Here is a 72,089-nt window from a genome sequence, read left to right on the forward strand (position 1 = left end):
TACTCCACATAAAGCTGTGCCATATATACAATGCTCTGCACCATTGCCCCATAGCTGTGCCATATATACAATGCTCTGCACCGTTGCCCCATAGCTGTGCCATATATATAATGCTCTGCACCGTTGCCCCATAGCTGTGCCATATATATAATGCTCTGCACCGTTGCCCCATAGCTGTGCCATATAGTGCTCTGCACCGTTGCCCCATAGCTGTGCCATATAGTGCTCTGCACCGTTGCCCCATAGCTGTGCCATATAGTGCTCTGCACCGTTGCCCCATAGCTGTGCCATATAGTGCTCTGCACCGTCCATTATTGCCCCATAGCTGTGCCATATAGTGCTCTGCACCGTTGCCCCATAGATAGCTGTGCCATATAGTGCTCTGCACCGTTGCCCCATAGCTGTGCCATATAGTGCTCTGCACCGTTGCCCCATAGCTGTGCCATATAGTGCTCTGCACCATTGCCCCATAGCTGTGCCATATAGTGCTCTGCACCATCCATTATTGCCCCATAGCTGTTGCTGCTGCTGCAATAAAAAAAAAAAAACACATACTCACCTGTCTTGCTTGCAGCTCCTCGGCGCCATCTTCCCGGCGTCTCTCCGCACTGACTGATCAGGCAGAGGGCGGCGCGCACACTATATGCGTCATCGCGCCCTCTGACCTGAACAGTCAGAGCGGAGAGACGCCGGGAAGATGGAGACAGCGCCCGGCGTGTGGAACGAGGACAGGTGAATATGTCATACTTACCTGCTTCCGGCGTCCCGCTCCTTCCCCCGGACAGCTGGTCTTCGGTGCCGCAGCCTCTTCCTCTGTCAGCAGTCACCGGCACCGCTTCATTAGAGAAATGAATAGGCGGCTCCGCCCCTATGGGAGGTGGAGCCGCCTATTCATTTCTCTAATGAGCGGTCCCACGTGACCGCTCAGGGGAAGAGGCTGCGGCACCGAAGACAGTGTGACAGGCAGGGGGAGCGCCAGGATCGACGGGACTAGGTAAGTATATGACAGTGCTCACCCGCCGACCCCACCACCGATCATGACTCGAGTATAAGCCGAGAGGGGCACTTTCAGCCCAAAAATTTGGGCTGAAAATCTCGGCTTATACTCGAGTATATACGGTAATCACCTCTCCACAGGATAAGTGATAACATATTGATTGGTGGGGGTCTGACTGCTTGGACCCACTCAGCAAAATGTGGAACTTTTTATCCCCATTAGACTGGAGTGGCATGTCCGACTAGATCACTGATCCATTCATTCCCTCAGTGGCTGCACTTGTTTTTTTCTGGAAGCCCCAAAGAGAATGAATGGAGCTGCGGTCAGAAATCCCACCTGCCGCTGCATTTTAAAATAGTGATAAAAGTGTCCTGTCAGGGATAAAACTTCCCCAGTTTCTAATGGTCGGATCTAAGCAATCACCAATCCTGTGGAGCCCATGGATCAGTGATAACTTGTTTTACCAAGAACCACATTAATGTAAACTACCGTAATTATACATCCCAGTTATTGGGGCACACGGTAGATGTGCGGCAGCCGCCGGTGTTTTACAGCCGATGCTCCACTATAATGACAGATATTTGCATATAGCTGTAGGGTGGGCCCCTAGAGTCCATTCCTCTGGTGGGCCCCAGACACCCCAGTCCGACGATGACAGGGATTGTGCCTAGGCAAAGTGAAGGCAGTGCGAAAAGGAAGGGGGGTTGGAGCCCACAGCGTGTGTGCTAACAGGGGAACATGAAAAATCATATGCCATGTTATACATTAACGTGACACCTCCCCTTTTTGGTGTGCGCTACGGAGGCAGGACCTCTTGGTACTCCACCATGCGCACCACAGCAGGTTCACCCTGGCAGGACAACCCACCCGCATTGCCATGCTCCCTGCCCGTTTTGTGTTTGATGGTGAAGTCAAACTGCTGGAGGGCAACCTTCCGTCGGTTCCACACATGGGGTTTAGCCAGCGCAGAGGGTTGTGGTCATTCACCACAGTGAAGGTCCGACCGTACAAGTAGGGCTGCAAGCGCTGCAGGGCCCAGACTATGGCCAGGCACTCCTTCTCGATGGTTGAGTAGGCCACTTCCCTCAGCATGTTTCCGGCTCAGGTGCAACATGGGGTGCTCTTGGTCCTCCGAGTCAACCTGGCTGAGCACAGCACCTAGGCCAAGCTCGCTGGCGTCTGTCTGCACCAATACAGGAGCTTCTCACTAACTTAGATCAAAAAGTTAATTTCAGTTCTTCAGTACAGAAAGTGAACCTCTATATTCTATAGTCATTACACAGAGTGATCTATTTCACGCGTTTATTTCTGTTAATGTTGATGATTATGGCTTACAGCCAATGAAAACCCAAAAGTCACTATCTCAGTAAATTAGAATAATTAACAATAAACACCTGTAAAGGTTTCCTAAGTGTTTATAAAGGTCCTTAGTTTGTTTCAGTAGCTTCACAATCATGGGGAAGACTGCTGACCTGACAGATGTCCAGAAGGCATCATTGACACACTCCACAAGGAGGGGAAGCCACAAAAGGTCATTGCTAAAGAAGCTGGCTGTGCACACAGTGCTGTATCCAAGAATAGAAGAAGAATGGAAAGTGGAGTGGAAGGAAAGTGTGGTAGAAAAAGAAGCACAAGCAACCGGGATAACCGCAGCCTGGAAAGGATTGTTAAGAAAAGGCCATTCAAAAATGTGAGGGCGATTCACAAGGAGTGGACTGCTGCTGGAGTCATTGCTTCACCACACACAGTGGTATCCAGGACATGGGCGACAAGTGTCACATTCCTTGTGTCAGGCCACTCATGACCAATAGACAATGCCATAAGTGTCTTACCTGGGGCAAGGAGAAAAACAACTGGACAGGACATTTTGGAGGAAAAAAGGTGCATCTAATAGTACAAAAAATATGATATTATACACTGCAGATGCCCAGGTTATAGCGGCACAATCCACACACCTGCATTACTGCAGCAGTCACCCATGTTAGACCGTGCGCTGCATTCACCAGGACGATCGCTCTTGGGACGGCGTCTCATCTGTACACTCCGCTTCTTTCTTGTGATCCCAGATTTGGGGTCTTGTTCCACCAGCAGTGATTGCTGGACCCCTTTCCATGTGCAGCGGACACGGCCCAGCCCCAAGCATGAAGACGTCACTCTCTGGGACATTTCTCTGTGCCTCCTGCTCCTTCCCCTCGGTGACTTTCCTGCAGGGCAGCACTCCTGACATACTCTGTGCTGCTCCTCCCCCCTAGGTGACTTTCCTGCAGGGCAGCACTCCTCTCCTGACATACTCTGTGCTGCTCATTCCCCTCTGTGCTGCTCATTCCCCTCGGTGACTTTCCTGCAGGGCAGCACTCCTCTCCTGACCTACTCTGTGCTGCTCCTCCCCCTCGGTGACTTTCCTGCAGGGCAGCACTCCTCTCCTCACATACTCTGTGCCTCCTGCTCCTCCCCCTCGGTGACTTTCCTGCAGGGCAGCACTCCTCTCCTGACATACTCTGTGCTGCTCCTCCTTCCCTCGGTGACTTTCCTGCAGGGCAGCACTCCTCTCCTCACACTCTGTGCTGCTGTGGAGGCCGCTTCCCCATATCAGGACACGGAGGCTGTGGATTAGCAGATCAGTCGGCTTTTAATGTGAGACAAGCAGCCTTAGAGGAGACTCAGAGCCCGTCAGCATGGAGGCCCCAGTGTAAACAAGTCACATACTAGATACACAGCGCCATCTATGTACAAAGTAGAGTCCGTCCTGTGCCGGCGTCAGTGCAATCTGCAGAGTAAGGCAACGCTCGGAGGTGGAGGCACCGCAGCCCCTGGAAGACCCCATGACCGGAGCTAGTGTCCCAGCAGCCCCGTACCTGCAACAAGAGGGAGAGTCACTGACACTGTGCCGCTGCTGCAGCTCTACCACCTACAAGCTGACTACACAGGGCTGCCATGGACAACAGAAGCATGGAGAGGACAACCCCCAACATTGCAATCTCCGTGACACCAGATACCTCACCTTTAAATCCTTCTTCTGGTAAACAAACTGCAAGAGAGAAGATCAGAAATCAGGGAAAGTCGGACAAGGCAAATCAGGGACTACTACTCCCATTATAGGTGCATGCGCCCTCACCTTGCATCACATCGTCCATGGCTGCATACTCTGCGATGGGCTCATCCGCCTGTGGTGGGAAACAGAGCCGCGGTTACACCCCGCTCCGCACAAGCAGGTGGCGACCGATGCAGACAGGAAGGGGTTCATTTTACCTTTAGTAAAATGACGCTCTCCGGGACGATCCCCAGCGACCCCAGGGTGGCGGCGTCCTCACTCAGAATCTTCCCATCCAGCAACAGGTTCTGATCAAAGGGGGCCACGGAGAAAGCGTGCATGATCTGCAAGAAGAGGCAGGGTCAGTAGCCGCAGCGCACAGCGCCCGGCAGGAGGAGGCCGCAGCGCACAGCGCCCGGCAGGAGGAGGCCGCAGCGCACAGCGCCCGGCAGGAGGAGGCAGCAGCAGCCCCCGGCAGGAGGAGGCAGCAGCAGCCCCCGGCAGGAGGAGGCAGCAGCAGCCCCCGGCAGGAGGAGGCAGCAGCAGCCCCCGGCAGGAGGAGGCAGCAGCAGCCCCCGGCAGGAGGAGGCAGCAGCAGCCCCCGGCAGGAGGAGGCAGCAGCAGCCCCCGGCAGGAGGAGGCAGCAGCAGCCCCCGGCAGGAGGAGGCAGCAGCAGCCCCCGGCAGGAGGAGGCAGCAGCAGCCCCCGGCAGGAGGAGGCAGCAGCAGCCCCCGGCAGGAGGAGGCAGCAGCAGCCCCCGGCAGGAGGAGGCAGCAGCAGCCCCCGGCAGGAGGAGGCAGCAGCAGCCCCCGGCAGGAGGAGGCAGCAGCAGCCCCCGGCAGGAGGAGGCGGCAGCCGCCCCCAGCAGGAGGAGGCAGCAGCCCCCGGCAGGAGGAGGCAGCAGCCCCCGGCAGGAGGAGGCAGCAGCCCACGGCAGGAGGAGGCAGCAGCCCACGGCAGGAGGAGGCAGCGGACAGCATCCGGCAGAGGAGGCAGCAGACAGCATCCGGCAGAGGAGGCAGCAGACAGCATCCGGCAGAGGAGGCAGCAGACAGCATCCGGCAGAGGAGGCAGCAGCGCACCGTGGCCCCAGGCCCCTCACCTGGATCTTCAGGTCCTTCAGCGTCTGGTTGGCAGACACCAGCAGCGCCTTCTCGCCCCGCACCTTCCGGTGCCGCGTGCTCCTCCGGATCCCCGGCTGCTTCGGGTAGGCCGCCTGTCCTTGGATGGAAACCTTCTGCCTCTTGACTGCTCCATTGGCCTGAAGAGCGGGGGAAGGTTAAAGACCCTGCACACAACGGACCACCGGGGTCCAGAACTTCGGATCACATCAATCATTATGACGTGTGGAGACAGCAGAGAATCTGTCACATGATACAATGATGGCACAAACCCCCAACCACAGATCGGGGACCCCCCACTACCCTGCCGACAGCACTGAGGGCCACAAGGCAGGGCCCCCCAGCCTAGGCCAGCCCACCTGATTAAAGTCGGGGTCGTTCTCTCCTTCGGGTCGAGGTTCCTCTTTCTCCTCTTCTGGGTCTGAACTGCTAACGTTTAGCTCAGGGGCCGCTTCCTTCACTACCTGCAAATAGTGAGGGTACACATCACGGGGGCACATCGGCTGCAGCCCCCCACGTTATAGGCTGAGGTCACCCACTTACCTTCTTGCTATCCACCACTTTATGGACGTAGATGGTGGCCTGTGCGTATTCCCTCAGGTCCCGCTCCTGCTGACACAGAAGACCCTCCCGACACTCAGGACACAGCTCTGACGGGGATCAGAGGACATGGTGGTCAGGAACGGAGACCCCCACCACAGGAGACACCAGGGTCCCCCCATCACAGAACACCCCCCACCACCACAGGAGACACCAGGGACCCCCCCCCCCACAGGACACCCCCCCCCACCACAGGAGACACCAGGGTCCCCCCCACCACAGAACATCCCCCACCACCACAGGAGACACCAGGGTCCCCCCCACCACAGAACACCCCCCACCACCACAGGAGACACCAGGGTCCCCCCCACCACAGAACACCCCCCACCACCACAGGAGACACCAGGGACCCCCCACCACTGGACACCCCCACCACTGCAGGAGACCCCGCACAGCACACATTGCAGGAGACCCCCCTCACCATGTAACCCTGCAAATGTTAAAACAAACCGGGCTCAGACACGTAGAGCGCAGCCGCGTCCTCCACCGTTCGGGAGATCCTGATCGTGTGATCGACGATGAAGAGCTTCTGTATAACTTCCCATTCAGCCGGCCAGAGGAGAGCGAAGCTGGGAGCAGAAGTCACATGTGACCCCAGCATCACAGCAAGACCACCCCCGAGCATCTGCACACGTATACCACACCCTGCATTATACCCCAGAGCTGCACTCACTATTCTGCAGCTTGTCCCCCGCCTGTTACATGACAGCACAGAGTCCCCACATCATCACTACACCTGTCATGTGAAGTGGACACTCATTTCCCCTCTGCGTTACAGTAATGGAGGAATCCACAAGCTGCTGACGGTATCCAATACCAGCAGAATTATGCTTCCAGCTCCGGAGCAGAGTATGAGGTGTAACCTTGGGGGTCAGCAGCATCCCACCCTTCCCGGCACATGATGAATACTCACAGCTTGGAGTCTTCCTTGGTCATTGTGGAGAAGGAGAACATGAGACCCCCGTGTGGGCAGAGGAGGAGTTTATTGCCCAGGGACTGCACCGGGCCACACTTGGTCGGCCTCCTGAAGGAAACATACAGAGTTAGGAACCCCCGGAGGCCGGCACGCCCCGCTCAGCCCTTGGAGGCCGCCGCACCGCTCAGCCCTCGGAGGCCGCCGCACCGCTCAGCCCTCGGAGGCCGGCACGCCGCCACCGCCCCCGGAGGCAGCCCTCAGCGGCCACCACCCCGCCCAGCCCTCAGAGGCCGGCACGCCACCACCCCGCTCAGCCCTCGGAGGCAGTCACCCCGCTCAGCCCTCGGAGGCCTGGCACGCCGCCACCCCGCCCAGCCCTCGGAGGCCAGCACGCCGCCACCCCGCAGCGGCCACCACCCCGCCCAGCCCTCAGAGGCCGGCACGCCACCCAGCCCTCAGAGGCCGGCACGCCACCACCCCCGCTCAGCCCTCGGAGGCCGTCACCCCGCTCAGTCCTCGGAGGCCGGCACGCCGCCACCCCGCACAGCCCTCGGAGGCCGGCACGCCGCCACCCCGCACAGCCCTCGGAGGCCAGCACGCCGCCACCCCGCACAGCCCTCAGAGGCCAGCACGCCGCCACCCCGCACAGCCCTCAGAGGCCAGCACACCGCCACCCCGCACAGCCCTAAGAGGCTGGCACGCTGCCGGCACGCTGCCACCCCGCTCAGCCCTCGGAGGCCGGCATGCTACAGCCCCGCTCACCTTATAAACTTTCTCCACTCCTCCACGAAGAACTGGGAGACTATGTACAGCTCGGAAGTCTCCTGTGTACACAGAGAGCAGTCAGATGCCGGCGGCAGAGAGTGCCCCCGGTGCACACAACAGAGCAGTCAGGTGTCGGAGAGCGCCACCCCCGCTGCACACTATGGAGGACCTACCTGGGGCCAGCTGCCTCCGCATGGGCGGCTCTTGTCCTGGAAGAGGTTGGGCAGTGCCAGCTTTTGCTCATACGCCATCTTTTTATGCAGGGCGTCATTCCTTTCCCCTTCTTGTTCCAGAACCTACAAAAACCCATCAATATATTGGGGTCTCGGCAGAACCCCAGTAAAAACGCTGTGGTGGTCCTGCAGCCGGTACCTGGCACTGGAGGCACGGCTCCTGGTCGTGTCTGAACTCCGGGGCGGTGGGGAAGTACTCCTTCAGCTTCACCCAGGTGGCCTCCGACACCAGCCTCCTCTCACTCTCCGACATGCACAGACCACCTGAGGGGGAGAGCCATGACTGCACACAAGGCGCCATATGATCAGAAGCCCCCAGTGTGAAGGCTCTGGGACTTACCGTGTTGGCAGACTAGGTCTTCATTGAAGCCGGTGTCTGCATCCTCTTCCCTCTTGTCCTCCAGCAGCTCTTCTGTAGATAGAGACAGATTGGGTGGGCCGACCTCGCCTCGCCGGGGTGGGGTGTGTGAGGCTATAGTGTAGGGCCAACTGAGGGGAAGGGAAAGGGACAACCGCCACGCGCCGGGGGACTGGTATTTTACCTCTTTTGGGGGCGCTGCCGTTCATCTTCACATCCCCGTGTTCACATTCATCCTCTTGGTGATGGCCAAGCTGTTCGGTTGCCAGCTGCCGCCATCGTCGCAGTGACGCTTTCCCTATCCAGAAGCCCTCCTTGCTGGGAAACAGAGGGGGATTGGTAAGAAATGGCCCCCACCTGGCACCTGCGGGGGTGCTGCACTCACCTGTGGAGGGCGCTGCACTCACCTGCTCATGGTCACCTTCACCATGTTGGCGATGCTCTTGTGGTCTTCATTCAGTTGGTTTTTCAGTCGCAGGACTCGGCAGCGCTCCACCACACAGTCCTTACATAGGGAGTCAGCTGAGGAGAGAAGCCCCCGTAAATGAGGAGCCTTAGAATATTTCCTCTGGAGGGTCTGCTGGCCTCCAGCGAGTAAATGTTATCATAGGGACAGGAGGACGACTGCTGATAGAGGAGGCAGCCATCACACAGATTGGGTCGGATGTGTGAGCTCCACTCCACGTGGTGGCAGCACCGGCCCATGTGGACATATCCCCTGTAGCAGAAGCCCCCCAGGCCCACGGCGACAGGAGGGCAGAGGCGAGACCTGGCATCTCAGCTAACAACCAGACACACGCCACGTCAGCCATGGGGTCTACAGGAGGAGTGTCACGTATCCTCTCTCAGCACGTGACTTGGGGTTGCGCCTGCAAGGGTTAATCTATCTCCCCACTCTCAGTCCAGCATTCAACCTCTGTCCTATGCTGTAATGGGAGCATAAATCACACACAGACCCAGGCCACACACCCGCTCATACACGCTGCCACCACTCACCGAATACACGGGCGATGAGTCCCGGAAATATTAATACTACTACTGTCTGCCAATCATAAGGATCACACACCTTAGGCTATGGATTCTTTAGAGCATACAAGGTTCAGACTTATTAAAGTTTTAAGCTTTAATAGAAAAGGCACAGTGCTTACAATAAAAGGTATAAAAATATGGTAATTAAATAGTGACATACAAATATGCAAAACAGTTATAAAAACAAAGGGAGAAAACTTAGAAATATCTGAACTTTGCAGTCCGGCATTCTGCTCCCTGAGGGGGGGATGAATATGGAATGGATCACATCAGCTTGGCTGCTCCTCAGTCTGTGAACATGTTTCTATGTGTGTAGGACTAATTTATAAAGTCAACCCGGAGGCCAAAATTTCTAGACCAGCCTCTTGGGTTAATATTATAATTGCTGGTTTGTGATTGGATCCCGGCTATTTTACCAATGAATACATTATTTTCTTTGAACCTATTTGTGTGACCTTTCTCATAGTAAATAGTGTGGGGCTTCAATTGGTGTGTCTGCTCAAAGGAGTCAGAATGTGTGAAATGTTTCCACTTGTGTGTATTCAGAAGATCCCCCCTGGGGTGACTGGAGACCAGGAGACGGCCTGCTCAGGATAACATGGGTCATGACCTTTGTGAAAAGCTGCAGCCTAGGACAGATGCTAAGTTACTGCTGGTCATATATCCATACATATTCCACTACAGGATGTATAACCCTCGCGGGGGGCTCACCCTTAAGACGTGGCCCGCCATGGTATCTCTTATAGAAGACCTCCGCCGCGTACTCGGAGATCCTCTTCATGAGGGAGATCTTGTCGGGGTGCAGCCGGCCATGAGGACACAGGTACTTGGAGTTATCGATGGGTTTGGAAGGCGTAGATTCATCCAACCATTTCTGGAGCCATTCAAGAGGAATGAAATCGTAGGCTTTATCTGAGGAGAAGCAGAGGACAAGGGCGGAAAATGTAACCACGCCGCCGACCTCCGAAACCATCAGCAAGACAATGAAATGCATGAAAACTGTCACCAAGGATGAGACTGAGGCTGGGATCGGGCATGGGTGCGAGGGCGTCTGCAGAGAAGAGGCGGCCGAGGCGGTGCCATGGGTTTGTCTATTGTAAGTGGCTGCACGACCATCTGAAAAAGGAAACTGCAGAAAGCCACAGCTGTCACACTGAGAAAACCACATCTGAGTAGTCGCCTCCCTGCAGACGTCGACCCAAAGACGCTGCCCCGCAGACGCCCGAGCAGTCACCTCCTCGCAGACACTGACCAAAAGACACTGACCTGCAGACGCCCGAGCAGTCACCTCCTCGCAGACATCAACCAAAAGACGCTGCCCTGCAGACGCCCGAACAGTCGTCTCTCCGCAGTCGCCTCCCCGCAGACATCAACCAAAAGACGCTGCCCTGCAGAAGCCCGAGCAGTCACCTCCCCACAGACACCGACCAGAAGACACTGCCCTGCAGACGCCTGAGCAGTCGCCTCCCCGCAGACATCAACCAAAAGACGCTGCCCTGCAGAAGCCCGAGCAGTCACCTCCCCACAGACACCGACCAGAAGACACTGCCCTGCAGACGCCTGAGCAGTCACCTCCCCGCAGACACCAACCAAAAGACACTGCCCCTTAGACGCCCGAGCAGTCGCCTCCTCGCAGACATCAACCAAAAGACACTGCCCTGCAGACGCCCGAGCAGTCACCCCCCCTTAGACACCAACCAAAAGACACTGCCCTGCAGACACCCGAGCAGTCACCTCCCCGCAGACACCAACCAAGACACTGCCCCGCAGATGCCCGAGCAGTCACCTCCTCGCAGACATCTACCAAGACACTGCCCCGCAGACGCCCGAGCAGTCGCCTCCTCGCAGACATCAACCAAAAGACACTGCCCTGCAGACGCCCGAGCAGTCACCCCCCCTTAGACACCAACCAAAAGACACTGCCCTGCAGACACCCGAGCAGTCACCTCCCCGCAGACACCAACCAAGACACTGCCCCGCAGATGCCCGAGCAGTCACCTCCTCGCAGACATCTACCAAGACACTGCCCCGCAGACGCCCGAGCAGTCGCCTCCCCGACCCAAAGTCGCTGCCCCGCAGTCACCTCCCCACAGATGACAACCAAAAGACGCTGCACCGCAGTCACCTCCCCGCAGACGCTGCCCTGCAGTCGCCTCCTCGCAGACGTCGCCTAAGCAGTCACCTCCCCGCAGACACCGCCCTGCAGACGCTCCTTGGACAAGAGCAAAGTGTAGCATAAATGTTTGGAAACCATCAAGGAGGCGCAGAACAAAGATAACACAAGACTGTAAATATGACTACACCCCGAGGAGTGGAGAGATGAGGAGAAATTGATCACTGATCCTGAGCCCAATCACAGGGGTAAGGGCATTCCTGTCAGCTTTACACAACTGTGCACGTACAAAGCACGACCCCACCCATCGCCGGAGAGCCCCCTTACTGTCAGTCACACCGCTGACATCATATGGGAAGAACTCAGGAGTCAGTGAGATGCTTCACCTCATGTCTGGAGGATACATGAAATCCCAAGAGACTATAGAACAGCACCATCACTATCAGCTCAGAGGGGATCCAACACCAGGGACCCTTCAATCAGCCGATACCAGGCCCCTCAGGATGTATCAGGGCCTTCCACACACGGGGGGGTCCAGACACCATGTCCATCCATCCGGCCTTCCACACACACAGAGGGGGTCCGTAGAAGGTGTCCGTCCATCCACACAGAGGGGGTCCGGACACAGTGTCCGTCCATCCAGCCTTCCACACAGAGAGGTCCGGACACCATGTCCATCCAGCCTTCCACACACAGAGGGGGTCCGGACACTGTGTCCATCCAGCCTTCCACACACAGAGGGGGTCCGGACACAGTGTCCATCCATCCGGCCTTCCACACAGAGGGGGTCCGGACACTGTGTCCTTCCATCCAGCCTTCCACACAGAGAGGGGGGTCCAGACACCGTGTCCTTCCATCCGGCCTTCCACACAGAGGGGGTCCGGACACAGTAACCATCCATCAGGCCTTCAACACACAGAGGGGGTCCGGACACAGTGTCCATCCATCCAGCCTTCCACACACAGAGGGGTCCGGACAGTGTCCAATCATCAGGCCTTCTACACACAGAGGGGGTCCGGAGGCGGTGTCCGTCCATCCGGCCTTCCACGCATAGAGGGGGTCCGGAAACCATGTCCATCCATCCAGCCTTCCACACACAGAGGGGGTCCGGACACAGTGTCCATCCATCTGGCCTTCCACACAGAGAGGGGGTCCGGACACTGTGTCCTTCCATCCAGCCTTCCACAAAGAGAGGGGGTCCGGACACCGTGTCCTTCCATCCGGCCTTCCACACACAGAGGGGGTCCGGACACAGTAACCATCCATCAGGCCTTCAACACACAGAGGGGGTCCGGACACAGTGTCCATCCATCCAGCCTTCCACACACAGAGGGGTCCGGACAGTGTCCAGTCATCAGGCCTTCTACACACAGACGGGGACCGGAGGCAGTGTCCGTCCATCCGGCCTTCCACGCATAGAGGGGGTCCGGAAACCATGTCCATCCATCCAGCCTTCCACACACAGAGGGGGTCCGGACACAGTGTCCATCCATCTGGCCTTCTACACACAGAGGGGGTCCAGACACAGTGTCCGTCCATCTGGCCGCACACAGAGGGGTCCCCACCAATCTGATAATGAACTGGCAGCATATGAAGTCAGGAGAGCCCCGGACCCCTGGCATCAGTACAATCACACAGCTATGGAAGTAATAAAATGTCTTACAGACCAGCTCCTGCAGGTAACCTCTGGTACAGCTCCTTCACCTCTTCATGTTTGGCTTTTCCCTTGTCCACACTCTCTTTCCGCATTTCGGACATTTCTACGCACCACTCCTCAAACTTGCAGTTATCCAGCTCCACCAATTTTTGGAGGAAAACTACAAGACGAGACAGACGGGAACAACAGGCGTTAATCTGCGTCCTCTCCCTATGCATGAGTAGCACAGAAGTGGTAGGGGAAATGTCCGCCCCGCGTCCATCAGCAGTGGTGGAGGTGACGGATCAATGTAGTCAGGGTAAATGTCCGCCCCGCGTCCATCAGCAGTGGTGGAGGTAACGGATCAGTGTAGTCAGGGTAAATGTGCATCCCGCAGCCGAGAGCAGTGGTGGAGATGACAGGTCGGTGTAGTCAGGGAAAATGTGCGTCCCGCGGCCGTGAGCAGTGGTGGAGGTGACGGATCAGTGTAGTCAGGGTAAATGTACGTCCCGCGGCCGTGAGCAGTGGTGGAGGTGACGATCAGTGTAGCCAGGGTAAATGTGCGTCCCGCGGCCGTGAGCAGTGGTGGAGGTAATGGATCAGTGTAGCCAGGGTAAATGTGCCTCCCACGGCCGTGAGCAGTGGTGGAGGTGACGGATCAGTGTAGTCAAGGTAAATGTATGTCCCGCAGCCGTCAGCAGTGGTGGAGGTGACGGATCAGTGTAGCCAGGGTAAATGTGCGTCCCGCGGCCGTGAGCAGTAGTGGAGGTGACGAATCAGTGTAGCCAGGGTAAATGTGCGTCCCACAGCCGAGAGCAGTGGTGGAGGTGACGGATCAGTGTAGTCAGGGTAAATGTGCATCCCGCAGCCGAGAGCAGTGGTGGAGGTGACGGATCAGTGCAGTCAGGGTAAATGTACGTCCCGCGGCCGTGAGCAGTGGTGGAGGTGACGGATCAGTGTAGCCAGGGTAAATGTGCATCCCGCAGTCGAGGTGACGGATTAGTGTAGTATCCCACCACTGTACCGTAACATCAGGCCGCTGTGGTTGGGACGCTGCATAAATACACAATGTGAAAACTGCAGCAATTCCCGATTGTGGGAACGTACCCTGACTGTTTTGAGATGAGGGGTGTCAGGATTTTTTTGTCTAATGGGATTTAAAGGTAACAGAGGAAAGTGACAGTAAAGTAGTGAGAGCAGCAGCCGGACTCCAAAAGGTGGGTGTAGATATTAATTATAGTCAGAGATGTATGTATGTATGTATGCATGCTCATCCCATCACATATGTAGAGAAGCGGTGCCAAATATATTGCTTCAATGTATGTCCAGTAAAGACAGTGGCATGTGAAAGTCTGTGCACCCCTGGTCAAAATTCCTGTAATTGTGAACAGTGAAGCAAGTTGAAGATTACATGATCTAAAAAGGTCTAAAGTTACAGATGACTCATTTATTTTGTATTTTAGGACAAGATATAATATGTAATAAAGAGGAAGATGGATAGTCACAAGCCATCAAACAAAGAAGAACTGCTGACATTGTACCAGGAGTGGCATAAAGGTACCGTCACATTAAGCGACGCTGCAGCGATATCGACAACGATGCCGATCGCTGCAGCGTTGCTGTGTGGTCGCTGGAGAGCTGTCACACAGCTCTCCAGCGACCAACGATGCCGGTCCCCGGGTAACCAGGGTAAACATCGGGTCACTAAGCGCAGGGCCGCGCTTAGTAACCCGATGTTTACCCTGGTTACCATTGTAAATGTAAAAAAAACCAAACAGTACATACTCACCTTCTGATGTCCGTCAGGTCCCTGGCCGTCTGCTTCCCGCACTGACTGCGAGCGCCGGCCGGCCGTAAAGTAAAAGCAGAGCACAGCGGTGACGTCACCGCTGTGCTTTACGGCCGGCCGGCGCTCACAGTCAGTGCGGGAAGCAGATGGCCAGGGACCTGACAGACATCAGAGGGTGAGTATGTAGTTTTTTTTTTTACGTAAACATCGGGCTACTAAGCGCGGCCCTGCGCTTAGTAACCCGATATTTACCCTGGTTACCATTGTAAAACATTGCTGGCATCGTTGCTTTTGCTGTCAAACACGACGATACACGCCGATCTGACGACCAAATAAAGTTCTGGACTTTCAGCAACGACCAGCGATATCACAGCAGGATCCAGATCGCTGCTGCGTGTCAAACACAACGATATCGCTATCCAGGACGCTGCAACGTCACGGATCGCTATCGTTATCGTTGCAAAGTCGTTTAGTGTGAAGGTACCTTTAGGTCACCCAGGAGCAGTGTCAGAGACTGGTGGGAAGCTGCCAAGACGCAGGAAAGCTGGGATTAACAATCATGGTTATTCCACACAATATTGATTTCTGAACTCTTCCTGAGCTAAAATATTAGTATTGTTGTTTCTAAATGATTATGAACTTGTTTTCTTTGCATTATTTGAGGTCTACAAGCAATGCATTTTTTGTTATTTTGACCATCTCTCTTTTTCAGAAAAATACAAAATGTATTGCTTGGAACTTCAGAGACATGTTGTCAGTAGTTTATAGAATAAAAGAACAATTTACATTTTACTCAAAAATATAAAGAGGAAAATCAGACAAACTGAACATTCTGCAGTGGTCTCTTCATTTTTGCTAGAGCGCTATAGCTATATATAATCTTCATCTTGTTCATTGTAAAAGTTACAAAAAGGAAAAAGTGCTGATGCACAAGTCTGTGCACCCTGCATGGTTAGTACCTAGTTGTGCCCCCTTTTGTAAGTGTGGTGAAAGATCTATATGTGTAGTGACATGTCTAGGGAATTGTCACGTATCCCTACTCCGTGGTGTCACTTATTCGTCACGTGCCTGCTCTCACACGTGACTTGGGGTTGTGCCTGCAAGGGTCAATCTATCTGCCCACTCAGTCCAGCATTCAACCTCTGTCTTATGCTGTAATGGGAGCATAAATCACACACCGACCCAGGCCACACACCCGATCATACGGGCTGCCACCACTTACCGAATACATGGGCGATGAGTCCTGGACTAATAATAATACTAATAAAAATATGTCTATCACTCATAAGGCTCACACACCTTTAGGCTATGGATTCTTTAGAACATTCAAGGTTCAACTTGTTAAAGTTTTATACTTTAATAACAAAAGGGTCAGTGCTTACAATAAGAAAAGGTATAAAAATATGATAATAAGAGGACAAACAACTTATGCAAAACAGTATCAAAATAAACAGGAGAAACTTACAGAAGTTATCTAACTGGTAGTTGCTTCTGCTCCCTGAGGGAGGACGAATGTAGATTGTATCACAACAGCTTCTCAGGCTGCCCTCACATGTGAACACAATTCTCTGTCTGCAGCCTAAATTTATAACTTTGGTCTGAGGTCAGGTTTCTAGACCGGCCCCTCAGGCCAATATCATAACTGCTGCCTGTTTGATTGGGCCACGGCCGCGCCTCCAATGAATATATTATTCTCTCTTGCGGAGAGGTTCTCAGGGATAGATTACCTCAGGCCGCAATTTAGCATCTCCCCTCCAAGACCTCAGAGGTGTCAAGTGTTCCTTTGTTCTTGGCCTTAGCCAGACCTCCTGGTGAGATCTGGAGACAGCATTTCTACTAGTTCCAAGGAAGTACCTATTAACTCCTAGGTGCGACTTGCCTTCAGGACAGATGTTACACTATCACTAGTCACACATATAACCCTAGACATATAGATAGATAAAGATAGATATATATACACATATTTCATCACAAACAATCATGGTTATTCCACACAATATTGATTTCTGAACTCTTCCTGAGGTAAAACATTAGTATTGTTGTTTCTAAATGATTATGAACTTGTTTTCTTTGCATTATTTGAGGTCTACAAGCAATGCATTTTTTTGTTATTTTGACCAATTCTCATTTTCAGAAAAATACAAAATGTATTGCTTGGAACTTCAGAGACATGTCAGTAGTTTAAAGAATAAAAGAACAATTTACATTTTACTCAAAAATATAAAGAGGAAAATCAGACAAACTGAACATTCTGCAGTGGTCTCTTCATTTTTGCCAGAGCACTATAGCTATATATAATCTTCATCTTTTTCATTGTAAAAGTTACAAAAAGGAAAATGTGCTGATGCACAAGTCTGTGCACCCTGCATGGTTAGTACCTAGTTGTGCCCCCTTTTGTAAGTGTGGTGAAATATCTATATATCTATATGTGTAGAGACATGTCTAGTGTTATATGTGTAACTAGCAGTAGTTGAACATCTGTCCTGAAACTGCAGGCCTCACAAAGGTCACAGCATACATCTCTTGAGAAGGCAGACTACTGTCTCCACTCTCGCCAGGGGGTCACGCTGGGAACCAAGAAAAAGGGAAACATTTGACACCACCTAGCTCTTTGAAGGGAGATGTCAATTACAGCCTGACACTATTTGTGAGAACTTTTAAACAGGGAATCTCAGAGCAAATAATATACACATTAGGGGAGCGGCCGTGGTCCAATCAAAAACAAGCAATTATGATAACCTGAGGGGCTGGTCTTGAAATCTGACCTCCAGAGTAAAGCTATAAATTAGGCCTGTATACATAGAATCGTGTTCACATGTGAGGGCAGCCTGAGACGCTGATTGTGGTGAAATGTGTATATATATCTATATGTGTGTAGTGACCTATGTCTAGGGTTATATGTGTGTCTAGTGATAATGTAACAACTGCCCTGAAGGCAAGTCGCACCTAGGTGTTAACAGGTACTTCCTTGGGATTAGTAGACATTGTGTCTCCCTCTCTCACCAGGAGGTCTAGCTAGAGCCGAGAAGAAAAGTAACATTTGGCACCTTCTAGGTCTTGGAGGGGAGATGCTAAATGCGGCCTGAGGTGATCTATTCCTGAGAACCTTTTCACACGTGTCTCAAAAGAGAAAATAATATATTAATTAGTAGAGCGGCTGTGCCCAATCAAACAGGCAGCAGTTATGATATTGACCTGAGGGGCAGTCTAGAAACCTGACCTCAGACCAAAGTTATAAATTTAGGCTGCAGAGAATTGTGTTCACATGTTGGGGGCAGCCTGAGAAGCTGGTGTAATCCAATCTACATTCGTCCTACCCCAGGGAGCAGAAAGCAACTACCAGTTAGATAATTTCTGTAAGTTTTTCCTGTTTATTTTGATACGGTTTTGCATTGCGAATGGTATTTTATCCATCCATCCATTTGTGTGCTGACTGCAAGTGTGAACTGAATCATATTTAGCAAGACTTTGCGAATGGTATTTTATCCATCCATCCGTGTGCTGACTGCAAGTGTGAACTGAATCATATTTAGCAAGACTTTGCGAATGGTATTTTATCCATCCATCCATTTGTGTGCTGACTGCAAGTGTGAACTGAATCATATTTAGCAAGACTTTGCGAATGGTATTTTATCCATCCATCCATTTGTGTGCTGACTGCAAGTGTGAACTGAATCATATTTAGCAAGACTTTGCGAATGGTATTTTATCCATCCATCCATTTGTGTGCTGACTGCAAGTGTGAACTGAATCATATTTAGCAAGACTTTGCGAATGGTATTTTATCCATCCATCCATTTGTGTGCTGACTGCAAGTGTGAACTGAATCATATTTAGCAAGACTTTGCGAATGGTATTTTATCCATCCATCCATCCATTTGTGTGCTGACTGCAAGTGTGAACTGAATCATATTTAGCAAGACTTTGCGAATGGTATTTTATCCATCACTCCTGTGTTTTCTTTTTTCGGTTTTTTTTCTGATTTAAGTGTTCAAAGCTATTTTTTTTTTTTTTCTTCTTTTGTCCAACTGCTTTATGGCCTTCCTCAGCATTGGTTGTTTACCATGCATAGTAATGCCTGCTCTGGCCTTATGCTAATTGGTTGATTGCTGATTGTGGCCATTTGGTTCCTGATGCTAGCAGTCACTCCATTCATATATATTTAGTATGTCTGGGATAGGACGCGTGCGGGTTCGCGTGTGCAACAGTTTAAAGTGCTTCGCAGTTAGACAATGGCAGTTGGACAGGGCAGGAGACAGGTAAGGTGCATAAGTTCTATAAACAATCATGCTTTTTGGTCAGTCAGGGTACGTTCACACAGGACTTTTTTGCTGCTTTTTTTTGCTGCTTTTTTTATGCTAATTTTCAGCTGCTTTTTACAGTACCAGTAAAGCCTATGAGATTTCAGAAATCTCATGCACACACGTTGGTTTTTTGTTTGATCAGTTTTTTCTGCTTTGCTGCTTTTTTTGGACATAGGGCATGTCACTTCTTTCAGCGTTTTTGCAGCGTTTTTTCACCCATTGACTTGAATGGGTGATGAAAAAAACGCTGAAAAAACGCATGTAGCATTATTTGCTGCGTTTTTTGTGCAGAAAATCATGGCCAGCAGGAAGGGATCTCACAGCCAAGAGCTTAGGGGTGTGGTTATTGAGGTGTGAAGAGCCATTGTGAGGTGTGAAGAGCCATTGTGAGGTGTCCTGTTTGTGATCTATTGTGAGGGAGTTCCTGGTAGTGAGGTGTGAAGAGCCATTGTGAGGTGTGAAGAGCCATTGTGAGGTGTCCTGATTGTGATCTATTGTGAGGGAGTTCCTGGTAGTGAGGTGTGAAGCGCCATTGTGAGCCATTGTGAGGTGTGAAGAGCCATTGTGAGGTGTCCTAATTGTGATCTATTGTGAGGGAGTTCCTGGTAGTAAGGTGTGAAGAGCCATTGTGAGGTGTCCTAGCAGCTGAAAATTGGCATAAAAAAAAGCAGCAAAAATCTGCAGCAAAAAAGTCCTGTGTGAACGTACCCAAAAAACGCACCAAAAAACGCACCTAAATTAGCATAAAAAAAAGCAGCAAAAAAGTCCTGTGTGAACGTACCCTCATACTACATTTTGCATTAATCATATCTATCTGCTTCTTATTTGTTTTTACTTCTGCTTTCTCACAACTCGCCCACCCTTTAACACATTCTGGGCCATCTCTCTATATCCACCCCTCCCTCCTCCCCTCTCCCATGTATAACTCTGAGGCCCTACTGACATTTCTTACCCACTCCAAACCAGCCACTACCGCCATGCAGCACTCAAAACGCTCATACAAATCACCACACCACCTGCTCTTTCTGTTTTTTCTCCTTCTACTAGTTGCAGGTGACATCTCCCCGAACCCTGGCCCCCCCTCCACCAGCATACATTATTCCTCTCCAGCTGCATACAGAAACCCTGCTAATCTTATTCACATTCAGTGCATGCCTTTTCCTATCGCTTTCCACTGTGCTCTCTGGAATGCACGGTCTGTGTGCAACAAACTAACTTACATCCACGATCTTTTCCTCTCTAATTCCCTTAACCTTCTGGCTATTACAGAAACCTGGATCCAGGACTCAGACACCACCGCCGCTGCCGCTCTCTCGTTTGGTGGGCTGAAATTTTCACATACCACCAGACAGGGTGGAGGTGTTGGTTTGCTCCTCTCATCACAATGTGCTTTCTAGGTCATCCCCCCGGTTCCCTCACTCACATTTCCTTCCTTTGAAGTCCACGCCGTTAGACTCTTTAAGCCCTTCTCCTTGCGAGTGGCGGTTATTTATCGCCCTCCAGGCTCCTCTCGCCAGTTTCTAGACCACTTTGCCACCTGGCTTACTCACTTTCTATCCTGTGACATCCCCGCCCTCATCATGGGAGACTTTAACATCCCCATCAATGATCCCCCCTCCCAATCTGCCGCTCAACTTCTTTCTCTAACTTCTTCATTCGGCCTCTCACAGTTTACTAATTCTCCTACGCATGAGGATGGGAATACTCTGGACCTGGTCTTCTCCCGTCCCAGCTTGCTGCACGATTTTACGAACTCCCCTCTCCCGCTCTCAGACCACAACCTTCTTTCCTTCTCTGTCAAGAATTGTCTCCTCACCCGGGACACCCCCACTTACCACACTTATCGGAATACACGTACCATTAATACCCAGCCGCTTATGGACAATCTCCACACATCTCTAGCCCCCATCTCCTCCCTCTCCTGTCCAGACTTAGCATTGTCACACTTGAATAATACATTGAAGAATGCCCTAGATGAAGCAGCATCTTCTACACGCAGAAAGACACGACACAGACAACGGCAGCCCTGGCACACTATGCAAACACGCTTCCTGCAGCGTTGCTCAAGGTGTGCAGAGCGGCAGTGGAGAAAATCTCTCTTAGCAGAAGACTTCATCCACTATAAGTTTATGCTCAAAACCTACAACTCTGCCCTTTATCTGGCCAAACAATCCTACTTCACCACCCTCATCAACTCACTATTCAACAACCCAAAACGACTTTTTGAAACCTTAAACTCCCTCCTGAAACCTAAAGTGCAGGCCCCCATCACCAACCTCAGCGGTGAGGATCTGGCCACTTATTTCTTAGAAAAAAATCAACCTCATCCATCAGGATATCTCAGCGCAATCTCCTCAGTGCCTGGATCCCCTTCCCTGCCGCACCTCAAGCTCACTAGACATCTTCGAGCCTGTTTCAGAAGAAGAAGTCTCCAAGCTCCTCGCTTCTGCTCGGCCTACAACCTGCAACAGTGACCCCATTCCCTCACCTCTCCTGCAGTCTCTCTCACCAGTGGTCACCACTCACCTGACTAAAATATTTAACCTCTCTCTTTCTTCAGGTATCTTTCCCTCCCCTCATTTAAACATGCCATCATAACCCCTTTACTTAAAAAGCCATCCCTGGACCAGAACTGCACTGCTAACTACAGACCTGTCTCTAACCTTTCCTTCATCTCTAAACTCCTGGAACGCTTGGTTCACTCCCGTCTAATCCGCTATCTCTTGGATAACTCTCTTCTCGACCCCTTACAATCTGGTTTCCGCTCTTTACACTCCACTGAAACTGCCCTCACTAAAGTCTCTAATGATCTAATAACAGCTAAATCCAAAGGTCATTGCTCTCTGCTGATTCTCCTGGATCTATCTGCCGCATTCGACACTGTGGATCACCAGCTCCTTCTCACTATGCTCCGCTCCATAGGCCTCAAGGGCACAGCCCTCTCCTGGTTCTCCTCCTACCTATCTGGCCGCTCCTTCACTGTATCTTTTGCCGGCTCCTCTTCCTCTCCTCGTCCCCTTACTATCGGGGTTCCGCAAGGCTCAGTCCTAGGCCCCCTCCTCTTCTCTCTTTACACGGCCCCTATTGGACAAACAATCAGCAGATTTGGGTTCCAGTATCATATCTATGCTGATGACACCCAATTATACACTTCTTCCCCTGTCATCACCCCTACCCTAATTCAAAATACCAAGGATTGTCTGTCTGCTGTCTCTAACATCATGTCCTCCCTCTACCTGAAACTAAATCTCTCCAAAACAGAACTTCTTGTGTTTCTCCCTTCTACTAACCTCACTCTACCCAACATCGAAATTACCCTGGAGGGTTCAACCATAACTCCCAAGCAGCATTCCCGCTGTCTTGGGGTCATATTCGACTCCGAACTTTCCTTTACTCCCTACATCCGATCACTCACTCGCTCTTGTCATCTGCGTCTTTAAAACATCTCCAGAATCCGACCTTTTCTCACTGTTGAAACTGCTAAGACTCTTACTGTCGCTCTTACTCATTCTCGTCTGGACTACTGCAATTCTCTTCTAATCGGTCTCCCTCTTACCAAACTTTCTCCTCTCCAATCCATCTTGAATGCTGCAGCCAGAGTCATATTTCTGTCCAGCCGCTTTACCGATGCCTCCATCTTGTGCCAGTCATTACACTGGCTACCCATTCGCTACAGGGTCCAGTATAAACTCATCTCTCTCACCCACAAAGCTCTCCACAGTTCGGCACCGCCTTATATCTCCTCTCTCATCTCTGTCTATCGCCCTACACGTGCCCTCCGTTCTACAAACGACCTAAGACTAGCATCCCCATAATCCGAACCTCACACCTCCGTCTCCAAGACTTCTCTCGTGCTGCGCCAGCTCTCTGGAATGCACTTCCCCAGACGATCAGACTGATACCTAGCCCCGACCTATTCAAGCGAGCTTTAAAAACCCATCTATTCAAACAAGCCTACTACACCAACTACTCAGTAAACTAACTTTGCCGTTCCCTCCTTCCAAATATTACTCTGAATTTGCACCCTACTATTCATCTGTCTCCACACCCTCCATGCACACGATAACTGCACTTGATACTTGACTATTGCACTTAAACACACGGGCTGATGACCGGATCATGCAGCTTTGTATGAAAATCCCTATGTATTATAATTGCCAGACCTGACATAAGCACTTTTCACCTATTGTGTCCCCCCATTTCCTTGTAGATTGTAAGCTTGCGAGCAGGGACCTCACTCCTAATGTCACTGTTTAAATTGTCTTAACCTGTATTGAATTTATTGTTTGTACATGTCCCCGCTTAATTGTAAAGTGCTGCGGAATATGTTGGCGCTATATAAATAAAAATTATTATTATTATGATGTCTTTTTATTATCATATTTTTATACCTTATTCTTATTGTAAGCACTGACCCTTTTGTTATTAAAGTATAAAACTTTAACAAGTTGAACCTTGAATGTTCTAAAGAATCCATAGCCAAAAGGTGTGTGAGCCTTATAAGTGATAGACATATTTTTATTAGTATTAGTCCGGGAATCATAGCCCGTGTGTTCGATGAGTGGTGGCAGTGCGTATGAGCAGGTTTGTGGCCTGGGTCGGTGTGTGATTATGCTCCCATTACAGCATAGGACAGAGGTTGAATGCTGGACTGAGAGTGGGGAGATAGATTAACCCTTGCAGGCACAACCCCAAGTCACGTGTGAGAGCAGGCACGTGACGAATAAGTGACACCACGGAGTAGGGCTCCGTGACACTGATGTTTACCACCAACTCCATATTCACCCCCCCCCTCAGGGAGCAGAAAGCAGACTACATAGTTAGGCTAATTTCACACTAGCGTCAGTACGGGGCCGTCGCGCTGCGATGGCCCGACGCATACTGAGCAAGCGCCGCACAACGGGGGCAGCGGATGCTGTTTTTCCACGCATCCGCTGCCCCATTGTGAGGTGCGGGGAGGTGGGGGCGGAGTTCCGGCCGCGCATGTGCGGTCGGAAATGGCGGACCGTCAGCACAAAAAAAGTTACATGTAACGTTTTTTGCTGCCGGCGGTCCGCCACAACACGACGCAACCGTTGCGACGTGTGTTAATACGTCACAATGCGTCGCTAATGTTAGTCTATGGGGAAAAACCGCATCCTGCAGACGACTTTGCAAGATGTGTTTTTTTGCCAAAACGACGCATTGCGACGTATGCAAAAAAACGCTAGTGTGAAAGTAGCCTTAGACGTTCCTGTAAGTTTTCTCCTGTTGTTATTTTATACTGTTTTGCATAAGTTGTATGTCTTGTCATTATCATATTTTTATACCTTTTTCTTACTGTAAGCACTGAATCTTTTTTGTATTAAAGCATAAAACTTTAACAAGTTGAACCTTGAATGTTCTAAAAGAATCCATAGCCTTAAACTGTATGATCCGTATGAGTGGTAGATCGTAGTAGTAATATTTCCGGGACTCATCGCCCGTGTGTTCGGTGAGTGGTGGCAGCGTGTATGAGCGGGTGTGTGGCCTGGGTCTGTGTGGGATTTATGCTCCCATTACAGCATAGGACAGAGGTCGAGTGCTGGACTGAGAGAGGGGAGATAGATTAACCCTTGCAGGCACAACCCCAAGTCACGTGCTGAGAGCGGGTACGTGACGAATTAGTGACACCATGGAGAGGGATCCGTGACAGTAAGTATCACAGCTTGTAAATGCTTTGTCGACAGAATAATCTCAGTTCTTGTTGGAGGGATTTTCCTCCATTCTTCCTTGCAGAATTCCTCCCATCCTGTGAGATTCCAGGGGCGTCTTGCATCCTCTGCTATTTTGAGGTCTTGTCACAGATTATCAATGTTGATCAGATCAGGGGACTGTGAGGGCCATTGTAAAACCTTCAGCTTGGAGCTTTGGAGGTAGTCTATTGTGGATTTTGCCTTGTTTAGGATCTTTATCCATTTGTAGCAGCCATCCTCTTCCTCTTTTCACCTTCAGCTTTTTTACAGATGGTGTTATGTTTGCATCAAGAATTTGATGAAATGTCATTGAACCCATTCTTCCCTCTACCTGTGAAATGTTCCCCGTGCCATTGGTTGCAACATGACCGCAAAGCCTGATTGATGCACCGCCATGCTTAATAGTTGGCGGGATGTTCTTTTCCTGAAATTCTGTGGGTTTTTTTTCTCCGCACACACCTTTGATCATTGTAGTCAGTTCTACTTTAACCTCCAGAATGCATCAGGCTTGTTTAGATATTCTTTTGCATACTTCAGCTGCTGAGAATTTTATGGTGAGGACGCAGGAGAGATTTTCTAAGATTCTTCCATGAAGGTCATATTTGTACAGGTGTCTCTGAACAGTAGAACATTATACCACAACTCCAAAATCTGAAAAATCTTTCTGAAGATCTTTTGCAGTCAAGCGGGGGTTGTGATTTGCCTCTCCAGCAATCCTATGTGCGGTAATGGCCATTTCTTAATTACACTTCAAGTTGAGGAAGGCGATTTGAAAACACTTCTTACATACAGCCTTCTCCTGCTTTGTGGCCTCCACCATTCTCAGTGTGCTCGGCAACTGCTTAGAAGACCCCATGGCTGCTGGGTTTTGGCGCAAGGTTAGAGGAGGCTGGGTTTTTATAAAGCTGGAAATTTGCATCACCTGGCCTTTCCTAATGATAGCGAACGAGCCATAACCCTAACAGGCTAATTAAGGACGGAATCCTTGCTCAAAGTTATCTGAGCACACAAATCTCCAAGGATGCCTTAGAAAAATATTTAGAACCGAGAGTCCTCAGTGGTTGATACCTTTTAATGGCTAACTGAAAGGATGGTAACAAATTGCAAGCTTTCGAGACTACATACGTCTCTCCATCAGGCAAAGACTAAAACAAATTCTGAAGAATCACATATTTATGCACAACATAGTATAGAAGGAAAAAAAAAAAAAAGGGGGAAAAAAAACCATGGATAAGACAGGTGACATGAAGCAGAATTACCATGGGTGATAAACAGTTACGTCCATAAATATTGGGCCAATTCTTAGATAAGGATTGTTTTATTGTCCTGTGATTAGGGTCTCTGTTGTGATGACCCCACACGGTCTGATGGGCAAGTTCCTTAGTTCATGTAAAGAGACATAAATCCGTGTGATACATTCATTCCTGCAGTTAGTGTCAAAGGTCGTCATCAGTTTATATTCCCAGACTCTGTCTTTCTGCGATTTGAAGTTACCTTTTAGTACAAGTAATTTCATGTCCATAATGTTATGATTTGGGAGACAGAAATGTATTGCCACAGGTATATCCATTCTTTTTTCTCTTATTGTATGGCGGTGAGAGTTCATCCTTGTTCTCAGTTTCTGCCCCGTCTCCCCCACATACAGACCCCCAGTTGGACATTTAGTACAAATAATTAGGTACACCACATTAGAAGTGACGCAGCTGAAAGTACCTGGTATCTTGTAGTCCTGATGTGAGTTGGGAATCTTTATCTTGTCCGTGGTCATTATAAATGGGCAGGTTTTACATTTTTTCTGGTTGCAAGGAAAGGTACCTGCAGCTGTTGGAGAGGACAGGGAGCTCTTGACAATGATGCTTCTTAGATTTGGGGGCTGCCTAAAACACAGTACTGTATTTTTGACTCTTTTTGGCTACAAACTAATATATATATATATATATATATATATATATATATATATATATATATATATATATATATATATATATATATATATATATATATATATATATATATATATATATATATATATATATATATATATTTCGGTCAGTTGATCTATTTACTATATATTATTTTCTGACTTGAACGCCCTGCCCTTCTCCATGTTTTAATTACATCTCAACACAATTGGTTCTGAGCCTCCTATATAAGTAGGCTTTACCCTGTCATTAGCCATAAGCAAATGTTCACATTAGGCATTCAGCTCAGATACCATAGGTAAGTGTTCACACCAGACAGTCAGTGTAGTTACCCATTCGATCTGAGATTACCTTGACGTTTTGGTGAATGGGCTCACAACGTTTGCAAATCTTGTGCTAAAAATCTCATGTGTTTGTTCATAAAGTTCATAAGCCAGTATGCTATTCATATTTCACATATTTCACATTTCCTTGTTTTTTAGCACAGATAAGTTTGGCCATTGATCTATTGTATATTTGACTTTTCTTGGCTACAAACTAATATATATATATATATATATATATATATATATATATATATATATATATATATATATATATATATATATATATATATATATATATATATATATATATATATATTGTTCGGTCAGTTGATCTATTTACTATACCTGTGGCAATACATTTCTGTCTCCCAAATCATAACATTATGGACATGAAATTACTTGTACTAAAAGGTAACTTCAAATCGCAGAAAGACAGAAGAGTCTGGGAATATAAACTGATGACGACCTTTGACACTAACTGCAGGAATGAATGTGTCACACGGATTTATGTCTTTTTACATCAACTAAGGAACTTGCCCATCAGACCGTGTGGGGTCATCACAACAGAGACCCTAATCACAGGACAATAAAACAATCCTTATCTAAGAATTGGCCCAATATTTATGGACTTAACTGTTTATCACCCATGGTAATTCTGCTTCATGTCACCTGTCTTATCCATGGTTTTTTTCCCCTTTTTTTTTTTTTCCTTCTATACTATGTTGTGCATAAATATGTGATTCTTCAGAATTTGTTTTAGTCTTTGCCTGATGGAGAGACGTATGTAGTCTCGAAAGCTTGCAATTTGTTACCATCTTTTCAGTTAGCCATTAAAAAGGTATCAACCACTGAGGACTCTCAATTCTAAATATTTTTCTATCTACTGGCTAACACGGTACCAAGATATATTTCTTTCCTGTATCAAGGATGCCTTGGAACTGTTGCATTGACACATTTCCCTTTTTGTAATATTTAAAATGTAAAAGATGAAAATAGATATTTTATTACCTAAAATACAAAGTAAATGTGTCATGTGTAACTTTAGGCCTTTTAGATCATCTCATCTTTGACAACTTCACAACAGTAATTTTGACCCGGGGTGCACAGACTTACACGCCACTGCACCTATATAAAGAGTGAGCGATGAAGTAATAAACAGAGCTCTGTCCTGATGCGTAGGCGTGTCGGCGTGGTTCTCTCCGTGCACGTATTCGGGCTTTACAATTTGTAACCGGCACACGGTTTCCGAATGTCCCAACTTCCTGTTGCAGACACAACCTGGCGCTACAAACAAGGACCTGCTAATCCTAAGAACAAATGACCCAACTCTTACTGCCACGTCTAGACAGACGGACAACTACCGCAAAAGGCCAGAAGCTTTAGGCTATGTGCACACGTCAGGATTTCTTGCAGAAATTTCCTGACCAAAACCAGACTTTCTGCAGGAAATCCACATGCGTTTTATTTCACGGATTTTTCGCATTTGTTTTCCGGAGCTTCGCAATGCAATAATATAGCTGCAAAATAATCCGCAAAATTAATGAACATGTTATAAATAGGAGCTGTGTCTCCTGCCCTACGGTGGAGTGGCAGTGTGGAGACACCTATAGACTCACCACCGCCAATACTGGCTATGGGTCCGATTGGGAGTCCTGGAGTATGGTGGGGTGGAAGACTTGGGCCTACAACCCTCCCGTAGCCTGAGAAGACAGACAGTAAGGGTAGAGGCCTCCACACTAGACTGTCTGCTGCAACCACAATACGTGACCAACCACTGGACAGTAGGGTCAACTCCGACAACTGTCAGGAACCCACCTAGTCTAAATAAAATTGAGACCCTGCAACCTAATATTTCCAAGGACTGATTCCTGGCGCCCCTAACCTACGAGGATAATCATTGGAGACTGGATATTGAGAGCAATTATTGGTTAGAAGGGGTTAAATACTCTGCACTCACCATGAAGAAGAGTGACTTTATAGTCTGTGGCCTGGCCTGACCTCGCCTAGGCACTGCCGAATTCAGATAGTCTCTGCTACACAAGGAGAAAATACTTCAGATATCTGCTCCTGCAGTTGTATCCCCCCATAAACCCTAGATATGTAAAGGCCAATGGAGTTTCCAGAGTTTAACAAGTACCACTGACCTAAAGCACTTAGGTTCCTCGTACTATAGTCCCACCACCACGTGGTAAGAGGCCTTGTCCTCCTGAATCAGATGGTAGCCAGGGCTGACTTGTGGATGTGTGGAAATGGTGACTTATCCATAATGCCAGTGGGATGGGAGGGTTCATGTGTCATTGTAAAATTCTTGACACCACTCAAGATTGTGACTAAATGTGCAACGGAGAACCAGAGAAAGTGACGCCAGCATTCCTACTTCATTCGATGCTCATGTGTACATCAACACTATTGGAGCCCCAAGAGGAGTACCAGAGGAGTGCAAGACGGAGATGGAGAAGCAACGAGATTAGAATCACTATTCCCCAAAGTTACAGACAATAAAGATATGGACAGGATACATGACATCTCCTACGACCATCAGAGACCAGGCCTGATACTGGAGAGCACCCCGAGATGGAGAAAGACGACGAGCACTACGACCAACTGCTGGATGACCACTGACCAGCGCATGACTGCGACACCCGAAAGGAAGGCCAAGCAGGAGAGTCCAGGGAAGAGGTGGAGGAAGACCGGCTTCTTCTATAAGGGGAGGAGAAAGTATCTGGGGCGCCTGAAGAAGGGCACTTCGGCTGGAACAGCCCCCACAGCCACAAGAGCAGGGAATTGTGAGAGCAGGAGTTATTTATCTCATGAAATCGGCCTGGATAGAAATGATGGTTCCCTTAACTTAATATTTTGCAGCACAAACTTTTGAGGCAATCACTGCAATCAAACGATTCCTGTACCTGTTAATGAGACTCCTGCACCTCTCAAAAGGTATTGTGGCCGCTCCTCAAGAGCAAACTGCTCCAGTTGTCTCGTGTCTGAAGGTTGCCTTTTCCACGTTTCAGCTCTTTTCAAAGATGCTCAATAGGATTTAGGTCAGGGCTCCTAGAGGCCACTTCAGAATAGTCCAATGTTTTCCTCTTAGCCATTCTTGGGTGTTTGCAGCTGTGTGTTTTAGGTCATTATCCTGTTACAAGACCCATGACCTGCGGCTGAGACCAAGCTTTCTGATACTGGGCAGCACATTTCTCTCTAGAATCTCGATAGCCTTGAGATTTCATTGTACCCTGCACAGATTCTAGACACCCTGTGCTAGATGCAGCAAAGCAGCCCCAGAACATAAGAGCCTCCTCCATGTTTCACAGTAGGGACAGTGTTATTTTCTTGATATGCTTCATTTTTCCGTCTGTGAACATAGAGCTGATGTGCCTTGCCAAAAAGTTCAATTTTTGTCTCATCTGTCCATAGGACATTCTCCCAGAAGCTTTGTGGCTTGTCAACATGTAGTTTGGCAAATTCCAGTCTGGCTTTTTCATGATTTTTTCCAACAATGTTGTCCTCCTTGGACAACGATGGATGGTGCGATCTGACACTGATGTTCCTTGAGCTTGAAGTTCACCTTTAATCTGTTTAGAAGTTTTTCTGGCTCTTTTGTTACCATTCGTATTATCCGTCTCTTTGATTTGTCACCAATGTTCCTCCTGCGGCCACGTCCAGGGAGGTCGGCTACTGTTCACGGATCTTACATTTCTGAATAATATGTGCAGCTGTAGTCACAGGAACATCAAGCTGCTTGGAGATGTCTTATAACCGTTACCTGTAAAATGTTTGTCTATAATGTTCTTCCTAATCTCCTGAGACAACTCTTTCCTTCGCTTCCTCTGGTCCATGCTGAGTGTGATAAACATGATGTCATCACACAGCACAGTATCTGTAGCCCTATATACCGGCCACTTACTGATTCCAGGATTGTAGACCCCTGTGATGATAGTTAGTGGACACACCGCGATCTACCATTATGTCTCATTATTGTCAGGGGAGCCATCATTTCTGTCCAGGCCGATTTCATGAGGTTTATTTCTTTTTTAAATTCTGTGGAAGCATGGTGGAAAAGCAATGTCTGACTTTCATCTGTTCATCTTCATAGATCTTTTATTTGTTATTACTTTTGTCAGATTCTAGTTATTTATGTGACCATTGTGGGGTTTTTCTATCATTAAAGGGAACCTGTCACCCCGTTTTTTGAAGATGAGCTAAAAATAGCATTAAATAGGGGCAGAGCTGGGCGTTACATTAGTGTCTTTTGTGTGCCTTTATTACCCACCTATGCTGCTGAAATACCTTTGTAAAGTCGCCGTTTTCTGCTGTCACTCACGCTGGTCTGGTCCTATGGGCGTAGTGACAGCGCTGTTTCTCCCCCAGATCAGGCTCATCATTCCGTTGGTGGCGTAGTGGTGTGCGCATGTCCAACAGAGAATATCCACTGCCCAGGAGATGCAAAAGAGCGCAATCTGCGCTATTCAGCCGTTTACCGGTGGGCGCGGCCATCTTTCCTGTGGCTGCGCGTGCGCAGATGGAGCGCTCTGCTGCCTGGGGCATCAGGAAAATGGCCGCGGGATTCCGCGCGTGCGCAGATGGAGATCGCGGCGGCCATTTTCCTGAAGCCCCGGGCAGCAGAGCGCTCCATCTGCGCACGCGCGGCCACAGAAAGATGGCCGCGCTCACGGTAAACGGCTGAATAGCGCAGATCGCGCTCTTTTGCATCTCCTGGGCAGTGGATATTCTCTGTTGGACATGCGCACACCACTACGCCACCAACGGAAGGATGAGCCTGATCTGGGGGAGAAACAGCGCTGTCATCACGCCCATAGGACCAGACCAGCGTGAGTGACAGCAGAAAACGGCGACTTTACAAAGGTATTTCAGCAGCATAGGTGGGTAATAAAGGCACACAAAAGACACTAATGTAACGCCCAGCTCTGCCCTTATTTAACGCTATTTTTAGCTCATCTTCAAAAAACGGGGTGACAGGTTCCCTTTAAACAAGGGGGACCAACAGTTTTGACCCCATGTGTATGTCCAGTAAATACCTATATAAAGAGTGACCGATGATGCAAACCAGCTCGGTTCTCAATGTCTCAGAACGTCCCACACTTAATGGCAATAACAGAGTAAATATCTGCCCCGCGCCTGACAGCAATGCAATGGAGAACCTGACGCATCAGGGCAAGTCCACCATGCAGTAATGGTGAGGGGTCAGACGGGTCAGGGCAGGCGTCCGGGGTCAGACAGGTCAGGGCAGGCGTCCGCCCCGAGGAGGTGGTGAAGACGGAGTGGCGCTCACCTGGAACCTCACAGTCCACGTCCTCCTGCTTCTCCGCCTTCAGCCTATACACCAGCATGTAGGCGTTGCGCGAGCAGTGGAAGCCCTTTGCACACTTGGGTTTCCGTGTTGACGATTTTGATGGCTCCGCTACCAAGGGGGAGAGAATAGAGACAACTGATCATTACATCTCCCGGCAAAAGCCCCCATCACACCAGCGACACGTGTGCTACTGCAGCAATGGCGGAGAGGCCGAAGCTCCACTGTCATCAGTGCACAGCGCAGGGCGAAGGTGGAAAGATTCACACAAAAGGCGATGACGACAGTGGCCATAGGGGAGCAGAGCTACCAGAAGCACAGAGGATTTCAGGACATACTGAAACAGCACTGCTGTGTACATGTACAACGTCCGCACAACACAGGCCTAGCCGAGAGCAGTTACCTAGGTCCTCCTCTATCCCCAGCTGCAGCTTCTTCACCTCCATCTTCTCTATCTCCTCATCATTAAACTTGTACCACTCCGAGGTGTGAGGGTCCTTCACATGGGCGATGTAGTGTCCGGAGTAGGCGCTCACTCCTCTGTGGATGAGGACGGCGCTCAGCTCATATACACACGTACTGCCTGGGGGAAGACGACACCCGTCAGAGAACAGAGGACACCCACCGGACCGCCAGCCGACCAACACCCGACCCACCAGACTGCCAGACGACCGAAGGGATCATCAGCAATGCACACAATATGGACACCAGCACACAGGGCAGAAAGTTCACAGAACCAGCAACAAGTGTGTGCACACATGCAGCATTATACCACAGAGCTGCACTCACTATGTACATACATTACATTGCTGATCCTTAGTTACATCCTGTATTATACTCGAGAGCTGCACTCACTATTCTGCTGGTGCAGTCACTGTGTACATACATTACTGATCCTGAGTTACATCCTGTATTATACTCCAGAGCTGCACTCACTATTCTGCTGGTGCTGTCACTGCGTACATACATTACATTACTGATCCTGAGTTAACTCCTGTATTATACCTGTCACGGATCCCTTCTCCGTGGTGTCACTTATTCGTCAAGTGCCCGCTCTCACACGTTACTTGGGGTTGTGCCTGCAAGGGTTAATCTCCCAACTCAGTCCAGTATTCAACCTCTGTCCTATGCTGTAATGGGAGCATAAATCACACACCGACCCAGGCCACACACCCGCTCATGAACGCTGCCACCACTCATCGAATACACGGGCGATGAGTCCCAGAAATAATAATACTAATAAAATATGTCTATCACTCATAAGGCTCGCACACCTTAGGCTATGGATTTTTTTTTAGAACATTCAAGGTTCAACTTGTTAAAGTTTTATACTTTAATAACAAAAGGTTCAATGCTTACAATAAGAAAAAGGTATAAAAATATGATAATAAAAAGACATACAACTTATGCAAAACAGTATCAAAATAAACAGGAGAAACTTACAGAAATCAGCTAACTGGTAGTTTGCTTTCTGCTCCCTGAGGGGGAGTGAATGGAGTTGGTGGAACACATCAGCTTCCCAGGCTGCCCTCACATGTGAACACAATTCTGTCTCCAGCCTAAATTTATAACTTTGGTCTGGAGGTCAGGTTTTATACCGACCCCTCAGGTCAATATCATAACTGCTGCCAGTTTGATTTGGCCACGGCCGCGCCCCCAATGAATACATTATTTTCTCTTGAGATACGTGTGAAAAGATTTTCAGGAATACATGCCCTCCGGCCGCAATTAGCATCTCCCCTCCAAGTCCTAGAATGTGCCAAAGGTTCCCTTTCTTCTCGGCCCTAGCTAGACCTCCTGGTGAGATAAGGAGACACAATGTCTACTGGTCCCAAGGAAGTACCTATTAACACCTAGGTGCGACTTGCCTTCAGGACAGATGTTACATTATCACTAGGCACACATATAACCCTAGACATAGGTCACTACACACATATAGATATATATATATATACACACACACACACACACACACACACACATTTCACCACACCTCCCTCCTTATGAACGTGCATGGGGGTTGACTTACAGGTCAGCTCCTGAGCACGTATCTGGTTCTGCCCAGTCTTGGCGAGAAAGGCCATCAGCATTGCCATGATCAACGCCCTTCTTGTGCTGAATTGTGAAATCATATTGCTGTAATATCAGACTCCATCTCAGCAATTTCCCATTGTCCCCAACTACTCTGTTGAGCCAACTCAATGGGTTATGATCTGTGATCACGGTGAAGTTGCGCCCATAGAGGTATGGTTGCAGCTTCTGCAGAGCCCACACAATTGCCAAACATTCCTTTTCAATGGTGGCATAAGCCACTTCTCTGGGCAGGAGTTTCCTGCTTAGGTACAGAATTGGGTGTTCCTTTCCTTGTTGGTTCACCTGGCTGAGAACTGCACCTAGCCCATAGGTGCTGGCATTTGTCTGTACTACAAACTGGCGAGTGAAATCTGGGGCCTGCAGGACGGGTGAACTAACGAGTGCCGACTTTAGGGCCGAAAATGATTCCTCACACTGAGGACTCCAGGAGACAATTTTAGGAAGTCTCTTCCTGGTCAGATCAGTTAACGGTTTGGCCACAGCACTGTAGTTTGGTACAAACCTCCTATAGTAGCCAGCCGTACCCAGGAAGGACAGTACCTGCTTCTTGGTTCGTGGGGTGGCCCAGGCTGTAATGGCTTCTACCTTCCCTGGCTCAGGTTTTAGCAGTCCTCCCCCCACCCGGTGTCCCAGGTATTGTACTTCCCGCATGGCTACCTGACATTTCCCTGGCTTAACAGTAAGACCTGCAGTTTTAAGCTTTTGCAACACCAGAGAAAGATGTACGAGGTGTTCCTCCCAAGAATCACAAAAGGTGGCTATATCATCAAGATAAGCGACGGCAAAACCATCACATCCTTATAATAAGTGATTGACCAACCTCTGGAAGGTCGCAGGGGCATTCTTCATACCAAATGGCATCACCAGAAACTCAAACAGCCCGAATGGCGTTATAAAGGCAGACCTCTCCTGAGCTTTTATGGTCAGGGGTATCTGCCAGTATCCCCTACTTAGGTCCACAATGGTGAGGTACGATGCTTTAGCTAGCTGCTCTAACAGCTCATCTATCCTCGGCATGGGGTAGACCTCACATGTAGTCAGTACATTTAATTTCCTGTAGTCTACACAGAACCGGGTAGTACGCTCCTTTTTGGGGGCGAGAACCACAGGCGAGGCCCAGGCACTCTGGGATTTTTTTTATCACCTTGAGGTTCAGCATCTTCTCTACCTGTTCCCTCATGTGTGCCTTCACCTCTGCTAACACACGGTATGCAGACTGCCATACTGGGGGATTAGTACCAGTGTCCACATGGTGAACTGCTAAGTGCGTTCTCCCAGGCTCCCCTGTGAAGACTTCAGTTAACTCCCTGAGCGCCCCATCAGCTCAGACCCCTGACTGGGGGATAGCTCAGGGTTAAACTCTGCTGACTCCAGGGACTCCATGTACTGAGTCCCGGCCCCCACATCCAGTAACAGATCAGCCTTCCTCTCTTCAGGCAGGCTACAGACAGGTAAGACACAGGCCTCCCTGGCATGATGTGCCTTCAACATATTTACATGAAACACTTTCTGACGCTTTGCATTCTCATCTAGTGTCACCACATAATTAACATCATTCAGCCGCTTATGTACAGTATATGGTCCCTCCCATGCAGCCTGCAATTTATTCTGTATCATAAGGACCAACACCCAAACCTTCGGCCCTTCCTCGTAGGCCCTTAGTCTGGCATTATGGTCGTACCAGACCTTCTGGTTGATTTGGGCCTGGGTCACGTTCTCATGGGCCAGGTTGCTCAGTTTTTGCATTCTCTCTCTGAGCCGCAGTACACATTCGACCACTGAGACTCCAGTAGTTCTGGGGTAGTCCTCCCAACAGTCCTTAATCAAATCAAGTGGCCCTCTGACCCTCCTCCCATAAACCAGTTCAAAGGGGGAGAATCCAGTAGACGCCTGGGGTACCTCTCTGTAGGCAAACAACAGATGGGGGAGGTAACGCTCCCAGTCTCTCCCTTCAGTCTCCAGCAGCATTTCCTTTAATGTTCCATTGAAACGCTCGCAGAGTCCGTTGGTTTGGGGATGATAGGCGCTGGCCACAAAATGCTGTACTTGTATTCTTTCACAGAGGCCTTCCATCAGATCAGACATGAACTGGGTTCCCTGATAGGTCAACATTTCCCTGGGGAAACCCACACGAGAGAACACAGTCAGTAAAGCATCCGCCACTTTGTCTGCTCGGATGGAGGACAGTGCCACAGCTTCCGGGTATCGTGTAGCATAGTCCACCACTGTGAGGATGTACTCTCTGGAAAGGCTCATCGATCACAGGCAGTGGTATCGATGGAGCTTTCTGTATATTCCGGGACTTCCCAACTCTCTGACAAACTACACATGATCGGCAGTAATTGGCAATATCTGTCCCCATCTTGGGCCAATAGAAGTTGTGTGTCAGGCGAGCTTTAGTCTTTTGTATTCCAAGGTGTTCGGCCAGAGGAATTTCATGGGCAATCCTCAATAATTGTTCCCTAAATGGGGACAATCAGCCGCCTTTCATAGTCCCAAGATTCTGTAGTATCCGTGGGGATAGTCTCTGTATACAGTCTGCCCTGGTCCCAGTATACTCTCTCTTTGTCAGAAGCAGCACGGGGTCGGTCTGCAAGACATCTGAGCTCCTCCAGACTGACCTCCGTCCGCAGGGCCTCCTGGAAGTTTTGACGGTCAGCCTGCATGCCCTGGCCTAGTGTGACTGCCAGGCCCTGGTCTGAAGCTAAGTCTTCAGTGTCTGTCATCAGGGAACTTGGTGGGTCTGCCATGTGAGGAGGCTCCGGGACCACAGTATGGGCCCTCCTGTCCTGGCAGTTCTGTCTGAGACTCATCCTCTAATCTCTGGGCCCGAGTCTGAGCCGCAGCCTGATTCCAGGTCACAGCTGCCACATTTACAGTCCTGTGCATTGGGACATTTTCCCTCCTCGCACGGGATCTCAGGTGGGTCACTTGTTTCCACCTTCTCTGTAGCATTTACTTGCAGGGGAGAAATATAGTGGGACACCATCCTCCCCAGGTCCGTGCCTAGCAACACACTGGTGGGAATAGCCTTTGATACTCCCACTTCTCTCAGTCCTTTCCCTGCTCCCCAGTCCAGGTACACACGGGCCATGGGCACGGCAGGGCTGACCCCTCCAATCCCGGTTATAGACATAGTCTTTCCTGGTATGATATCTGCAGGGGTTATCATGGCTGGACGCACCAGGGTCACCTCTGCCCCAGTGTCTCTGAGACCAATGGTGACTTTATTGCCAACAGTGACAGATTGGCAGTTCTCATTCGCCCTCGCATCAGAGACGGCTATAAAGAGGACAGACGGTGGGGGCACAGACGGCTTTGTGGTGGTAGTTGGGCTTTTCTCCCTATCAGGGCAGACAGCTCTAACATGTCCCACTTTGTTGCAGGAGAAGCACCGGCGTGCTTCGCCTAGAGAACTAAACTCTGCAGGGTAATCAATACAGGGGAGGACAATTTTATATTACAGGATGATTTGTGTTATGACCTGGTGGTTAGGAGCACCCGAAGTGACCTGATGGTTAAAACAGAAAACCTGGGACAAGCTCTGAGGGAGTGGTAACTCTGACCGCAATCCCTAATCCTATCACACACACTAGAAATAGCCGTGGAGCGTACCTAACTCTCCCTAAACGTCTCTTCACAGCCTAAGAGCTAACTACCCCTAAAGATAGAAATAATAGCCTACCTTGCCTCAGAGAAATTCCCCAAAGTAAAGGTAGCCCCCCACAAATATTAACTGTGAGTTAAGAGGGAAGTGACAAACACAGGAATGAAACAGATTTTAGCAAAGGAGGCCGAATCTTCTCTAGAAAGACAGAGGATAGGAAAGGGAACTATGCGGTCAGTATAAAAAACTACAAAAACCACGCAGAGTGTGCAAAAAGACCTCCACACCGACTCACGGTGTGGAGGTGCAGCTCTGCACCCCCAGAGCTTCCAGCTAGCAAGGAAATATCATAATAGCAGGCTAGACTGAAACATAACATGTACTGAAAAATATATTAAAAAAACCAATGAACAGCAAATGATCAGCAAGGACTTAGCTTCTGCTGGAGTAGACAGGTCATCTGAGAATTCCAAGAGAGATCTGAACCAGTACTGAGACATTGACAGCTGGCATGGACTAACGACCTGGGCAGAGTTAAATAGCGAAGCGAGCAGAAGCAATAAACGAGGGCAGCTGAGAAAGCCAACCTCAAAGATCAGCAGTTCCACTCAAAGCCACCAGAGGGTGTCCAAGGACAGAACTCACCAAAGTACCATTCACGGCCACAGGAGGGAGCCAGAGAACGGAACCCACAACAGATTTGTGTAAACTAGAAGCTTGGGCTGATAAATGGCAAATGAGCTTTAATGGGGATAAATGTAAGGTCATGCACTTGGGTAGAAGTAATATGATGTATAACTATGTGCTTAATTCTAAAACTCTGGTCAAAACCGTCAATGAAAAAGACCTGGGTGTATGGGTGGATGACAAACTCATATTCAGTGGCCAGTGTCAGGCAGCTGCTACTAAGGCAAATAAAATAATGGGATGCATTAAAAGAGGCATAGATGCTCATGAGGAGAACATAATTTTACCTCTATACAAGTCACTAGTGCGACCACACTTCGAATACTGTGCACAGTTCTGGTCTCTGGTGTATAAGAAAGACATAGCTGAACTGGAGCGGGTGCAGAGAAGAGCGACCAAGGTTACTAGAGGACTGGGGGGTCTGCAATACCAAGATAGGTTATTACACTTGGGGCTATTTAGTTTGGAAAAACGAAGGCTAAGGGGTGATCTTATGTTAATGTATAAATATATGAGGGGACAGTACAAAGACCTTTCTGATGATCTTTTTAATCATAGACCGGTGACAGGGACAAGGGGGCATCCTCTACGTCTGGAGGAAAAAAGGTTTAAGCATAATAACAGACGCGGATTCTTTACTGTAAGAGCAGTGAGACTATGGAACTCTCTGCCGTATGATGTTGTAATGAGTGAGTCATTACTTAAATTTAAGAGGGGACTGGATACCTTCCTGGAAAAGTATAATGTTACAGGGTATATATATTAGATTCCTTGATAGGGCGTTGATCCAGGGAACTAGTCTGATTGCCGTATGTGGGGTCGGTTTTTTTGCCTTCCCCTGGATCAACATGTTAGGCTATGGGTTGAACTAGATGGACTTAAAGTCTTCCTTCAACCTTAATAACTATGTAACTATTCCCCAGGGCCCCATATAAGGTGGGCTTGGACAGCACTGGTGATCGGCCGGCAGAGGGAGAAGGGTCCCCGTTTGGCTTACCTCCCCCTCCAGCTGAATCCCGATGGCTTCCGCACCTCAGGCATCCTGTTAGCCACATAGCAGTCCGCAATCCTTGCAGCTTGATCCGCAGTTTGTGGCTCCCGATCACATACAAATTGTCGTACATCCGTGGGGCACATGTGAAGAAACTGATCCTTGACCATAAGATCCGTTAAGTCCTCAAGACTGTTAACAGAAAGTCCCCGGATCCATTGGTGGAATGTGGTCCTCAAGGTGCTCACAAAATCCGCATAGCTGTCAGTTGATCCACGTTGTAGGTTCCGGAACTTTCTCCGATACACTTCTGGTGTCAGGTTGTATTTCCTGATCAGGGCCTCTTTTATGGCCTCATAGTTCGCATCTAGCTCTGGTGGGAGGCCAGCAAAAACTTCCAGGGCTTTGCCTGGGGTTAGATACTGTGCCCACTGCTCACGGGGTAGATGGTACTGTCTGCAGGTTTTTTTTTCAAATCCCCGCAGGAAAGTATCTAAGTCCGTATCCTTCTCCATCACAGGGAAGTTTTCTAGATGTGGTCTCCTTGGATTTATGTCCTGGGAGGGGGTTATCTGAGGACTGATACCCCTCTCTATTTGAGCCATCTGAAGCTGGAACGCTCTGTCCCCCCGGCGTTCTGCAGCCTCTCTCGCAGCCTGTCGTTCCCGGCGTTCTGCAGCCTCTCTCTCAGCCTGTCGGTCCCGGCATTCTGCAGCCTCTCTCTCAGCCTGTCCGTACTGTAGAATCAGCTGCATGCGCAGATTGGGATCACTTGTTCCCAGCCGTTGTAAGTCCATTTTCAAAGTACAGTCCATAGGCTCCTCAGCACTGGCATTGCTGACATTTCCATCAGGCATCTCCGGTGCAAGAGCTGGCATTGCTGGGTCTCACTGAGGTGGGCGCTCTCCTTGCCCAGATGTTCCAGCACTTTGCTCTATGTCCTGCTCGACCAAGGCGCGTATCAGCAGCTCCTTGGATCTGTCGGCTGTCTCTATTCCTCTCTGCTCACAGAGGTCGGTCAGAGCCTCTTTGCTCTGCTTCTTGTACTCAGCTGCTATATTGATGTACAGCCTTTGCCAATTAAAAGATAGAAAAGAAAAACGGGGAGGGGAAACTGTTTGCAAGTATGTCTAAGTAAGCACTGAGTTGAACCTTGAAGAACTGGTGCACTCTTCGCAAGGATACCAATTCTTTAGTACAGGGAATAATTGCTTAAACCATGCACTAATGCTCTAATAGAAGTAATTCTATCCCACCGCTGTGCCACCAATTGTCACGGATCCCTACTCCGTGGTGTCACTTATTCGTCACGTGCCCGCTCTCACACATGACTTGGGGTTGTGCCTGCAAGGGTTAATCTCTCTCTCAGTCCAGCATTCAACCTCTGTCCTATGCTGTAATGGGAGCATAAATCACACACCGACCCAGGCCACACACCCGCTCATACACGCTGCCACCACTCATCGAATACACGGGCGATGAGTCCCGGAACTAAAAATACTAATAAAATATGTCTATCACTCATAAGGCTCACACACCTTGGCCTATGGAGTCTTTTAAAACATTCAAGGTTCAACTTGTTAAAGTTTTATACTTTAATAACAAAAGGTTCAATGCTTACAATAAGAAAAAGGTATAAAAATATGATAATAAAAAGACATACAACTTATGTAAAACAGTATCAAAATAAACAGGAGAAACTTACAGAAATCAGCTAACTGGTAGTTTGCTTTCTGCTCCCTGAGGGTAGGACGAATGTAGATTGGATCACAACAGCTTCTCAGGCTGCCCTCACATGTGAACACAATTCTCTGTCTGCAGCCTAAATTTATAACTTTGGTCTGGAGGTCAGGTTTCTAGACCGACCCCTCAAGTCAATATCATAACTGCTGCCTGTTTGATTGGGCCACAGCCGCGCCCCCAATGAATACATTATTTTCTCGTGAGATACATGTGAAAAGGTTCTCAGGAATACATGTCCTCCGGCCGCAATTACCATCTCCCCTCCAAGACCTGAGAGGTGCCAATTGTTCCTTGCTTCTTGGCCCTAGCTAGACCTCCTGGTGAGATAAGGAGACACAATGTCTACTGGTCCCAAGGAAGTACCTATTAACACCTAGGTGCGACTTGCCTTCAGGACAGATGTTACATTATCACTAGGCACACATATAACCCTAGACATAGGTCACTACACACATATAGATATATATACATATATTTCACCACAATACCCCAGAGCTGCACTCACTATTCTGCTGGTGCAGTCACTGTGTACATACATTACATTGCATGTAACTCAGGATGAGTAGTTAGTGCAGCCTCCACTATGACTCACCTGTCTCATCCATGAACGGATCCATTTCCAGGGTTTCGCCAAATCCGATGTAAGTGTTGAGCTTCTTCTTGTGACCCGTTTGCCTGCAGACAGTAAAGTCATCATCAGCCTAACTACGCAGCATGAGGGGAGCGCACGGCTCGGGGGAGAGGGGACGTCGGCGCACGGGCCAGGAGGGGAGGTCGCCATCCACGTACCTGTCAAAGACGAAGCGCATGAGCTGCAGGTTGAGCGTGGGCGGCAGGCGCAGCAGCCTGATCCTCCGCGTGGCGTTCTGCTTACTCTGGCAGCCCTCGCAGAAGTAGCGATTGTCGCCTTCCAGCCGCTCCTCCTGTCAGAAGACACAGTGGGGTGAGGTCTCTGAGGGGCCACGCAGGGGCCCACACCAGCGCACACGTCATGACCGTACCTTTAAGAACTCGGTGACGCAGTCCGTCAGCTGCTTGTGGCCCTGGATATTCAGTTCCAGCTCATAAAACATGGAGAGCAGGCGAGACTCCCGACCGCAGCGGCTGCAACTACAGGAGGGGGAGAGGTCAGGGGTCCGCACCTATACAGCGGGAGGACAACGCAGACCACACCTGTCACCTATCCGCTCTTAGCACGTGACTTGGGGTTGCGCCAGCAAGGGTTAATCTATCTCCCCACTCTCAGTCCAACATTCAACCTCTGTCCTATGCTGTAATGGGAGCATAAATCACACACTGACCCAGGCCACACACCCGCTCATACACGCTGCCACCACTCACCGAACACACGGGCGATGAGTCCCGGAAATATTATTAATAATAATAATAATAATAATAAATAATAATAATGTCTACCACTGATAAGGCTCATACATCTTAGGCTATGAATTCGTTAGAAAATACAAGGTTCAACCAGTTAAAGTTTTATGCTTTAATACAAAAGGTTCAGTGCTTACAGTAAGAAAAAGGTATAAAAATATGATAATAAAAAGACATACAACTTATGCAAAACAGTTATAAAAATAAACAGGAGAAAACTTACAGAAATACCTAACTTTGTAGTCTGCTTTCTGCTCCCTGAGGGGGGGGATGAATATGGACTGGAACACATCAGCTCGGCTGCCCCCAATCTGTGAACAACGTTGTATGCGTACAAGCCTAATTTATAGAGTTACTCTGCAGGTCACATTTCTAGACCAGCCTCTCAGGTTAATATTATAATTGCTGGTTTCTAAGTGGACCATGGCCGCGCCCCCAATGAATATATTATTTCCTCTTAAATTCTCTGTGTAAGTTTTTCACAGATAGATAGTGTCAGGCTGTAATTGACATCTCTCTTCAAAGAGCCAGAAGTTGTGAAAGGTTTCCCCTTCCTGTTTCTTAGCAAGACCCCTGGCGAGATTGGAGACAGTAAACTGCATTCTCAGGATACCATATGCTGAGACCCCTGCAGTCTCAGGAGATGTTAACCCCTTCCCGACCTTTGATGCAGCGTATGCGTCATGAAAACCTGTGCCAATCCGACCTGTGACGCAGCATATGTGTCATGGTCGGATCGCGCTCCTGCAGGCCGGGTGAAAGGGTTAACTGTAATTTCACCCGACCTGCAGGGACAGGGGGAGTGGTAATTGAGCCCAGGGGGGGGGGGTGGCTTCGCCCCCCCGTGGCTACGATCACTCTGATTGGCTGTTGAAAGTGACGTTTCACTTTCACTCAGATTGATAGTAATATTTCACCAATGAAAATTGGTGAAATATTACAATCCAGCCATGGCTGATGCTGCAATAGCATCAGCCATGGCTGGAGATCGCGATCTGCCCACCGCCACCGATCTTGTCCCCACGGTCCTCCGTCCTGTAATTGCTGTCCTCCGCTCCCCTCCGTCCTCCTGTCCGCTCCCCCCGCAGTCCGATCCCTCCCCCCGCTGTCTGATTCCCCCCCCCCCCCTCATACTTACCGACCTCCGATGTCCCTCCCGTGTCCGTCTGTGTGCTCCATGGGCGCCGCCATCTTCCAAAATAGCGGGCGCATGCGCACTGCGCCTACCGAATCTGCCGTCCGATTCGTTACAGGTACATTTTGATCGCCGTGATAGAACCTATCACAGCGATCAAAATAAAAAAATAAATAACCCCCCCCCTTTATCACCCCCATAGGTAGGGACATTAATAATATAAAGAAATATATATTTATTTTTTTTACACTAGGGTTAGGGCTAGAATTAGGGTTAGAACTAGGGTTAGGGTTAGAATTAGGGTATGTGCACACGGTGCGGATTTGGCTGCAGATCTGCAGCGGATTGGCTGCTGCGGATTCGTAGCAGTTTTCCATCAGGTTTACAGTACCATGTAAACCTATGGCAAACCAAATCCGCTGTGCCCATGGTGCGAAAAATACCGCGCGGAAACCTTGTGCTGTATTTTCCGCAGCATGTCAATTTTTTGTGCGGATTCCGCAGCGTTTTACACCTGTTCCTCAATAGGAATCCGCAGGTGAAATCCGCACAAAAAACACTGGAAATCCGCAGGTGAAACGCAGTGCCTTTTTCCTGCGGATTTTTCAAAAATGGTGCGGAAAAATCTCACACGAATCCGCAACGTGGGCACATAGCCTTAGGGTTAGGGTTGGAATTAGAGTTAGGGTTGGAATTAGGGCTAGGGTTGGAAATAGGGTTAAGATTAGGCTGTGGTTAGGGTTAGGGGTGTGTTGGGGTTAGGGTTGTGATTAGGGTTATGGCTAGAGTTGTGGTTAGGGGTGTGTTGGGGTTAGTGTTGGCGTTAGAATTGAGGGGTTTCCACTGTTTAGGCACATCAGGGGTCTCCAAACGCAACATGGCGCCACCATTGATTCCAGTCAATCTTGTATTCAAAAAGTCAAATGGTGCTCCCTCCCTTCCGAGCACCGACGTGCGCCCAAAATAGTGGTTTACCCCCACATATGGGGTACCAGCATGCTCAGGACAAACTGGGCAACAATTATCGGGGTCCAATTTCTCCTGTTACCCTTGTGAAAATAAAAAGTTACTTGCTAAAACATCATTTTTGAGGAAAGAAAAATGATTTTTTATTTTCACGGCTCTGCGTTGTAAACTTCTGTGAAGCACTTGGGGGTTCAAAGTGCTCACCACATATCTAGATAAGATCCTTGGGGGTCTAGTTTCCAAAATGGGGTCACAAGTGGGGGAGCTCTAATGTTTAGCCACACAGGGGCTCTCCAAACGCGACATGGTGTCCGCTAACGATTGGAGCTAATTTTTCATTCAAAAAGTCAAATGGCGCTCCTTCCCTTCCGAGCCCTGCCGTGTGCCCACACAGTGGTTTACCCCCACATGTGAGCTATCAGTGTACTCAGGAGAAATTGCCCAATAAATTTTAGGATCCATTTTCTCCTGTTGCCCATGTGGAAATGAACAAATTGAGGCTAAAAGAATTTTTTTGTGAAAAAAATGTACTTTTTTATTTTTAAGGATCAATTTGTGAAGCACCTGGGGGTTCAAAGTGCTCACTATGCATCTAGGTAAGCTCCTTGGGGGGTCTAGTTTCCAAAATGTGGTCACTTGTGGGGGAGCTCCAATGTTTAGGCACACAGGGGCTCTCCAAACGTGACATGGTGTCCGCTAAAGATTGGAGCCAATTTTTCATTGAAAAAGTCAAATGGCGCTCCTTCCCTTCCGAGCCCTGTCGTGCGCCTAAACAGTGGTTCCCCCCCACATATGGGGTATCAGCGTACTCAGGACAAATTGTACAATAACTTTTGGTGTCCAGTTTCTCTTTTTACCCTTGGGAAAATAAAAAAATTGTTGCTAAAACATCATTTTTGTGACTAAAAAGTTAAATGTTCATATTTTCCTTCCGTGTTGCTTCTGCTGCTGTGAAGCACCTGAAGGGTTAATAAACTTCTTGAATGTGGTTTTGAGTACCTTGAGGGGTGCAGTTTTTAGAATGATATCACTTTTGGGTATTTTCAGCCATATAGACCCCTCAAACTGAGTTCAAATGTGAGGTGGTCCCTAAAAAAAATGGTTTTGTAAATTTCGTTGTAAAAATGAGAAATCGCTGGTCAAATTTTAACCCTTATAACTTCCTAGCAAAAAAAAATTTTGTTCCCAAAATTGTGCTGATGTAAAGTAGACATGTGGGTAATGTTATTTATTAACTATTTTTTGTCACATAACTCTCATTTAACAGAATAAAAATTCAAAATTTGAAAATTGCGAAATTTTCAAAATTTTAGCGAAATTTCCATTTTTTTCACAAATAAACGCAAAAATTATCGACCTAAATTTACCACTAACGTGAAGCCCAATATGTCACGAAAAAACAATCTCAGAACCGCTAGGATCCGTTGAAGCGTTCCTGAGTTATTACCTCATAAAGGGACACTGGTCAGAATTTCAAAAAACAGCCAGGTCATTAAGGTCAAAATAGGCTGGGTCATGAAGGGGTTAAATTAGTGCTAGTCACATTCATACCTAGACATATTTTACTACACACATATAAACCTATACATATTTCACTACAGCACCTATACAGCGGGGAATGACGCAGAGCACAGAGCAAAGCAGAGCACACAGAGCTGGCACTCACACGGTCACGTAGGCGTACTGTCCACAGAACTGGCGCTGGATGATGTCCCGCACATACGGGTCCTTCTGTCCCGATAACTTCTCCTCCAGCAGAGACATGAAAAGCTTCGAGAACTCCTGAGCGTCCTGAGGGGAAAAGAAAGAGGGCGACATCAGCAATGGCAGGGGGTAATAATACAGGATGTAACTCAGGATCAGTAATGTAATGTACGTACACAGTGACTGCACCAGCAGAATAGTGAGTGCAGCTCTGGAGTATAATACAGGATGTAACTCAGGATCAATAATTCAATGTACACAGTGACTGCACCAGCAGAATACTGAGTGCAGCTCTGGGGTATAATACAGGAGGTAACTCAGCTCCGTGGTGTAACTGGTGTAGGAGTGGCCCTCAGGTGTGGCTACCTGGGGTGGTGTGAGGTGGCTGTATCATGTCTAGTCTCTGGGGAGAACGTGCCAGCCTCCTATGAGGATCATCATAAGTGCACAGCAGGCTCCGGGGTCTCCGTCCCCCCACGTCAGGGTGTCACTAACCCCCAGTCCTCACCTGCTGCTGCCCTGTGTCCAGCCCCAGTGCCCGGATGAACCCCGATGGGTCGATGTATCGCCTGTTACTGTTGTGGAGCAGAGCGAAGAGGTACTGCAGGTGCTCACAGATGGTCTGCGGCTCGTATTCTGGGGGGAACACAAGACATCGTCATCTCCCCCTGTCTCCGCCATCAGGGTGCGGGCAGAGCGGATCTCCCCAGTGCTCCCAGCACATAAATCACCTGCAGACATGTGAAGTGTCCGGAGTCTGGAGAAATCATCGCTCTACTTTATTTTACTTCCATCCCAGAAAAGTTACCCCCCCCCTCCGAAACAAGTGAGCGACCCCCGACCTTTGTCCTCCTGGACGCACTTCTCCACCCTCTGCATACTGGAGGCGTCCTCATACAGGTACAGCGCTCGCCGCAGCTCCATGTTCAGGAACCAGACCTGCACAAACGTGTTCACGTAACATGTGGCCCCTAGATTGGTCAGCCCGACAAAGGTGTTCTGGAGAGGAAGAGTGTGAACAGGTGAGACGAGGCGGCCGGCGGAGAGACGAGGCGAGAGAAGGCCGGCGGAGAGGCGGCCAGCGGAGAGCAGACAGATGGACGGCGAGAGAACTCACTCTGGGAGGAGGATGATGGGACTGACCTTCTTCCGCCGCTCACAGTTGGGGTCGTCGATGTTATGGAAGCTGCTCTCATCGATCTCCCCCAGCCACACGTGCTCACCCACACCCACCAGGCAGTTAGGATTTCCTTTACAGTTCCTCCTGGAAAACAAAACCAGCAGTGACCAGGCAGAAGTGTGTGATTACAGGGGGCGTCCGCACAGACTGACGTCCAGATTCGGCGCCGGCCTCTGTGACTGACAGCACTGAGCTCCTGCATTGGCTCCGGACGCCATTCCCTGCAGGGATCTGGGGGGCCGTCACATACGGGGACCCTGCAGGTAAGCAGCTTCTCAGTGCATCCACCAGCACATATAGATCTGGGAATCCGGGTCCCATGTAAATCGTTACTGGTGACATCTGTGCCCGCTGACCCCATAATGCCGCGCTCACCCCCAATCTGACGTCACATGATTAATGGGGAGTCTGCCCCTGGCATGGAGGAGAGAACAGGGGGGTGAAGGGTTAATACAGAGCGGCGATTCTTTGGGCTTAGATGACGGCTCATACTGATAAGCCGGCGCTCTGCCCAATCACAGCTGACGGTCAGCCTGAGGAAGGCGAGGGCCGCCCGACACACCCAACGGCAGTCACCCCCCTGGACACCCCCGAAGTTGCAGGAGGGGGCCTGGCCCGGGAGGCAGCGGAGGTTGTAGGGGGGGGGGGGTAACGCGGCAGTTACCGGCACAGGCCCCGAACGCACGGCTCCAGGAGGACGCGGTAGGCCGTCTCGATGTGCTCCAGGGTGACCTCCTCCGGGCGGACGCTCTCAGCCCAGCGCCAGGCCGCCTTCTCCAGCTGCAGCCGCGGAGCCATGATAGCACCGAGCACTGGGCCGCGCTCCACACAACACACGTCACTGTCAGGGCGTGCGGCGACGTGATGACGCAACGGAGTGCCATCCAATCAGCTGCGAGCGCGGGATTTACGGACCCCGCCCACCAATTGACGTCGGCAGAGCGACGCCAGGAAACGGAAAGAGAAGGAGGAGAGGCTGGAGGCTGGGGATAGGGTTGTGGCTAAATCCAAGTCGGCTAAAGGACCTGGTCCCTCTGCCGACTGGGAAATAGCCCACTCTGTGTGAGAAAGCTAAATCCCAGTCGGCTAAAGGCCCAGGTCCTTCTGTGCACTGGGATTTAGCTTTCTCACACAGAGTCGGCTATTTCCCAGTCGGCAGAGGGACCAGGTCCTTTAGCCGACTTGGATTTCGCCTGCTCTATATAAGAATGCTAAATCCCAGTAGATAGAAGGACCCTTATTGTATATAGATATATATGAATCCTGTCATGTGATTTTTTGCAGTAATATTGAGCCGCAGACTAGATATGACATCTGATTACACATTTATTTATATGTGACAATTATACACACGAATTTTCCCCTTAATCCCAGTGTGTACAATATTCTGCGCCAATCTCATCCGCGTCCCGTTTTATTTACTGGTGATCATTTTTGTAGATCACACAACCACAGATTTTTTTCCATGCATGCACCTAGGAGTGTTTAACCCTCAGGCGATTTTCCGTTTTTTTTTTTTTTAAATTTCCTTCCCATAACTTATTTTTCCATCCACATCGCCATTGGGATTTTTTTTTTATTTTGGCGGGACGTTCTTATTGATACCATTTTGGCACGGATACCATGTTTTGATCACCTCTTATTTCATTTTATTGCAATGTTGCTGCGACCAAAAAAAACGTAATTATGGCGTTTCTAGTTTTTTTCTCGTTATGCCGTTTACTGATCAGATTATTTTACATTTTGATTGGTCAGACCTTTCTGATCACGTCAATTCCAAATTTATTTTTTTAAATGGAGCAAAAGCGATATTTCTTTTTCTGATATTTTTATGATATATGACGTAACTGCATCATGCGTTGTGAAGGGGTTAATACTATAATTATTGTCCAAATGGACCAGGTCCTTCTGCTGACTTGGAAATAGCCTGCTCTCTGTGAGAAAGCTAAATCCAAGTGGGATAAAGGACCAGGACCTTCTGTGCACTGGGATTTAGCTTTCTCACACAGAGTGCGCTATTTCCTAGTTGGCAGAGGGACCAGGTCCTTTAGCCGACTTGGATTTCGCCTGCTCTATATAAGAATGCTAAATCCCAGTAGATAGAAGGACCCTTATTGTATATAGATATATATGAATCCTGTCATGTGATTTTTTTTGCAGTAATATTGAGCCGCAGACTAGATGTGACATCTGATTACACATTTATTTATATGTAAAAATTATACGCAAGAATTTTCCCCTTAATCCCAGTGTGTACAATATTCTGCGCCAATCTCATCCGCGTCCCGTTTTATTTACTGGTCATCATTTTTGTAGATCACACAACCACAGATTTTTTCCATGCATGCACCTAGGAGTGTTTTATCCCTCGGGCGATTTTTCCGTTTATTTTTTATTTTTTCCTTCCCATAACTTATTTATTTTTCCATCCACATCGCCGTTGTGAATTTTTTTTATTTTGGCGGGACGTTCTTATTGATACCATTTTGGCACGGATACCATGTTTTGATCACCTCTTATTTCATTTTATTGCAATGTTGCGGCGACCAAAAAAAAGTCATTATGGCGTTTCTAGTTTTTTTCTCGTTATGCCGTTTACCGATCAGATTATTTTACATTTTGTTTGGTCAGACATTTCTGATCATGTCAATTCCAAATTTATTTTTTTTAAATGGAGCAAAAGCGATATTTCTTTTTCTGATATTTTTATGTTATTTGATGTAACTGCATCATGCGCTGTGAAGGGGTTAATACTATAATTATTGGCCAAATGGACCAGGTCCTCCTGCCAACTTGGATTTAGCCTGCTCTCTGTGAGAAAGCTAAATCCAAGTGGGATAAAGGACCAGGTCCCTTGCAGTGGTTTAATACCAGATTTAGTAAGCTAAAACACCAGGTCCTTCTGCCCACTTAGCTTTAGCTTGCTGTATATAACAAAGTCTAGTGGGCAGCGCAGTCCACCAGTGATTCACCAATCTGATGCACTGTAATGATCCCACTGGTTCACTGTTGGACTTCCGTACTGTAGTGCCCCTGTGTCACGCTGGGGGCAGTCCGGCAATCCAACCTACTACAATGTTTCCGCCAGGTTATGCGTATTGCCGGTCACTGTGCTTCTTGAGTTCCCCTCCAGTGACAGCTCAGAGGGTACTGTGATAAGCGCAAACTGTAATCTCCAGTGACCTCAGAGGTGGCGGCTTCCGTGCCGCCCTTAGTGTGTGTACGGCGGACACGGGGAGGGGTCACGTTTTATGATGTCACTGTGGCTTCTGTATGTATTGGAGCAGGGGATCATCTTGGGACCTCGATGTGGATTACGCTGGACCTTGTGGATCTCATTGAACTTGCAGGTGTTTTTTTTTTTTTTGGTAAATGGGTGAAAGAGGGTGTCTGTTTTTATATTTTAATTACATATTTTTAATCTGTGTTTCTTTATTTTTACTTACAGTGTTAGTAAACGGGGTGTTTCATAGACACCTCTCTATCACGCTAGGTTCACATTGCGTTAGGGCAATCCGTTTAGCGCTAGCGGATTGCGCTAACGCAATGTTTATTTAGGGGCCGTGTTAGGGGTCGCGTTAACGTCCCCACTCTCGCAGATCCCCGATCTGCGAGAGCGGGGAACGGACCTCGGGCGCGCCGCGGACGCTGCAAGCAGCGTCCGAGGCGCGTCACAGAAGAACGGCACATCACTAGCGCGAGCCGAAAAAGGCACGCGCTAGTAATGCGCTGCAGGAGAAATTTACATTGCTGTCAATGGGCACGCTAACGGCCCCGTTGCACGGCGTTAATTGCGACATTTTCGCCGTGCAACGCTGTCCGTTAGCGTGCACACATTAACGCAATGTGAACCCAGCCTTACTAACCCTGGGCTTGATGTCAGCTGTGATTTTTGACAAATCACAGTTGTAATTATACTTACAGCCCTGGCAAAAATTAAGAGACCACTGCAAAATGTCCAGTTTGTCTGATTTTTCTCTTTCTAGGTATATTTTTGAGTAAAATGTAAATTGTTCTTTTATTCTATAAACTTCTGACATGTCTCAGAATTTTCAAGCAATAAATTTAGTATTTTTTTCTAACAAAGAAAAATGGTCAAAATTAAAAGAAACCCAGTGCTTTCAGACCTCAAATAATGCAAAGAAAACAAGTTCATAATCATTTAGAAACAACAGTACTAATTTTTTATCTCAGGAAGAGTTCAGAAATAGTGATGAGTGAACGTGCTCGCCACTACTCGTTACTCGCCCGAGTATCGGGGTACTCGGCGAGCAGCGAGCATTTCCGGTATTATTCGGCGGTAACTGCAGTCTCCACCCAGCAGTTTTGGCGGACTTTAGAGACCCAATCACGGTGCAGGGATTGTCTGCCAGGCCATGAAACATGGCAGCCATCTTTGTTGTGTCGTGCAGTGATTGGCTGGGCCGCACAGCATCATCCCGAGTATAAGAGACCTGGCGAGGCCCTGCTCGCCGCATTCTGTTCCCGTTTCAGCGAGAATAGGGAGAGCTGCTGCCGAGATAGGGTCGGAATCGTGGTTTTAGAGTTAGTGTAGGTCTGCAACTCTTACATCCACAACTCCTCAGAAACCAAAAGTCCTTTTTAGGGCTAATTTGTGGGTCCCGATATTGCAGCGCTAGGTAGGCAGGGCATAGCATATCCACATCAGTGCAAGGCCTGCAGGCACTGTATGTGTGTCCATTGGTCCCACTGCATCCCTCCCAAAGCTCCATAACTGCCTGCTGCTGCAGCTTATTTACTGTCTATATACCTATTTTTCCTTCTTTTTTTTTCAAAAATTCCCCCCCCCCCAAAAAAAAATACAGTCTGTTCTGTCAGACTGAGGCCTGTTGAAAAGTTATAGTTTGTCAGGCATACATAGCATAGTTGTCTGTGCGACCCTTGTGCTCCCTTTTTTTGGTGTTTTAAATTCACTGAAAAAGGCCTCATATATCTGCGTGCTCCATGTTTGGTCATTGGAGGCCGGTGTACTTATTTTTTGACTGTGTGATAGTCATATTCTATACAGCACTATTTCGTATCAAAAAAATTCAAAGGCCACAGATTTGCCAGTGTGGTATTTCCGTTACAGCCGTCATATATCTCTGTGCTCCAAGTTTGGGCATTGGAGGCTGGTGTACTTATTTTTTGGCTGTGTGATACTCAAATTCTATACAGCACTATTTTGCATAAATTAACTTTAAAAAAAAAAAAATTGAATACAGTCTGTTAGGTCAGGCTGAGGCCTGCCTGGTGTTTGGGTTTGAAAAATCATAGATTTGCAGGCATACTGATCAGATATTATTTTGCTACTAATAAAGACATTTGTGTTGAGCATTTGAAATAGTGCAGTAGTCCATTTAAAATGGTTAAGGCAAGGGACGGGGAAGTGGACATGATGCTGATGGTGCATCCAGAGGATGAGGCCGTGGGCAAGGTGAAAATGGGCAACAACAAAGACCCACATCTTCTCGCTCGACATTCCTGTCCCAGTTTCTAGTGGACCGCAGCACACAACTATTGAAGCCAGAGCAGTGTGTAACGGTTGTTGGTTGGATAGCGGATAATGCTTCCAGTCACTTAGCCACCACCACCACCACCTTGTCTTCCGCACGGTCAAGTCTGAGTAGCCGTGAGTGAGGCCAGGATATTCCTCACCCTGATCCTCCTTCCTCCCACCATGCCGAGTGCCCTGAGACAACTGATCCCACACTTGGACACTCTGAAGAGCTGTTCAGTTTTCCATTTCAAGATTCAGAAATCTCTCCCAGTCAACTTGAAGTGGGCAAAGATGAGATCGGATGTAGAGCTGCCCAAAGCTTTGACCAGCCCCAGTCACATGAAGGCAATGGTGGGAAAGTGTCACAAAAGGTGGACCATGATGAGACACAATTTCTAGAAAGTCAGGAGGAGGAGCAGGGTGCAGATGTGGAAGACGAGGTACTGGATGACATAGTAACTGACCCAAGCTGGCAGGAGGACATGGGTAGCGAGGACAGCAGCACAAATGGGGAAGGAGGCATATCCCCCAACAGGCAGGAAGAAGCAGTATGGTGGCCACAGACTAGTGAAGAGTGAAGTTGCCATTCCACCTGTGAGATCTTCCCGAGTCTGGCTATTTTTTACAGACTCTGCCGATAACCCTAAACAGGCCATTTGCAGCACCTGCCATGCCTGCTTCAGCAGGGGTAGCAAAACAACCAGCCTGACCACCAGCATGATCAGGCACATGCAAGCAAAGCACCTGACTTTGTGGGCTGAACCCCAGGCTCGAGGACCACTGCCTGCTGGTCACACCACTGCTTCTTCCACTGTTTTGCATAGAAGCCAATCCCCAGTACACCGTGCATGTGAAGATGCCTCTAGCCCTGCACCTGTTGTGGCCCACAGTCAAGCAGCACCATCAGCAAGCCCGTCCACGTCCTTGACCCAGCATAGCGTTCAGTTGTCTATAACCCAGTCTTTGGAACGCAAGCAGAAATACCCAGCCAACGCCCCACAGACCACAGTCCTCAATTCTAATATTTCTTTTCTGCTTGTGCTAGAAATGCTGCCTTTTAGGCTTGTTGAGACGGAAGCATTCCGCAACCTGATGGGGGCGGTCATCCCAAGGTACTCGGTCCCCAGTCGCCACTATTTCTCCCGGTGTGCCGTACCGGCATTACACCAGCATGTGTCCCACAACATTACCCGTGCCCTCAACAATGCTGTTACCGGGAAAGTCCACCTAACCACGGACACGTGGACAAGTGCTTGTGGGTAGGGACGGTACATCTCAATGACGGCACACTGGGTTAACATAGTGGAAGCCGGGACCCAGTTGGACCTTGGGATGGAACACATCCTCCCCATGCTGAGGATTTCTGTCCCTATGTCAATCAGGGTTGCCCCCACAGTCTACAGCTCCTGCACCTCCTCCTCCTCCTCTTCATCCTCCATCTCTGAAATCAACACATCAGTCAGAAGCTGGAAGCACTGCAGCACTGCCTCAGTCAAGCGGCAACAGGCTGTGCTGAAGCTAATCTGCATAGGTGACAAACCGCACAATGCAGAAGAGTTGTGGACAGCGCTGAAAAAGCAGTCAGATGTTTGGATGACACCACTGAACCTACAGCCAGGCATGGTCATGTGTGACAATGGCCATAACCTGATGGCTACTCTGAGGCAAGGTGAGCTCATACACACACCTTGCTTGGCCCATGTGCTTAACCTCTTGGTTCAACGATTTCTGAAAAGCTACCCGGAGCTGCCGGATCTGCTAGTGAAAGTATGCCGTCTGTCGTCTGACCTTTTTAGAAAGTCAGCTACAGCTTCAGCCGCCCTTGCCATGCTTCAGCAGCATTTTCAGATTCCAGCTCACCGACTATTGTGTGATGTCCCCATCCCCACGCGCTGGAACTCTACGCTGCTGTTATGATCTGGTGGCCCAGGAGCAGCATGGACGAGCTCTGGAGTAGGTGGCCTCTATACTGACCGCAGACCCTGAACTTAACACGCAACTAGAAGTAGCCGTGGGATGTTCCTGTCACTCCCTAGACACCTCGTCACAGCCGGAGGGCTAATTACCCTTAAAGAAAGAAACAGGAAAACTATCTTGCCTCAGAGAAAATCCCCAAAGGAAAGACAGCCCCCCACAAATATTGACTGTGAGAAGAGAGGGAAATTACATACGCAGACTGAAAACAGAATTTAGCAAAGGAGGCCACGCTAGCTAGAAAGAAAAGACAGGACAGAGTACTGTGCGGTCAGTATTAAAATACTACAAAAATCCACCACAGAGAATACGAAAATCTCCACACCCAACTAAAGGCATGGAGGGTAACTCTGCAACTCCAGAGCTTCCAGCTTGGCTGAATAAATCCTTACACAGACAAAGCTGGACAAGAAAAACATAGCAATTCACTGAGCTATAAAGTCCACCGCATGTGGACTGCAAAAACAAAGCCAGGACTTATCTTTGATGATTTGGACAATCCAGCAGGAGAAACCAAGCAGAGATGTGAATCCTCCAGAAAACAATGGACAACTGGCACTGACTAAAGGATCCAGCCAGAATAAGTAGCCCAGTCAGAATTGGTAGTAAGTGAAAGCACCTGATGACTGCTGAGATCAGGAGCAGTACCACTTACAACCACCGGAGGGAGCCCAAGAGCAGAATTCACAACACGCTGCATATGTTGGAAAGGATTTGTGAGCAGAAGAGGGCCGTTGTTGACTACCAACATCAACAAGGCCATCGAATTTCAGGTCAGACTCCACACATAAGACCTCAGGAGTGGACATGGATGTCAGACATATGTAACATCCTCCAAAACTTTGAGGACTGCACTAAGATGGTGAGTGGCGATTATGCCATAATTAGCATCACTATCCCGCTTCTCAGCATTCTGAAAAACTCTCTGCTCACAATCAGAGAGGATGCATTGCAGGCGGAGCACGAGGACATTGAGCAAGGAAACATACAGGGGGATTACACTCAGCCCAGCCTTATGTCTTCTCAACCTGGATTGGTAGGCAATGAGGAGGAGGAGGAAGAACAGGAGCTACTTTCATGTGCTATAGATGGTACTACAAACACATCTGTATTAGCTTCTGTTCAGTGGGGATGACCTGAGGACAGGATGGAGGAGGAGGACAGCATCGTCAGTCGTCCTGTTGATGTGGACACGGAAGTCTTGCCTGTTAGCAGTCTGGCACGCATGGCTGACTTTATGTTGCACTGTATTTCACGTGACCCTCGGATTATCAAAATTTTGGGTGACACTCATTACTGGTTGGTGACACTTCTAGACCCACGCTACCAGGAGAACTTTCAATCTCTTCTGCCTGAGGCAGAGAGGTGTACTAAAATGTTGCAGTACCACAGGGCCCTTGTAGCGGAATTACTTAGAAAATTCCCATGTGAGAACGCTGGCAGCAGACGTCAAGAGTTTGTTGTACAACCAAGGACTCCAAGCAAGAGAGAGACAGAAGTACAATCCAGCTCAGGCAGGGGAACAATGGCCAAGTAAGAAGTGGAATGTTTGGGAAGATGGTGAGGGGGTACCTTGCAGATCGTACAAACATCCTCCGGGATTCCTATGTGCCTTTGAATTATTGGGTATCCAAGCTGGACACGTGACATGAACTGGCTCTCTACACCTTGGAGGTCCTGGCCTGCCCTGCTGCTAGCGTTCTGTCAGAGAGGGGTTTTAGTGCCGCTGGTGGAATTATAACAGAAAAGCGCATCCGCCTGTTAACTGAAAATGCTGACAGGCTGACTCTTATAAAAATGAACAAGGCCTGGATTGGGAAAGACTTCTGTACACCACCAAGTGAAAACAGCGAAACATAACCTCAAATACATTCTCTCTTTTGGGGAGGCGTATTCTCATGCACCTCTTCACAATCCCACATGGGTATACGCTTACAGATTTGGTCTGTTTGTTCTTATCCTCATCCTCCTCATCGAGAACCAATATATCACCAGGGTGAACGTGGTCTGTACGGTGCATTTTGGCCAAGGATGCTGTGATGGCACTTATTTTTTTTAAAAAAAGGACAACACATTGGGGAACTGGGCATGACATTACATTGGGCCTACTTCTTAACTCGGTCGCCTGCAATCTGTCCTGTATCTGCCAGTAGATCACCAGGGTGAACGTGCTCTGTACGGTGCATTTTGGCCAAGGGGGCTGTGATGGCACTCTCTTATTTTTTTTAAAAAGGATCCCACATTGGGGAATTGGGCATGACATTCCATTGGGCCGACTTCTTAACTCGGTCTCCTGCAATCTAAAATGTTCCTGCCACTAGATCACCAGGGTAAACGTGCTCAGTACTGTTATAGGCCGTTGATATTTGGGCTAGGGGCATGCGATGGCACTAGTGCACTTTTAAAAAAGGTACCCCCATTGGGGAATTGTTTGGCAGATCATGCACTGCATTACAAGTCTCAGAGACCCACACCACTACATTGGCCCTAATTCTTAACTCTGTCTCCTGCAATGTCTCTTCCTTATCTCCGATGACATGACCTGGGTGAACATGCTTTGTATTGTTATAGGCCCGTAAAGTTTGGGCATGGGTGGCTGTGATGGCAATAGTATATTTTTAAAAAAGGTACCCCCCATTGGTGAAACCACATCCTTGATGGCAAACACTTCACATTTGTGTACCTTAAAGAGCTCACTGGAAAAGCTCCTTTTTGTGTTGCCTGGTTGCGCAAATTGGACACAAAACACTTCATATAAATTTGATAATGCAATGATGTTAGTTTGGCTCAGTAGTTTATTACAAATATTTCTTTGTCCACTATATTAGTTTCTCTCCTTGAGAGCCATAACTTTGGCTGCCTCAAATGTACAAATGGCGAATATACAAATGGCGATTTGTAAACAAGATTGAAATACTGTATACCGAATGCATTCAGACAATCACATAGCTGCATTTCTTGTAAAACATTTACAGATGTGACAGACAATGCTCATAGTGACACCATCTTGATAAATGTTTGTTTTCTCACTTCAGAAACAGTTCGAAGCCTCTATATGTTTGCTGTTTGTTATTGTAAAACATAATAAAGGTTTACTGAAAGTCTGCCTGTGGTGGTTTGATCTAAATCCTTGTGGCTTTTATATTCTAGTGGTTTATGGCCACTCGTCTGACTCCATGATATCTGGGGCCTCGCAGGCCTGCCAGGTTACTTGTTTTCTATTTTCTGTAAAAGTACTTTAGTTAGAATTTTGAAACTCTAGGTATTCCTCAGGTATATAGTTGTTAGTAATTTCCAGTTAGTCATATATTTTTATGTTACAGACATATCGGTATAACAACCTTTGTGAAGGAAGCAATTAAGAAAGATTCTCCATTTTGTGTTTTTCGACTCCATTTTGTTGTTTTGATATAAATTTTGTTAGTAGGCTTAAGTTTTCAGCTGTTATGAGACTTTGATGAGACCTTGATTGTTGCAACCTCGGTAGAACGTGAGACTGAGGGTGTATTGTTCTAGAAGACTTTGACACACAGATTGTTCCTGCATTCTTATAGGCTAAGAACTGTGAGCGTGTTCTTATGCTAATTGGTTGAAGTATAATTTCTATGACTATGATAAGTCATACACAATAAATGGGGGCTAGAGAGATCAGCTTGATCCCCCCCAAACAGAGACACACGTCTCTGTCTGGTCATTTTCAGTTGCCGGCAACACCTTGTATATTAATTTGGAAATCACTGAGTTAACCGTGAAGGATCACCTTAGATCCTCCCTCAACACCTTTTTTTGGGACTACCCCATATTCACGCACCTGGGGCCTTTTAGGCCTGTACTAGGTTTACATGTGATACTCAATCTTTTTGTCTGTATTGTTGCTGCGGAAGAACTTTTATGACTCTGCTATTGCTGGGAAGAGTGTGGATTCTGCATGACAGCGCTGCTATATTTGTCCAGCAAAGAAGGAAAGAAAATCGGAGCGTTTCTGTTCTACTTGCGGACAAAATGTATGCAAGGAACATTCGGCCGAAAAAATAATATGCGAGAATTGTCGGGGGAATATGTAAAGTTACAAATAAATATTCCTGCACCAAGTTTGATACAACCAAAAAATGTTTTCATAAAAATATTGCATATAAAATGCCTATATTTGGCGTGCCCATTTACTGACTTTTTTGTTGTTTTATGCACATAATTATGTTTTGAAATATACACATATGTTTTGAAATATACACACTTAGGCTGTGTTCCCAGTAGCGCTGGGGTTCGCCAGAAGGGGATCCATAATGGATCTGACCTCCTGGTAACTCCAGCTAAGGCTGCCGGAATGGCGGGATTCCGCCAGCCTTAGCTGGGGTCACCAGGAGGTCAGATCCATTACGGATCCCCTCCTGGCGGACCCCAGCGCTAGTTGGAATGCATCCTTACCTTGCAATTGTAAAATAAATTTTGAAAAGTATTTTTGACATTTCCCAGTGAATGCATTTGTAGTGGTTGAAAGCAATGTTAAAGTTGAAAAACGCTTCAAAAACGCTGCGTCTGAACTAAGCCTAAGAGGGAGAGGAAATTTTCGGTCTGGGGTTAAATATTTGGCCTTACAGGCAAGTGATTAACCTACAAAGGATGTACCTTGACATATTTCGCAGCAAAACCCATTTTGGTTTCGTTTTAATGTGTTTTTTGTGGCACCGGGAAAAATGGCATGAATCTCGGAAAAAAATGATTAAGGCCGGTTTCACACTTGCGTTGGTAGCAGCAGCGGACTTCCTCCGTGAAGCCCTGCCCTCCGCCACTAGCTCTGCCTATTTCTGCATGCGGCCGGCATGCAGCCTGTGTACCTATATTTAACATTAGGTACGCAGGTCGTGCCGCAGTATGCAGACGATGCGGAGACCAGCGTAGGACGCAGCTTGTAGCAATTTTTTTTTTCTCCGAATCGTCAAAACGACGCATGCGGAAGCATCCGCATACTGCGGCACGACCTGCGTACCTAATGTTAAATATAGGTACACAGGCTGCATGCCGGCCGCATGCAGAAATAGGCGGAGCTAGCGGCGGAGGGCGGGGCTTCACGGAGGAAGTCCGCAGCTGCTACCAACGCAAGTGTGAAACCGACCTAAGGCTGTGAACTAGGAGTCAGGAATGCTTCTAGGGCTTATCCCCATGATGTTCCTTTGTCTTTTGAGCAGTGTTTCCATCATTTTCAGATGTTTTTAGAAATTAAAAGGACCCCCGGGGGGGATCGCAGTAAAAATACTCGGGTCTCCCGTAGACTTATATTGGGTTCGCTGTTCTGGCCGAGTACCTGAGTATTCCAATTTGCTCGACCCGAGCAACGAGCACCCGAGCATTTTAGTGCTCGCCCATCACTATTCAGAAATTAATATTTTGTGTAATAACCATAATTTTTAATCACAGCTTACATGCATCTTGGCATGCTTTCCAGCAGTGTTTCACACTGCTTCTGGCGCAAAAATGTAAGCAGTTCTTCTTTGTTTGATGGCTTGTGACTATCCATCATCCTCTTGATTACATTCCAAGTTTTCCAATTGGGTTCAGGTCTGGAGAATGGGCTGCCCATGACAGGGTTTTGATGTGGTGGGTTCTTAATTTTTTGCCAGAGCTGTATATATTACCCCAATTGCCACTCCACGAAAGCAATCAGGAACAGCTGAGTCGATGCTCAAGAATTAGCGCTTCTAATAGATGCTCCATTTCGCGTGCAGCTGAGGACTAGTCTTATTAGGGTATGTTTCCACGTTCAGGAAACGCTGCGTTTTTCTGCTGCGTCAAAAACGCAGCGTCCAGATGTTACAGCATAGTGGATGGGATTTTATGAAATCCAGACTCCACTATGCGTTTAAAAACGCATGCGTTTTTGCCGCGAAAACGCATGCGTTGTGCGTTTTTTCAAAACGCTGCATGTTGCTACTATGAGCAAAACACGCAGGTACACCACAGGTGACCTGCCAGTGACCTCAGGTGCAGTTTTGGTCAGGATTTTACTTGCATAAAATCCTGACCAAAGACTGATGCAATCCTGAACGTGGAGACATACCCTTAGTGTTGGTAGGGGCCAATATCCATGGACCTTCACAGCTTTTTAACATCAGCCCTTAGCTGTCTGTTTTGCCTTAGCTGGTTATTAAAAATGGAGGGGGCCCCAATTAATTTTTTAATAACCAGCTACGAAAAAGCAGACAGCTGTTCACTGATTAATAGGCTGAAAAGGTAAATGTTTACTGGGCCCTTCCCAGCATAATGAGACCAGCTCACAGCCAATGTGGTCTCGAACTTTCGTGCTGTAAAATGGGGGTAGTAAGCGGTAAAGGTGAAAAATGGAACAAAAAGGGGGTAAGCAGGACAACAGCCCTGAAAACAAATATGGATAGTAAGATCATTTAAAATAACAGAGAATAAAAAGTAATAATAATAATCTTGAAAAAAGAGGCATAGGTCCAAATGTAGGAGGAGGTGTAGTAGGTGGATGAGCTTGAGGCAAATGTGGCGATGAAGGTGGAAGAGGCAGGGGATGAGGTATGCAACCGTTTTTTTTTTGTTTTTTTTTTTAGGGACAGCACTTAGAAGAACATAATATAAAATAAAAAAGAACAATGTAGATACCGTAGTCGGATGTCCTAGTGGAGGAGGTGGTGGTGTAGGTGGACTAGCAGGAGGTGGACATTGCAGTGTAGGTGGAAGAGGCAGGTCTGATGGTATCCAACATTATTTTTGTGGATTTTATTTCTCTTCCTTTTTGGTAAGGCCCCAAAATAAAACAAATGGCAAATAAAATATAACAATGTCTTGGTGCAGATGGTACATTTGTCTGGTTTGCCAGAGGTACAGACAAGTCCTGTGGACTCCACTCCTGGTTTCTTTTAATGAATGCGAGAGTGCCCACGTTGACTTTGGACAGGTAGATGCGCCCACGTGTGATATCCCCTGCTGTGATAAACACATGTTCCAACATTACACTTGCCACGGGGCATGCCGGCACTTCCAAGTCAAAAAGTACAAGCCTAGGCCATGTGTCCAGTTTGGAAACCAAGAAGTTAAATGGGCAGACCCAACTTAGTACATGCAGATGTGTGGACATAGACATGTACTCTTCCACCATGTTGTTAACGCTGGCACCTGGTTGTATAGACCGTATCAGATGGTGGTGCTGGATGCTGTGTCATGCTGATTAATTTTTTTCACATTTTAGCCATGTTAACCCTCCCTTCTGAGGTGGTGCCCCAGCTGCGTTGGCGACTTCTTCCTCCTCTGCCTTGTGTTTCTTCTGTCAGGTGGGAATGCCGTCAGTAGTGCCCCTACCAGCATGTGCTTGTATTCACACATTTTGCCATCCCGCTCCAGTGATGGAAGTAATAATGGTACTTTGTCTTTGCAGCAGGGATGCAGCAGGGTGGCCACCCAGTAATCAGTAGGGAAGATCTGGGCAACTCTGCGGTCGTTGCGCAGGCACAGCAGACTGTATCGGCTCATTCCGCCCTCTCTCTGTTGGAGTCCCTCAAGGCTCTGTCCTGGGGCCCCTACTTTTTTCCATCTATACCCTTGGCCTAGGATAACTCATAAAGTCCCATGGTTTCCAGTATCACCTGTATGCTGATGACACTCAGATCTACCTCTCTCGCCCAGATGTCACCTCTGCTGTCCAGAATCCCGAAGTGTCTATCAGCCATATCCTCCTTCTTCACCTCTCGCTTCCTAAAACTCAATGTAGACAATGCCGATCCTCCCTACCTGATTTATCTATTATGGTAAGCAGCATCACGCTCTCCCACACCTGAAATCCGCTGCCTCACGGTAACTCTCGACTCTGCCCTGTCCATCAAACCGCACGTCCAAACTCTTGCCACCTCCAACTCAAACATATTGCCAGAATCCGTCCCTTCCTCTGCCCTCAATCTACTAAAATGCTTGTGCATGCCCTCATCTCTCGCCTCGACTACTACAACACCCTCCTCTGTGGCCTCCCCGCTAACTTTCTTGCACCACTCCAGTCTGTCCTCAACTCTGCTGCCCGGCTAATCCACCTCTCTACTCCCGTTTCTCCCCTCTGCAAATCCCTCCACTGGCTCCCAATTCCACAACGAATCCAGTTCAAACTACTAACACTGATCTACAAAGCCATCCACAACCTGTCCCCTCCCTATATCTCTGAACTAATCTCCCAATATCTTCCCTCACGTAATCTTCGATCCTCCCAAGACCTCCTACTCTCCTCCACACTTATTTGTTCCTCACACAACCGCCTCCAAGATTTCTCCCCAATATCCCCATCCTCTTGAATTCTACGCCTCAACACGTCCGATTATCCACCACCCTTGGATCCTTCAGACGGAACCTGAAAACCCATCTCTTCAGGAAAGCCTACAGCCTACAATAACCATTCTGCCGCCTCACCACCACCCGAGCTGCTGCACCCCCGACCTTTTGTCTCTTCCCCATAGAATGTAAATCCGCAAGGAAATGAAATTTCAACTCATAGCTGTCAAACAAGTTTATTACAAGTCAAATAGTTAGAAATAAAAAAAAAAAAGAGAAATATATAAGTATGCATACATACAAATCAATAATAAAGAGTTTTAGAAATCAAAACAATGAATTAAACATTAAAGACAGATTAATTACAAAAAAGAAAAAACACATTTTGTACCAAAGTCCCTGTGCTTTACCTGCAAAAATTGTATTGTGGTGCTTAAAGGCAACCTGCCACCCCCAAAATCGAGGGCGAGCTAATCCCACCAGCATCAGGGGCTTATCTACAGCATTCTTTAATGCATTCTGTAATGCTGTAGATAAGCCCCCGATGTATCCTTAAAAATTAGAAAAAGAGGTTATATTATACTCACCCAGGGACACTCCCGGTCCTGTCCGATGGGCATCGCGGTCCGGTCTGGCGCCTCCTATCTTCATCGGATGACGTCCTCTTCGTGTCTTCACGCTGCGGCTCCAGCACAAAGTACTGCAGTGTGCAGGCCCCAGGCCTCTCTGACCTTTCCCGACGCCTGCGCACCGCAGTGTGAAGACAAGAAGAGGATGTCATCCTATCAAGATGGGAGGCCCAGGACCGGACCGCGACTTGGATCGGACCGCCCGCGTGAGTATAATATAACCTCTTTTTCACATCTTTTAGGATACATTGGAGGCTTAACTACAGCATTACAGAATGCTGTAGATAAGCCTCTGATGCTGGTGGGCTTAGCTCACCATCGATTTTGGGGGTGACAGGTTCGGAGGCAGAGGGAGAGCGGGGAGGCAGAGGGAGAGCGGGGAGGCAGAGCGGGGAGGCGGGGGGAGAGCGGGGGAGACGGGGGGAGAGCGGGGGAGACGGGGGAGAGCGGGGGAGACGGGGGGAGAGCGGGGGAGACGGGGGGAGAGCGGGGGAGAGCGGGGGGAGAGCGGGGGAGACGGGGGGAGAGCGGGGGAGACGCGGGGGAGACGCGGGGAGACGGGGGGGAGACGCGGGGGAGAGCAAATCGAGAAAAAGGGTTTTTTTTTTTTAAGTAATTATACTCATCTATCTGACATTATCAGATGCACACGGTGTCATCCCTTTGGGTCCTCACATGGATTGTGGGGGCACCGCCATTCCACTTGGTGAAAAGAAGTCCAGTGATGCAATGACATCTGCAGGGAGGTCACTGCTCTGGGGGGCACAGGATGGGGAAAAGTCACAACACCTAGAATAAAACAGAAAAAAAAAAATCATGCAGAAAACTGGATACAAGTAGTGGCCGACACCAGTGGCCATCGGGCTAATACTGAGCAGCACAGCGTGCGAGGAGAGAATAAAGCCAGGGATCTGGAGACATTGTTGTAAAGCTGTTTCGCTCCCAGAGGTCATAGGTCAGTCATCAACCTGACAGCAGGTGTCCCCAATAATAATAATATTAACAGGACCGACTCCTCACCATCAGGCAGAGATTCTCATGCCAAGTAATATCAATCCCTCAGATCTCCATCATCATTCATCCCCTCCCCTGTTCGCCCCCACACACAGCACTATACTTCCCTGCACCCCCCACCGCAAGTGACATCGCACACATTGACCTGCACAACACGTGACATCAGCCCCCCACACCACACAGACCCATGCGAGTAACATCAGCCCCATTCTGCAGGTAGACCCCCCTGCACGCAGATACCCCACGCATGCAACATGACCCCCTTCCCAACAGAGACTCCAGCACACAGCCCCCCTTCCCAACAGACACCCAGCACCGCTAGCAAGGAACATGACCCCCTTCCCACTGAGACCCCCAGCATGCAGTCACCCTTCCCCAGGCAGGCCCCTCCAGCACCCAGTCCCATGCAAACAACATCTCTCCCTTCTCCCCAGGCAGACCCCCCGTCCAGCATGCACATGCAGCCCCATGCAAGCAACACCCCCACATTCTCCCCAGGCAGCCCCATGCAAGCACCCCCCCCATTCTCCCCAGGCAGCCCCATGCAAGCACCACCACCCCATTCTCCCCAGGCAGCCCCATGCAAGCACCCCCCCATTCTCCCCAGGCAGCCCCATGCAAGCACCACCACCCCATTCTCCCCAGGCAGCCCCATGCAAGCACCCCCCCCCATTCTCCCCAGGCAGCCCCATGCAAGCAACACCCCCCCATTCTCCCCAGGCAGCCCCATGCAAGCACCCCCCCCATTCTCCCCAGGCAGCCCCATGCAAGCACCCCCCCCATTCTCCCCAGGCAGCCCCATGCAAGCAACACCACCCCATTCTCCCCAGGCAGCCCCATGCAAGCAACACCACCCCATTCTCCCCAGGCAGCCCCATGCAAGCAACACCACCCCATTCTCCCCAGGCAGCCCCATGCAAGCAACACCACCCCATTCCCCCCAGGCAGACCCATGCAAGCATCACCACCCCATTCTCCCCAGGCAGACCCATGCAAGCAACATCACCCCATTCTCCCCAGGCAGACCCCCCCACCAGCATGCACATGCAGCCCCATGCAAGCAACATCACCCCACTCTCCCCAGGTAGACCCCCCCACCAGCATGCACATGCAGCCCCATGCGAGCAACATCACCCCATCCTCCCCAGGCAGCCCCATGCGAGCACCCCCCGCATCCTCCCCAGGCAGCCCCATGCAAGCAACACCACCCCATTCTCCCCAGGCAGCCCCATGCAAGCACCACCCCCCATTCTCCCCAGGCAGCCCCATGCAAGCAACACCACCACCCCATTCTCCCCAGGCAGACCCATGCAAGCAACACCACCCCCCCATTCTCCCCAGGCAGCCCCATGCAAGCAACACCCCCCCCCCATTCTCCCCAGGCAGCCCCATGCAAGCAACACCACCCCCCCATTCAAGCAACACCCCCCCCATTCTCCCCAGGCAGCCCCATGCAAGCAACACCCCCCCCCATTCTCCCCAGGCAGCCCCATGCAAGCAACACCACCCCCCCCATTCTCCCCAGGCAGCCCCATGCAAGCAACACCACCACCCCCATTCTCCCCAGGCAGCCCCATGCAAGCAACACCCCCCCCCCATTCTCCCCAGGCAGCCCCATGCAAGCAACACCACCCCCCCATTCTCCCCAGGCAGCCCCATGCAAGCAACACCACCCCCCCATTCTCCCCAGGCAGCCCCATGCAAGCAACACCACCACCCCCATTCTCCCCAGGCAGCCCCATGCAAGCAACACCACCACCCCCATTCTCCCCAGGCAGCCCCATGCAAGCAACACCACCCCCATTCTCCCCAGGCAGCCCCATGCAAGCAACACCACCCCCATTCTCCCCAGGCAGCCCCATGCAAGCAACACCACCCCCATTCTCCCCAGGCAGCCCCATGCAAGCAACACCACCCCATTCTCCCCAGGCAGCCCCATGCAAGCAACACCACCCCATTCTCCCCAGGCAGCCCCATGCAAGCAACACCACCCCATTCTCCCCAGGCAGCCCCATGCAAGCAACACCACCCCATTTTCCCCAGGCAGCCCCATGCAAGCACCCCCCCCCCCCATTCTCCCCAGGCAGCCCCATGCAAGCACCACCACCCCATTCTCCCCAGGCAGCCCCATGCAAGCAACACCACCCCATTCTCCCCAGGCAGCCCCATGCAAGCAACATCACCCCATTCTCCCCAGGCAGACTCCCACTTACCTGATCTGTGACTTTAGAGAATGACCCCAAATCTTGCACAAAAATCCTCGAACTCCAGCCATGACATCCACAGCCTCCTCCTGTCTGCTCTGCTCTATGGAGGAAGAGGCAAATCCTGCACAAAACACTCCAAATCCAAATCCTGCACGAAATCCCGCCATGACATCCACAGCTTCCTTGTGTCTGTCTGTTCTATGGAGGAAGAGGCGCCGCCCCTTCCGGTCACATGGGCAGAGGTCCTTTAGCCGACTTGGATTTAGCCTCTACCGAGGAGGAGAGGCTGGGGATAGAGGAGGAGAGGCTGGAGGCCGGGGATAGAGGAGAAGAGGCTGGAGGCCGGCGATAGAGGAGAAGGAGGAGAGGCTGGAGGCCGGGGATAGAGGAGGAGGAGAGGCTTGAGGCCGGGGAAAAAGGAGGAGGAGAGGCTGGAGACCGGGGATAGAGGAGGAGAGGCCGGGGATAGAGGAGGAGGAGGAGGCCGGGGATAGAGGAGGAGGAGGAGAGGCTGGAGGCCGGGGAAAAAGGAGGAGAGGCTGGAGACCGGGGAAAGAGGAGGAGGAGAGGCTGAGACCGGGGATAGAGGAGGAGAGGCTGGAACCCGGGGATAGAGGAGGAGGAGAGACTGGAGAGACCGGGGATAGAGGAGGAAAGAGAGGCTGGGGATAGAGGAGAAGGAGAGGCTGGAGGCCGGGGATAGAGGAGGAGGAGAGGCCGGGGATGAAGGAGGGGAGGCGAGAGGCCGGGGATAGAGGAGGAGTGGAGGCCGGGGGTAGGGGAGGCTGGAGGCCAGGGATAGAGGAGAGGCCGGAGGTAGAGGAGGAGGGGCTGGAGGCCGGGGATAGAGGAGAAGAGGCTGGAGGTCAGGGATGGAGGAGGGGAGGCTGGAGGCCGGAGATAGAGGAAGAGGGGAGGCCGGGGATAGAGAAGGAGGAGAGGCTGGAGGCAGGGGATAGAGGAGGAGGAGTGGCTGTAGGTTGGGGATAGAGGAGGAGGATAGGCTGGAGGCCGGGGATGGAGGAGGGGAGGCTGGAGGCCGGGGATAGAGGAAGAGGGGAGGCCGGGGATAGAGAAGGAGGAGAGGCTGGAGGCAGGGGATAGAGGAGGAGGATAGGCTGTAGGTCGGGGATAGAGGAGGAGGATAGGCTGGAGGCCGGGGATAGAGGAGGATAGGCTGGAGGCCGGGGATAGAGGAGGAGGAGAGGCTGGAGGCCGGGGATAGGAGGAGGAGGACAGGCTGGAGGCTGGGGATAGAGGAGGAGAGGCTGGTGATAGAGGAGGAGGAGAGGCCGGGGATAGAGGGGGAGAGGCCGGGGATAGAGGAGGAGGAGAGGCTGGAGGCCGGGGATAGAGGGGGAGAGGCTGGAGGCCGGGGATAGGAGGAGGGGAGGCCGGGAATAAAGGAGGAGGAGAGGCTGGAGGTCGGGGATAGAGGAGGAGGGGCTGGAGGCTGGGAATAGAAGAGAAGAAGAGGCCGGGGATAGAGGAGGAGAGGCTGGAGGCCGAGGATAGAGGAGGAGGAGAGGCTGGAGGTTGGGGATAGGAGGGGGAGAGGCCGGGGATAGAGGAGGAGAGGCCGGGGATGGAGGAGGAGAGGCCGGGGATAGAGGAGGAGGAGAGGCCGGGGATAGGGGCGGGGGAGAGGCCGGGGATAGAGGAGGGGGAGAGGCCGGGGATAGAGGAGGGGGAGAGGCCGGGGATAGAGGAGGAGGAGAGGCCGGGGATAGAGGAGGAGGAGAGGCTGGAGGCCGGGGATAGAGGAGGAGGAGAGGCTGAAGGCCGGGGATAGGAGGAGGGGAGGCCGGGAATAGAGGAGAAAAGGCTGGAGGCCGGGGATGGAGGAGGAGAGGCCGGGGATAGAGAGCTGGCCAGGAGAGGTGCAGACTCGCCAGCTCTCCCACTTCACCACCACCGTCTGCCACGGACTAATACACAGCGCCGCACTCTCCGGATCTGGATGAGAGTATATATATATATATATATACAGGGTCTCTGTTATCCCTATGTAATGTGTACAGCCTCTGCAGTGTATTCCACTACCTCCATACAGAGTGTATGTGGTGAACCTAAACCTAACCAGCTTTCGTATATTTCCTTGTCAGGCTCTATCAGGACGAACCTTGTGAGATACCTCTTTCAAGGATGGGAACATACAAGTACGATTGTTGATGCACTAATTTAATGCGACACTGATCAAGGCCACGTCGGCCGAAATGTCTCACGTGTCGCTCATCACATAAATATATTTAGAATTGAGAGTCCTCTGGTTGATACCTTTTAATGGCTAAGGCTACTTTCACACTAGCGTCGTACTCGGCCCGTCGCAGTGCGTCGGACCGACGCTAGCGTTTGCGCTGCACAACGTTTGCAGCGGATGCTGATTTTCAGCGCATCCGCTGCCCCATTGTGAGGTGCGGGGAGGAGGGGGTGGAGTTCCGGCCGCGCATGCACGGTCGGAAAAAGCGGACACGTCATGCAAAAAAAAGTTACATGTAGCGGTTTTTGTGCCGACGGTCCGCCAAAGCACGACGCATCCGTCACACGACGGTTGCGACGTGTGTCAATGCGTTGCTAATGTTAGTCAATGGGGAAAAAACGCATCCTGCAGACAACTTTGCAGGATGCGTTTTTTTGCCAAAATGACGCATTGCGACTTATTGCAAAAAACGCTAGTGTGAAAGTACCCTAACTGAAAAGATGGTAACAAATTGCAGCTTTCCAGACTACTCAGGTCTCTTCATCAGGCAAAGACTAAAAGAAATTCTGAAGAATCACATATTTATGCACAACATAGCACAGAAAAAAAAGGAAAGGACCATGTATAAGGCAGGTGACATGAAGCAGAATTACCATGAGTGATAAACAGTTATATCCATAAATATTGGACCAGTTCTTAGATAAGGAATGTTTTATTGTCCTCTGATTGGGGTCTGGTTCTGTTGTGATGACCCCTTCATAGTCTTGTGAAGGAACAAATTATGAAAGGTTCTCCATTTTGTGCTAGATTCTCCATTTAGTGTTTTTGACTCCATTTTCTTGTTGCTTAAAGATAAATTCTGTTACTTAATTAGGTAAAAGGTTACAGCTGCCATGAAGTAACTTTATCTTGTTCACAAGCCTGGTATGCAACTAGGCTATTGTTCATAATTGGTACAAAGACCTTGAGTCTTCTGTCTCGAGCCAGATAAGAGATTCGGGGGTGTATCACTATACAAGACTGAGGCATCTGTTAGAAAAACACATACTGTGCCAAAAAGACATGACTATATCTGTAGTTTCCATTTTTCCTGTATCCTCATGGGTTAAGTTTTTCCTGCATTCTTATAGGTTAAGAACTGTGAGCGTGTTCTTATGCTGATTGGTTGAAGTATAATTTCTGTGACAATGAAAACTCATATACAAAATAAACGGGGGCCAGAGATCAGCTCGATCCCCCATACAGAGACACACGTCTCCGTCTGGTCATTTTCAGTTGCCGGCAACACCTTGTATATTAATTTGGAAATCACTGGGTTAACCGTGAAGGATCAATTTAAATCCTCCCTCAACAGTTGGCGCCCAACGTGGGGCTCCAAGCAGGAACGCCTCTGCCGCCCGGAGGACAACAAGACAAAGGACCCTCGGACCGGACACAGGCACTGGAAAATTGGGACTGATCATCCCCCACAACAACCACGGTAAGTTGGCAGTTATACTGTCCAGACTGACCGTTTGGTGTGGTTTTCCTGTGTTTGTTGCTGCAAAGAGGATCTGAGGTTTGTCCCCGGAGGTGGGATGATTTTTGGGTGGAATCATATAGAGGTGTAGTTCCGTTGGAAGCCCAGTGCTCGAACCGTACCTCATAAGGGACGGACACCCCGGATTGACCAGTGATGTAATTCTCTTTATAGTCAAAATATCCTGAATTCCTGATCACTGTTAGAATCAGGCGCGGTGAGGTGATCGAAGATTGGGTAGGATGCGTAACTCAGGAATCATATATTTATGTATTTCCAGGGGTGTCCGGAGGGTTAAGTCTAAGACGCCCTCCTCCTTTCACTGAGTACCGCGTTTTTGGGTTGTCCCAGCGGGGGACAGAGAGAGACCCAGTGGAATAAAACCGTAAGGCCGTCGGTATTATGCACAACTAAGAAGGATATTTAGCTCTAAAGGAGAATCCGTTTTTGTGGAAGGAAAAGAAGTCTTTGAAGTTGTATTATGAATCTGATATTGTTTGCCCAAAGACGGGGAAAATATTCTCAATTATTGGTTTTTCTAAGGTGTTCTGGTATGTGAATTGTGCGATGAAGATTTTGTAGAAATTAATTAAGTCTAAGAACTACTGTATTTCGTTTGTGTTTGTCTTTGAAATATCCGATGGGAGGGGTCGCGTAGCTGCGCTATTGCTTGTCTCTTTTCTCTGTGTAGAGGAATGCTGTGATCTCTCTTATCTCTGTGTCCTTGGAATGGAGAGAGCACATACTGTAACGGTGTTCTCTGTATTTTCTCTGGTAGATCTGTGTCTTGTTTAAGGCGACAATATTGTTTGAAGTACAAAGAAATATAATCTGGAAAATTGAAAGTGAAATCTAGTGTCTAGTTTTAGAAGGAAATTTGTAAGTGATTGAAAGATTGGTAAAAGCAAGTTGAGTGGTTGATATATAGCAAATTGAGGATCAACAGAGGAAGTGAATTCTGATGAATAATGTGTCAGAAAGACAAACAATTAAAAATGATGATCTGGAACAGGGGGTCTCCCTGCTTGATGATAAGGTCCCTCCCCAGGAAATCAAGCCTCTTTTTCCGACTGTAAGCTCTGTGCCCCTCAATCCCAAAGCACCAATATATACTGGGGGCAGATTT

General features: G+C 49.2%; 1 protein-coding gene across 4 annotated transcripts; it reads right to left on the bottom strand.

The window, feature by feature from the left end:
• Positions 1-3,607: 3,607 nt before the first annotated feature.
• USP48 (ubiquitin specific peptidase 48) lies at positions 3,608-48,525 on the bottom strand. 4 transcript variants are annotated; one of them, XM_077260471.1, is made up of 27 exons: positions 48,314-48,525; positions 47,613-47,733; positions 47,312-47,468; positions 46,978-47,105; positions 46,432-46,556; positions 42,286-42,394; positions 42,074-42,207; positions 41,877-41,959; positions 32,566-32,745; positions 32,145-32,273; positions 12,831-12,980; positions 9,762-9,962; positions 8,429-8,543; positions 8,206-8,339; positions 8,004-8,075; positions 7,803-7,927; positions 7,604-7,726; positions 7,428-7,489; positions 6,663-6,773; positions 6,200-6,318; positions 5,693-5,799; positions 5,509-5,613; positions 5,131-5,289; positions 4,247-4,372; positions 4,113-4,161; positions 3,999-4,025; positions 3,608-3,852 (listed from the first exon to the last, which is right to left on the bottom strand). In XM_077260471.1, the coding sequence occupies exons 1-27, from the start codon at positions 48,445-48,447 to the stop codon at positions 3,830-3,832; spliced, it is 3,108 nt and encodes a 1,035-aa protein (XP_077116586.1). In that variant the 5' UTR covers positions 48,448-48,525; the 3' UTR covers positions 3,608-3,829. The 4 variants fall into 4 exon arrangements, 3 of the variants coding, with proteins under 3 accessions (XP_077116586.1, XP_077116587.1, XP_077116588.1); XM_077260472.1 differs by lacking the exon at positions 12,831-12,980 and having other exon boundaries at positions 48,314-48,499; XM_077260473.1 differs by lacking the exons at positions 32,145-32,273; positions 32,566-32,745 and having other exon boundaries at positions 48,314-48,499.
• Positions 48,526-72,089: the final 23,564 nt, after the last annotated feature.

Source organism: Ranitomeya variabilis, chromosome 4 (genome assembly GCF_051348905.1).
Source record: "Ranitomeya variabilis isolate aRanVar5 chromosome 4, aRanVar5.hap1, whole genome shotgun sequence".
Taxonomy (NCBI): Eukaryota; Metazoa; Chordata; class Amphibia; order Anura; family Dendrobatidae; genus Ranitomeya; species Ranitomeya variabilis.

Excerpts from the sequence above, each read along its gene's own strand:
- USP48 (XM_077260471.1), bottom strand. The coding sequence starts at position 48,447 with ATGGCTCCGCGGCTGCAGCTGGAGAAGGCGGCCTGGCGCTGGGCTGAG. Across the intron at positions 47,469-47,612 it reads ACTGTGAGCGGCGGAAGAAG|AACACCTTTGTCGGGCTGAC; the intron begins GTCAGTCCCATC and ends CTTCCTCTCCAG. Across the intron at positions 4,373-5,130 it reads TGAAGGACCTGAAGATCCAG|ATCATGCACGCTTTCTCCGT; the intron begins GTGAGGGGCCTG and ends CTCTTCTTGCAG.